Below are 71,117 nucleotides of genomic sequence, written 5' to 3' on the forward strand. Positions count from 1 at the left end.
ATAGAGGCTGAGAGGAAAAGGGACAGAATGAGGCCAGAAATGAAGCAGGAAGGAAATTAGAGATGAGATCAAAAAAAAGGAGAAACAAAAATAAGGTCAGAAGACTCAGAAATGAATTCAGAAAGGAAATTGGAAATGGGGTTAGGAAGAAAGGCAAAGATGAAGTCAGAAGTAAAACCAAGTGGAAAGGTAGAAATGGAATCAGGAATGGCTCACAAATGAAATCAGGAAGGAATTAGAAGTGAGCCATGGCAACAGAAGAGATAAAGGCTAGGAAAAAGAAAGCATAAGGAAAAAGGAAACAGGAATGGAATGACAGGAAGGATCAGAAATAGAATCAGAAAGGGGAAGGCAGGAAGGAACCATGACATCAGAAGAGATTCTAGCTAAGAAGGAAAGAACAGGAAAGAGACCATAGGACACATGGCGCCAAGAAAGAGTTGAAGGCTAAGAGTTTAGAACGCAGAGTGAACAACAGAATCGTGTAGGAGGGAGAGTTTAAAGTATGATGCAATAAAAACATTTTGAGTAAAATCCAAAAACCATTTTATTAATGTGATAAGGGAGGAGTAGACATTTTTCTTTAAAAGGAAAAATGAAAACAACTTTTGCATAGAATCTAACTAACTCATAAAAACAAAAAAAACTAAAAGCAATCAATAATCCAAACAAATAAAAATAGAATTCTACTCCTTTGAAAACCCTTTTTTTTATATAAAAAGAGAACAATCAGAGGAAGGACCTTCTTCTGCTTCACTACCAGCGGAAATGACGACAAACTCTTGCTAAACTTCACTTGACGAAAGAAGTGAACTTCTTGTGCGCAGGCTCTCGGATCTTGAACATAGGTCTAAGGTAAAAGGAAGGAAGAGAAGGAAAAAAAGAAAGCTATTGGTTGAATTGCTGAGCAGGATTCGATACACACTAAAGCCACCGTGAAATCCTCTGAATCCGGTTAAGAGTGTGAATTCCCAAAGGTATTCAAGCACATCCGTTCTCTTTGGATAACACAGCTAGGTTCCTCGCCATTCCGAGATGAAACTCGCCTGACTTTTTACAGTCTGACAATTTCTATGGACTCTTGCGACGCCTGCGTTTTAATACCTTAACTATGTAGACCAGGTCTGAACCTAATCATACATGTTGATGGCTGCTATAGAACCAAAGATTGCATAGTCAGGACTGGCATCGCACAGTGTGGTAGTTTCAGAACAACCACCCCGGGTACAGTCTGAACCACACCAATAACCAGTCTTGTCTAGAGGCAATTTTGTTGCAACTCCAAAAGCAGACTTAACTACCACATGGTTAAAGACATAACCCTCTTCATGCGGTTTCTCGCGTCCTGAACCTAGGCCCCTAACAACAAACAAGAAAGAGGATAGAGGAAACTATAAGACCAGCGTCCATAAGTTGTTGATTGTTCTAGGTTTGAAAACATTTTAAAAAGATTTTATAAAAAATGTTTTCGCAAACAGTTTTCTCTTTGAAAACAAAAACGGGCGCGACCACTCTAGAACGGAGCTAAAGTGATCTAATCCTGGGCTCTGATACCAATTGTAACATCCCTATCCCAGGCTCCTAAGAGAGCGGGGAACTGGGTATGTTAGATCGGCCATCGAACCGCGTCCGGTAGGATGTCCGATTTGGTAAGCACACAGGATCGCCAGAAAAACGCCCAGGTAACAATCAACAACACAGACTTAGGCTGATCTCTCTACTAAACCTGAAAGACAAGGGGAGAGAAGGGGTGAGTAATTGGGATTACTCAGTGAGGATGGGCCTTGAGGAGGCCCACAACATCATCAAACTAGCATAAATTGGTTTTAAGAGATCTAATCCTAAAGCAAGCCCAAGCAACATATATATATATATATATATATTTACTTATATATAGACACTTCATTCCTAACAATCAATCACACAGCAATCAAGGGTAACCCTACAAGAAACTACACAAGCAGCGGGTCCCTGGACTTGGCAGTTATAGTGGGCTGCCACGTAGGGCCCCCATGCCTCACCCGGAAAGGCAACCAGAATAATCCCATCCAATGGCTGGCCTATTACCATACCCATTAGTCAGGTTCACTCTGCCAGTCACACAGACTGATCCCAGCAATCACAAGACAGGCTATGACACTAACGGTCACTCAGACGGCTGCTCATAGCGGTCTCACCAGAAAGCTGTACCCAGCGGTCCCTTTGGACGGCTCAATAAACAGTGGATCGCTAATCCACTCCAGCGATGGCTCTAGCCGTGCCTCACACGACAGCGATAGCCAACAAACAACACTGACTCCCGCCTCCAGGAGCCAGGGGTCCTATCAGAGATCTATATGCACAATCATCAATTTCAAAGAATCATTCATTTCTTAAAGGTCCTTCCATTATTAAGATGCACTTTCGGTGATACCAATTGTAACAAAAAGGAACAATAATCAGGTTAACATCACACAATCAATATTTTAAAGTCCAATAAGTTTAGATCCAAGTTCAGGTTAATTATCTCATTCCACCAGCAACCAGCAATCATCAACAAACAGGCAACATAGATCCAGGTCCTAAACAATTCTAACAGCCCTAACAAGCAGATCTAAGCCTGATCTAAGAGAAGACCACTTAAAAGACAACCATGCATATGTAAGAGAGGATGAAGCCACAGAGCCCTCACCTTGGCTTAGAAGGCTGAGAAACAGGAGGAGGAGGCAAAGGAGAAGGAGATCTAAGAGGAGATCCATCAGAATCAACTCCCATCTCACCCAAAGGAGAAGGAGGCGGCGCAGACATCACGGCTGGACAAGGGAGCTCCGGCGGCGAGAGAGGCTTGGAGGATGGCGGCGGCCGCAGCAAGGAGAGAGAGAGACACGGCCAAGAGAGAGAAGAAGAAGAAAACGCAGAGAGAGAGAGGAAGAGAGCAGCTCGGCGCAGAGAGGAGAGAAAGAGAGAAGAAAAAGGTGGCTAGGGTTGATTAGGAGTTTAATGAGGGTTTTAGGGATTTAATTAGGTATTTATATAGAGGTTAAATAGATGGGCTGAGCTTAATGGGCTCTTAGAAAGAAATTAGGAAAGGCCCAAATAAAAAGGAACTAAAAAGAAAAGGAAATAGAGATGGTTTAACTTAATAAAACCGGAATTAGGAACTGGTAACATCCGATATTTGGTTAACCAAAAGTCGGGATGTTACACATCAAGTGTTTGTTTACTTTACGGATTAAAAAAGATTATTTAGAAACAAAATTAGCTTTTTGTAGAGAACAAAACTTCAAGGCCCTTCTCGTATTTGCGATCTCCAACTGCTTGTAACATATATACACCTAGATATATTTTAGTGAAAATTCCTCAGACTAACATTTAAGGTTAATGAAATGACAAACCTAACCTAACATATTGAAGGGTTTACTAGACTAACCTTATAAAGTTGGTTTAAGTCCATTTTATCCAGATGTTGAATATTATTACGAAAATACCATTATGATTTTTTTTTATAAATTTTTTTTTTCGAAAAAACTTTAATTTCGAAAAAAACTTTTTAAAAAAACGAAATTTTTTTTGACGAAAAAAAACATTTTTTAAAAACGAAAAAAGCAAAAAAAGAAAAAAACAAAACCAAAAACTAAAAAAAAAACCCTAATTCATCTTCTTCTCTCTCTCTTTCTCCTGCGCCGTTTCTTTTTCTCCCATGGAGCTGCTCTTCTTCATAACTTGGCAGCCTCCCTTTTTTCACAGCTTTCTCTTCACAGCTTTCCTTTTGTTTCACAGATCCACACAGATCTTGCCTCAATCGCCGTTCAGAAACTTGTTCAGGTTTGTTTTTTTTCTCATATATCCTCATTTTTCTTATTTTTTCTTCTTTCTTCTTCGTCTTCCTCTTTCCCTTCGTCTTCTACTTTCTGTTTGGCGGAGGAGGAGTTTTACTGTTGGTGTTAGAGATCTCGGAAATATTGGCACGACTCTTAAGCGGCGTTCTCGCCGCTTAGCGCACAACCGCACTGGACAGATGTTGTTTCGAAGAAATGGTGGTGTCCCGGAGGTTGACGGCGGCGTAAGTTTTTTTCTGTAAAACCCGCAACCCTAATTTTTTTTGTTTCAGGTAAGTTTGGTAGATATATTTGGAAAACGATAAGTAGTTTGGTAGATTTATTGTATTTTTTGTTGTAGAGTTCATAATATGTGATGGTAGATTTTTTTTAAAAACGATATGTAGTTTGGTAGATTATTAGTTATTTGATGGTAGATATTTAGAAAACGAAATATGGTTTGGTAGATTTATTAGTTATTTGATGGTAAAATTATTTTAGAGTAAAAACGATGTCATTTGGTAGATTTATTAGTCATCTAATGATAGACTTATTTGTAAAACGATGTGGTTTGGTAGATTTATTAGTCATTTAATGGTAACTTATTTGAAAAATGATTTGTGTTTGGTAGATTTATTAGTTATTTATGGTAGATTTATCAGTCGTATATATTTGAATTTTATATACGAATGACAGTATTTAATTTGTTTATTTTTTTCTGACAGATTATGGGCTTTGCCATGGTGAACAAATTTTTGATGGGATATCCAGCATCGATCCGACATGTTTTACTATGAATTGTAGATTTGCATTTGGTAGATTTGTTTTGAAATAATGGTAGATTTATTATTAAATTGATGGTATATCTGTATTTTGAATTTGTAAAAATGATAATTAGATTTTAAATGATAATATTGTTGTTTTCAAATTATATTTGTCGTAAAACATTGACCCATACATTTTCACATTTTTACCATATTTGCTAGTAGTGTTATTATTCAATTTAATTTATTTATTTACTTTCACTATGATGTATATCATAACTGAATAAAATTTTAATCAAAACACATGACTAAAATCATTTGACATTGTGATGTTGTAAGAGTTTATGTAAATAGAGTTAAATGTAAAAAATATTCAAAAATAAAAATAAAAAAATCATAAGTTAAGAGATAGTTATTACAGATATGACATATATGTTCAAAGTTAATATGAAAAGCAAAGTTATCTTAGAAAAAATATATATCATAGAAAAAATATTCATGTTAGAAATTTTTGACTATTGATTATGGCATCTATATCGTAAATACCAATAATCATCTGTGATCGAATCACAGTTAACCGACATAATCTTAGCAAACTCATGCAAAGAAAACGTTAATGGTAACAAAACCAACTCAAATATAACCATTGAACAAGTCTACCATATGTACGAAACTTGTTTAACATACGACACTTCAAAACAAGTCTACCACACCTCTGGTTTTTTCGTAGATAGGACAATACTTTTAGGACAAAAAAGTAATTTCAATCCATAAAGTCAAATGTCTGCCAAACATTAACAACTAAGTCTACCTCAAGCATGAAAAATAACTCTACCACATATACAAGTCTACCATAAGCACCTCATATGTCTACCAGATCGAGGTTATCTTTGTAAATACCAAACTTAATTAATCTACCACATGATTATTATAAGAAGTCTACCATACGTACGATAACTCTACCAGATTACATAAACTCTACCAAACAAACAAACATATCTACCAATATTCTGTAAGTCTACCTCATGATAAATTTTACTTGAATTTAAATCTACCACAAAACAAATAAATCTACCAACATTCTGTAAGTCTACCTCATGTAACAAATAATCTACCACTCACTAGAATGAATTTTACTTGAATTTAAATCTACCACAAAACAAACATCTCTACCACAAAAGCGAAAAATCTACCAACAAGATATAACTCTACCATAAAACAGATATATCTACCATCACGTATTGACACATAAATCTACTGCCAAAGGACATAAGTCTACCAACTCAGAAAATAAATCTACTTCATTGTCAATAAATCTACCGAGAAAGTCAATTATGCGAGAAAGTCAACGCTTTCTTTAACAAGTCTACCAGCACCTTTGACAAGTCTACCATTCATAACAATAAATCTACCGAAACATAATAAATCTACCTCTCATCGTCAAAACTCTACCAAGATAAGTCTACCAATATTTGTAAACTCTACCAACTCTCGAATAAATCTACCATCGACCTAATAACTCTACCGACAAAATTTTTGCGTTGACCAAAATTTGATAAGTCTACCGTCAAAGCCTGGTAGACTTATCAAATTTTCAGCGCTATAATCTGCCTACGTGGCATTAAAAAAGTAATGGCATTTTCGTAATTAGGTTTTTTTTAATAAAGGAAAAAAGGGTGTTTTGGGTATGCTAGGTTAGTTTTGTAAAAAAATAAAAGTATGCCAAACAAATAATATAGATACTTTCTAAGGTTAGTGTAGTAATCCTCCCTATATTTTAAATGATAACCAAGCATACATCTACGTACGACAATCAATAGAAGTTAAGGACTGCTCGTGTATGGTCCGACCTCGAGACATCCCCATATTTACAAACATACCCTCCAAAACAATCTAAACATCAGTATTCTGAACATCAAACTAACATGCGATTCTAGACATGAAATCGGATTGCACATAGATTGGTCAGGCCTAGATCGGCCCTAGATTAGGTTTCCATTTGTACAAATCACCATAAAGGGACATAGTGGAATGGCAAAATTTGGGAGACAATGAAAGTAAGAAGAGCACCAACCGGCTCAGTTTTACTCCAACTCTTTCCTTATTCCTCCTTTTCATTTGATCAGTTCATTTTTAGCTAAACGATTTTTCACAAAATCTTATCATAAATGCATTCAACGTCAGCGTGAAATAATTCTAATTCACCATATCATTACATTAGTAATAAGTAATTTAAATAGTGACATGTGTTACTATCTTATTGTTCAAAATTTATTTTTTTAGCAGAACAAATAAATAAATTATTTTTTTCTCAAAACGGAAACTATGAAATTGAAAAATTAACTAAAATAAGAAAAAAAATTGAAAATATGAAATACAGATTTATTAGAATAATAATAATTTGTTATCGTGTATTATAAAATATTTTAATGTACAATTACGGTTTAGGGGCTGCTTGGTAGGGATGGGTACTTTAGTTTATTTTCGGGTTTGGTTTGAGTTCGGTTCAATTTGGTTTAATAAAATTCTAACCAAACTCAACCGAAATAAGTTTGGTTCAGTTTGAGTTCAGCTTGGTTTAGCTTAATTTGGTTTTAATTTGATTTAAAAAATCAATTTTAAAAAAAAAAAATCGTGTGTTGGTTTAGGTAAAATTTCATATTTCACTATATTTTAAAAAACTAGTATTATGAATTAACTAATAAAATAAATAAAATAAATATATTGGTTTATTAGTTTGGTTTGGTTGAAAATCAAACTAAACCGTTTGGATTGTGAAAAACATTAACCAAACGAATTATATATAAAAAATGTATCGGTTTAATTTAGTTTAAGTTCAGTTTGTTCGGTTGGTTTGGTTCAGTTCGGTTTTTTGTCCACCTCTACCAGATCCTTCCCAGCACACTCCAATGGTTTGTGTTGCCGATTGCAGCTTCGTTGTCTCAGATTCACCACAGTTGTTTGGTGTTTGGCTATAAAGACTTTTTTTTTTAGTTTTAAAATTCAAAAATTTACCAAACATATTTATACTCCCTTTTTTTTTATCTCTAAAGCTTCAATTGCCCACTTCTTCTTTTTTACTCTTCAAACTTCCCTTTTAAAAAAAACTATGTTAGTGAAATTTTTAATATTTTTAAGTTTAAAGTTTTTATATTAAAAGCAAAAGTGTTTACGGTTTATGTTTTAAGTAAAAGTGTAAAGTAAAAACCCATACCAAGCAATCTCTTAAAAGTTTTACACGTCTGCATTTTCGTTATTGAATTCTTTATCAACGAATTATCAAACGATATAACAAACAAAAATTTTGAATTCTTTATTAAAAACATATCAAACAACAACAAAATATTTTTAATACTATCTCGTTCATTTAGATTGAATAATCTGGATTAATTTGGAATTTTCTTGATTTACGTTTACAAAACATCATTTCTAGATAACTAAATGAGAATCTTAACATAAAATCTACTTATATATGTCATAAGGTGTGCATTATCTCTTATTTTGAATTAAATTTAAATTTTATTCAACAAAGAAGCTTTTGTATAACGAATGTGAATGTTTTTTGAAAAAAAAATGTAGATAACATGCTCCAAATTTTATTTAAATGATGCTCAATCGATGGTTCTTCATCGGCCTGAGTCAAGTGTTTGAGCTTCAAACCACATTTCGAGACATATGTGAATGGAGGTTAGTCGGTTACATTACAAACCATCATGTCAATCGTCTTGATGAGCCGAGGGAAGAGTGAATGCCATGTCTACGTTCATTTCTTTTATGCCAAATTTGATATAAGGTGGCCAGTGTAAAAAAAAATGAAGAGACTAGTTTGGTCAAGCTTTGAGGTGTGGAGTAGTTGGATCAGTGCCGTTTCGAACAAATTTGAGACCTGTGCTACTAATTTACAATAGATCTTATAATATATAATTTTTTTAAATATTTATATGGTGAACTAATAAAAATATTTACCATATATAGGAGTGAAAGGTAAGTAAACAATCACTGAATAATTAATTTGAAAATTTTCATAAACAATGATTATTATATAACATTAAACACTTCAACTATCAAAAATATATGAAAAAAATCTATCAAAAACCAAATGTATACCTTATAAACCACTTAAAAACAATGAGAATAAAATTAATTATGATAAAAAAGCTTTTGTAAAAACCTTCTATTATGTTGACACTTGATACTATATGTTGTTTTTAAAATTTGTTTGTATTTTTTTCATAAATTTTTTTTTAAAAGCAAATTTTTTAAAAGTTATATTAAGTCTAAAATTATATTGGGCTCTGTGTTATATCCCAGATCACATGTGCTAAGTGCCGGCACTGAGTTGGATAATGACATCCCACTCCGTAGTAAACTGAGAACCAAGCAGAAATAAGTAAGGGAGCCCCAAATCTAAGAGGTGACGTGAGAAAAAATGTGTGATCTTGTTTTCTCCATGTGACCGTATGGCACACAATTTGTTTGTTGGCTTAAATTCCAAGTGCTTATACAATCTCTCGTAGATAGTCTATTGAGGATAACAAGCTAGCTATGAGAAAAAATTATTGACATTATAATTGTGTGAATTATCAATTTTAGAGTATACAAAAAAAAAATTTCTGCGTATCACTCAAATACCTTTCTAGTTGTCTATAATATTTCTCTATAAATTTCAAAAGTTAAATTCAATCACCTTTTGAAATCTACTGGTGCTTTAAATATCGTGTCAATACTATTGCAAAAGAAGCTCAAACACGATGTTTTTTATTTTCTCATATTGGTTATAGAGAGTTTATAAAATATGTTTCACAGAACATTTCTCTTATTAGACACATATGATTCAATAGATGGATTGTTGGATTGTTGACAAAAAAAATGTAATGTTAGAAATATCCAAAAGAAATTCATACCAATTCCACAACAGTTTACCAACCACAACAAAACACATTGTGGTCAATAATAAAAACAAAAAACAAAACAAATCGCATTTCTAGATCTGAGCCGGTGGTTTAGTAACTTGATCTGATGGTCCAGGTTGGCTTCAATGACATCATCAGCAATAATAATGTCTTCCACTCACAAAGCGCCACGTCAAAAATCCAGCTCAATCATCGGCCACGTCTGCTTCCAAATTCTCTTAGTTTCTTCTGGTCATGCATACATTATACAGTTGTGTTTTAAAGACGAAGATCTGGAATTTCGTTCAGTTTCTTCTTCGTTTTTCTTCGGTTTCGTTCTGTGAGATCGGTGAGGAGGAAGACGAAATCATGTTTTTGTTCGATTGGTTCTACGGAATCTTGGCGTCGTTAGGGTTATGGCAGAAAGAGGCGAAAATCTTGTTTCTCGGGCTCGACAATGCCGGAAAAACCACGTTACTTCACATGCTCAAAGACGAGGTTCGTTTTCCTATTGCTCGCTTCCTAGATTCAATCTTCTCGGTTCCAGGCCTGTGAAGAGAATTACTCAGAACTTAAGGGTCTCAGTTTTAGTAGCCTTCTCGGATTTTGCATCTAGTTATTGGGAATTTATCGATTGTGAGTAATTGTGGATCGAATCAAGAGGAATTGTCGATAGTGGTTAGTTTTGTGATTGTTTGCATCGGCTCACATATCAAAATGGCTTAAATCTAATTTCAGATTTTGTGTTGTTTGATTGTGCATCGGGTCACTATACCAAAATGGCTAAAATGAATCTGAGATCTTTTGTGTTTGTGTGATTGGTGACAGAGATTAGTTCAGCACCAGCCGACACAACATCCAACGTCTGAGGAACTTAGCATTGGCAAAATCAAGTTCAAGGCTTTTGATTTGGGAGGCCATCAGATTGCAAGAAGAGTTTGGAAAGATTACTATGCCAAGGTAGATTCTCTTTCGCCTTTTCAATGATGCAAATCAAACGTCCTTGGAGTTTTGGTGATCATCAAACTCTTTTTCTTATTTTGTGAAAAGTGTTTGTTTACTAAGCCAAATGCAATACATTTGTTGCTTTGAACAGATTCATTGCTTTGATTGTGATTGGCATTTTAATAGAAGTTTAGATGGAATTATTCTTTGTTACATCATTGGTTACATTCATTTCCTTCAAGATGTTTTCAATCATGATCAGATCTACTAGAAATTGTAAATACCAACAATTTCTTTGTTTTAACCGGTTATGGATGCTGTGGTTTGAAGCTTTTGGCATAAAGGTTATGTTGGGGTCGTACTTCTTGGTTATATTACCTCTCATTCTCTGGCTACATTAGGATGCAAGATATTCTCTGGCTATATGGTACCAGAGTTGTTTGAGATCGATCTATAGCTTATGGTGTATCAAACTGGGTCATTCTCATACCAGCGATATAATCATAGATATGAGTTTTGTAGAGAAAACTAGAAGGATGTTTTCGTGGATTTGTTACTGGGTTAACATAATACGACCCTTAAAATCGGTTTTATTAGTCTGTAGAGAAACGTGGTCTTCTCTTTGCTGATCGAAACTCTTTTTTTCTTTGCATAAAGGTTGATGCTGTTGTCTACCTCGTGGATGCTTATGACAAGGAGAGATTTGCAGAGTCAAAAAGAGAGCTAGACGCTCTTCTGTCGGATGAAGCCCTTGCAACTGTCCCGTTTCTGATTCTCGGAAACAAGATTGACATCCCTTATGCAGCCTCAGAAGACGAGCTTAGGTATCACTTGGGTCTCACCAACTTCACCACCGGTAAAGGAAAAGTAACGCTTGGAGACTCAGCTGTTCGGCCACTCGAGGTCTTCATGTGCAGCATTGTCCGCAAAATGGGCTACGGCGAGGGATTCAAATGGCTATCTCAGTACATCAACTAAAGACATCATCATCATCATTTTTTTTTATATATATCAAAACCAAACTCAAGAACATTTTTTCTACAATTTGTCTCTTTGAGCTAAAAGCATTTATGAACTTTTTCCAAACTTGTTTATGTTTCGGTTTCGGTTCACATTTTTGTCTACTGCTTGTGTTTTATTCAACATTATCCTTAAGTTAGACAACCACCCTTTTTGTATGTACTTACTTAAAAGTTGATCGGTTTTATGGATTTTAGGCTTTTAGCCAAAGCTTGCTGATTTTGGTACCTTAATCTTTAAATAATACAAAAAGGTTGAACATCGCTAAACATGATAAAATGATTAAAAATTTAAAATCCTAACATGAACAGAAAGAGTCAACGGACGATATTTGCAGTTAAAGAGGAAAAGATATTGTGGGACAACACAAAGTCCCATCTGTTCACTTTCCTACAAATTCAGCGTTCGCCCTTCCCTAACCGGTAAGTCTCTCCGGTTATCTAAAATTTCCGGTGAGAAACCTGTTGAAATTCCCCGGAAAATTTGATTCAAAACGATCTTAAACCTCGTTGTACCATATTTGGATTCTTCAAGCTCTAAAGTTGATTGCGAAAAATTAGATTTTTCCATAGCTCCTTTCACTTTCTTTTGCTTTACATAAGATTCATATCGAGCTGCTTGATTCTTCCTCCAAATTCTTACTTTGACATGGTATCTTTTGGCCAACATTAACAGGTTTCAAATTGTTTAGAATTTGATGGGTTTTGATCCTGAAGAAGCTGTTTCTGGGTTTAGAGATGAGGAACCTGATAGTCCTGAACCAGCAAGAGCTCTGTGTTTACACGCATTCTCAGATTTAACCCATGTATCTCCGGTTGTGTTCTTATATCTTCTCAAACAATGCTATATTCACGGTAATAAAGTCCTAAGCTTTATGGCTTTTTTTTTCCAAAGTCGGTAGCATTTGTGTTTCGAGTTTTATTTACTTTCAGTATATTATTCAGGAAGCTGCAAGGCAACAAAGAAGTTTCAAGTGTTGCAGCATCGAGTTCATCAAGTTCTTGCCAATAAACCTCAACCAGGGCCTGCAACTTTCATTGTTCATTGCCTATATGTTCTCCCTATGTTTGGAATATATGGTGATGGCTTTAGCCACTTGGTGATATCCTCTCTTCGCCGCTACTTCAAAACAGCGCCTGCACCGGCGAGCCAAGAAGACGTTTCCTCCGCGAGAAGACTAGCTGCTCGGCTTTTCCTTGCTATTGTTGGAGGATCTGTAGCGTATGATGAGAAAGTAATGGTGCATACTCTTAAACTGTTTGATGTTGGGTTAACAAGCATAGATGAAGCTTTGTCCTTGGAGGGATTTGCTTGTGGAGGAGGAAGTGTGTTTCTGGAAGAATACATTTCCAGCTTGATCAAGTCGAAATGTTTCATGACGGCGGTTTCTTTGTTAGAGCATTTCTCTCTTAGCTTCCCTGGAGGAACCTTTCTTCAAGAGATGGTTGATGATAAAGACTTCCAAGCTGCAGAGAGATGGGCTACTTTCATGGGGAAGCCCAGTTTATGCGTTCTTGTTCAAGAATATGCCTCAAGGAATATGCTAAAGCAGGCCTATAATGTCATAAAGAAGAACAATCTCCAGCATGATTTCCCCGATTTGTGTCACAAATGTAAAGAGAGGTCGATTTTGCTTCTCATTGTAAACAGTATACAGCTTTCACTTTTACCTATCAAAAACCAAGATGTACCACATAAAGATAACACTTTTCCAATTTATGTGCAGTGCACTAAAGGATCTAGCAGAAAAAGCATGCTGGGATGTTGCTGAAATAAAGGCACAAGGTGACAGACAGCTGCTTGAGTATCTGGTTAGCAATACTTGTACATATAAACAAAGGAAACTTGTCATTTTCATAGGGAGTGTTGTAAAGCAGATGTGGTCATTTGCCAAAATGTTGGTGGGGTTTTGAGTTTTTAGGTATACTTGGCAATGGAAGCTGGGTACATTGAGAAGGTTGATGAGCTGTGTGATCGATATTCACTTCAAGGTCTGCCAAAAGCACAAGGTATGTATTGGTACATAGAACTTCTCTCTAGTGTGTTTAAAACGACAAGAGGCTTACAATGGTATCTTTTATGTTGCTCAGAGGCTGAGCTTGGTTTTGTTGACAAATGCTTTCTGCATCTCAAAGATCTAGCTGTGGAAGATGTAGTTTGGGTTGATGAAGTAAATGGGTTAAGAAAAGCAACTTCTTTTCTTGAAGGATGTAGAGTTGTGGGTCTTGACTGTGAATGGAAACCAAATTACACGAAAGGCAGTAAACCTAACAAGGTAATTACTCTTAGCTTCTTAACGTTCCTAACATGTTGTAATAATATACTTATCGTTATTGTGCCTGTCTTGTTTTCAGGTTTCAATTATGCAAATTGGAACTGATAGCAAAATTTTCATATTGGACTTGATAAAGCTTTACAATGACGCCTCTGAAGTTCTGGACAGCTGCCTTAGTCAGATTTTGCAATCGTTTAAAACATTAAAGCTTGGTATATGAGTCATTTACCCCTCTTTCTTTGCTTACCTTATTAAGATTCTCTTTGACTGAAAGCATCACACTGATCATCAATTATTCTCAGGTTACAATTTTCAATGTGACATCAAGCAATTGGCGCTTTCGTATGGGGATCTGGAGTGTTTCAAGCGCTATGACATGTTGCTAGACATTCAAAATGTTTTCAAAGAACCATGTGGTGGTTTATCAGGACTAACGAAGGTAATTTACAAATCATTTGATACTGCATCACCACTTCGAAAGCTAGATTTAGGGTTTGAACATCTTAAGTTGTTTATTTATCATTTGATTTCTTTGTTCTGTATCAGAAAATATTGGGAGTCGGTTTGAACAAAACAAGACGCAATAGCGACTGGGAACAAAGGCCTTTGACACAGAACCAGGTTTATAATCCTAATCATTATCTGTTCAGCTAGAGCCTGACTGACACGAAAAAAACCGCCGGAGAATGTTTCATATTTTCGTTGTCTACGTTATGAGGAACCACAATCGCTATATAATTAGAGGCTGCTTGATAATAACTGAATTGTGCAGCTAGAGTATGCTGCTCTCGATGCTGCAGTGCTGATTCACATATTTCGCAATGTTCGTGATCATCCTCCACATGACAGTAGTTTAGAGACAGTCCAGTGGAAATCTCACATTGTAAGTAACTCTCTTAAAAGCCCTTAACTTTCATCCTGTTATCTAAGCTAGTTTAGTCAAAATCTTCCTCTTTCAAGCCTTATTTAAAAATATGAGTTTGAAGATAACTTAAAGAGTGGGTTTTGTTGGGATGATATGTGATGTAAATGGCATTTGCTCTGTAAAGCATGAGTATTATCAGAGACGTGGAAACTAAGGTCAGCAAATATTTGTGCAGGTCTCCCACATGGATCACCCAAAGAAGTTGAAGAAGAAGCCTAAGTGCCATTCGACAGAAACCTCAGCTTCGACATTTAACAAGCCGTCCGGCAATTAAAACAGAGTAGAAAGTGTAAAGATTTGCTCAAACTCTAAAATGAAAACGGTACAATTAACAGTAGTTCTTATGTAGAATTGAAACCGTGTCACAAAAGCTTCCCGTGAAAGAAAAAAGAGAAATCTTCGTTTCAGAGCAATAAACAATGATAGGATATAATCTTCTATACTCATAGATTGACAAAAGTAGGATTCACAGGATAAACGGTGCCAAACCAAGAACTAGTCCAATGAAAAAACCTGGCAGCTTGTTATCGGCCTTGTCAAAGAATAGTCCTTGAGTATAATCTCCAACGTTGAAGTTTCCTGTATATCCAAGCACAAAACAAGTTCATGTTTAGGTTATGGATTATGTGCAAGGATGGAAAAGTTTCATAGTTAAAACCTCGTGTGAAGGAGTTGCTGCAGCCACCACGAAGGGCGTTCCTGATATCTCTCGGTGTAGCCCGATTGTAAAACACGAAATCAGACATGACGCTGTTAATGCATTTAAGTACAAGTTCTGTCTCAGCTGCACAAGGGCCATTGCAGAACCTGTCTGTGTCTTCGAGTGGGACCTTGAATTCACCTCCTTGGTTTAGTCTGAATGCCTCATTACACCCTCTATAGAGCTGCAAACATGGAGACAAGTAGCTATTGTCAAAATGTGTTTTTTGTTTGTGGTTTTGATCATTGATCATATACTTACGAGGTTATTGTTGAAGCAGAATGCAGCTCTCTGAACCAAAATCCCTGCGCCACCGATGACACCACCAGCCTGCGCATAGACTGCATCAAGAACGGAATTAGATAAGTGAACAAAAGGAATCTGGGACTTTAAAAACAAACCAAAGTGCACCTGAGTGTCTTTGGCTATCAAAGAGCAACACTACATAGATTAGCCAAAATCTTAACACTTTTGGAACATCCATGTAGAATAGAGAGAGGTTTTGATACTTTGAATCGATCTGATTTTATGGTGAGTAGTGCACACAATATATAAAGTTTTAGTACATACAGCAAGGTTGGTGGTCTAACTTGGGAATAATGTTTCAATATAACATCAAAGCTGTTGACAAAAATGTGGACCGAGACATGAACAAGTTTGGAAATGCAAGTCACCAAACTTGTATTAAATTAAAAGAGAAAACTACAAAACCAAAAAGTAAAAAGAGTGTTCATGTCTTCTCTGAGAAGGATGTGATATCATCATTCACCAATCTTTTAGCTAAAAAAAGACAAATTGTACGGAAATCTTCTTGGGTTTGGTTTGATATATGAAAGTGACATATTGATGATGATGTCTTTAGTTGATGTACTGAGATAGCCATTTGAAACCCTCGCCGTATCCCATTTTGCGGACGATGCTGCACATGAAGACCTCGAGTGGCCGGACAGCTGAGTCCCCAAGCGTTACTTTTCCTTTACCGGTGGTGAAGTTGGTGAGACCCAAGTGATACCTAAGCTCATCTTCTGAGGCTGCATAAGGAATATCAATCTTGTTCCCAAGAATCAGAAACGGGACAGTTGCAAGGGCTTCATCCGACAGAAGAGCGTCTAGCTCTCTTTTTGACTCTGCAAATCTCTCCTTGTCATAAGCATCCACGAGGTAGACAACAGCATCAACCTTTATGCAAAACCAAAAGGAAAAAGAGTTTCTATCAGCAAAGATAATACCATGTTTCTCGGCATTCGATAAACAGAAATAAATACGAATATGCTAACCCAACACACTTCTAGTTTGCTCTACAAAACTCATATTTATGAGATGATCTGGTTTGTTACCACCGTAAGCTATGTTAAACAATACTGGGACGACATATACTGGCTCAATATCGTTGTAATACTTTCAATATCTACAGTCATATCAAAGACGCTACACATATATTCAATTGTAATGTAACCAGAGAAATAAATATTACCAAGAAGTACGTCCCCAACATAATCTTTATGCTAAATGGTCCAAATCATAGAATCCATACCCGGTTAAAACATATAAATGGTTAGTATTTACAATTTCTACAAGATCTGATCATGATTGAAAACATCTTGAATGAAATGAATGTGACCAATATGTAATTGAATTGTGATGTAACAAAGAGTAATTCCATCTAAGCTTCTATTAAAATGCCAACTACAATCATTATACACAAAAGAAGTAATGAATCTGTTCCAGGCAACAAATGTATTGGCTTTAGCTTACTAAACAAACACCTTTCCGTAAACACAACATGAGTTTGATGATCTCCAAACTCCAAAGATGTTCGATTTGCATAGAGAATGTACCTTGGCGTAGTAATCTTTCCAAACTCTTCTTGCAATCTGATGGCCTCCCAAATCAAAGGCCTTGAACTTGATTTTGCCAATGCTAAGTTCCTCAGAGGTTGGATGTTGTGTCGGCTGGTGCTGAACTAATCTCTGTAACCAATCACACAAACACAAAACATCAGATTCATTTAGCCTTCACTCTCCATTTTGATGCACAATCACAAAACTAACAAAAATCGGATAATTCCCCTAAATCAGACATGAAGCCTACTAAAATAAATGTCCTAAATCACAGGCCTGGAAACGAGAAGAAGAAAAACATTGAATCTAAGAACCGAACAGTGGAAAAAAAAACAAACCTCATCTTTGAGCATGTGAAGTAGCGTGGTTTTTCCAGCATTGTCGAGTCCGAGAAACAAGATCTTCGCCTCTTTTTGCCATAACCCTAACGAGGCTAAGATTCCGTAGAACCAATCGAACAAAAACATGATTCCGTCTTCTTCCTCGCTGATCTTTTGAAATCGGAAAAATAAAATAAAAAACAAATTCTGACCTTCGTATCGATTCCTACATACATATGCCCAGAAAATAAAAGAAAATTAGGAAACAGATCGCTGGAGCCGGTGATCGAGCTGGAATTATGACGTGGCGCATAATGAGTGGATGGCAATGTAATGGTTTGATGAACCGCAAAAAACAGGTGATTGAAAACCTTTTTTTCGACAACGAAATATGTAAATAGGCGAAATATGATATTTACTGCTGTATATAAACCGATTTTTGAATTTCAGTATACAATCGCAATTCTCAATCTTAATCAATCGTGACAAAATATCCTAATCTTTTGAGTTATATAAATTATACGTGTCACACTCACATTAAAAGATTAATCTTTATATAATACGAATTGTGATTCGTATTTAGTTTATCCATATTTAGTTTATGTTGTGATCAAACATAAAACATTACTATCTATGTTATTATTTACGAAGTCAAAAATCTTATGTGTCGTCTCCAGAACGATCGTTCTACATGTTATTAATATGTGTCATTTTAATTAATTTTTATTGGTCAATCATTAATCATACATGTTAAAATTTATAACATAAATTTATTTATTCTAAATGGGCCTCATAAGCCTGAATGATCTACTATAGGCTAGCGATTTCAAAAACATTCACAAATCGGTGTTAACTAAAAATCTAATGTGTCCATCTGACTATATATATACTAAATAAAAACCCAGATACATAGGGGTTTATAGTTCATTATTTTATAACCGGTAAAAAAAAATAACTAAAAACCTCTTTTATATAGAAATAAAAAATTTATTTATTTTTTCCTTTTTTAAATTAGTAATTTATTGTTTAATTTTATTCATCTAAATGTGAAAAATAAAATAAAAATTATTTTTCTTTTCTTATTAACTCTATATTTTAGAATAAAATTTATGTTTTTTAGTTTTTTATTTTATTTTTTATTTAGTAATATTATCTTATATGATTAAGATTAAGATTACGAATAGATTATAGTTTTTTCTTATTAACTTTGGCTTTTATTTTAATTGTATGTTCTATTTTCTTTATATATTTGATAACTTTACATTTTAGGATTCGGAAACGATTTTAATTTTTTTCCATTTATTATTAATATTACATATCGGAATCTAATTGAAAATTTATTAAACACGTGTCAAAATCTAATTGTTTATCTTGACAGGTGTCACGATCTCGCGAATTACTAACTTTGAAACACTCTACTCATATATATATAGAGAGATAGATCTTTGTTTTGTTAGATATAACACTGATGTTTTTTATGTCTAGCGCTTTTTCCCCCTTTTGTTTGTTCATTATTTAATAATTCTATTAATAATTTGCATACGATTGTTTTCGTACGTTTTGTTTTCTTTATGCTTGATACATTATTTCATCATGTGGACGCTTTTGTATCACGTCGTTTGGACGATCTATAGCGTCTGAAAATGTCATGCTCTTTTGTTTTTTTTAAGAATAGTACATGATTAGTTTCTAAAGTTTTTTTTATCCCAATTCGTATATTTTTTTTTCGTCTGCTTCATCTATTGTTTCGTTCAGTGTTTGATCGATACACCACTTCATCATGTGGATGTTTTGTATCTCACCAGGTGTGTGACTCATAAACAAATGATCTAATGTGTATTTAAACATGTTGTGGTTCTTTTGTTTAGTCTTTTTTTTTAAGTAGAAACGTAATTACTACCTAAATTCCTTTTGTTATGTACACAGTTTGTATCTTTTGTTTCTGATTTGTATATTTTATAATGATTTGTTTCACCTATTTGTATTGACGAATTTTCTTGTATTTTTTTCTTTCACTCGAAATTGATTCGAACTAACGTGTTTTATTTTTTTATTGGTGTGAGTCTTTGAGTTGATTAAGTGAGTAAAAAGAAAGGTAATTATTTAGGTTCGTGGAGTTTGTCTACTCTGCCGTGTTGTTTTGCGGGTTTAATCATGAGAGTTCTTTGTGGAAAATGTGGAAAATGTGTACGCAATGTGTTCTCTTTGTGGAAAATCTAAACTCTAGCAAGACCTTTGTGGAAAATGTGTTCTTTTTGAAGAGAACAAACTCTGCAAGGGTAATCGTTGGTGTCACCATGATCTTAGCCATTTGATAGAATCCAACTGGACAAAAACAAAAGCTTTCAAGTATGAGATAAGAAGATAAAACAAAGCACAATCTCTTTATCTCTTCAGTGTCTGAACTTCGATCTACATAGTTTGATTAGGGCTATCAAAGGTCAATTTACAGCTTGAGCTATAAATCTTGATGCAATCATTCCAGATTGAGCTATGAACCTGTTGTGATTGAGGCTGGTATTAGCGAGACCAGAAGCAAAGGTCAAGACAGATCCAAAAGAGAAGAGAGAGAAGAACGGTATTGTCTTTGATGTAGGAGACATATTTGAAGTGATTAGAGAGAACTTAAGAAAGCTAGAAGTATCCAAGCTACCAAAAGGATTGTTTACCTACTTACATTCCATGGTTCCGCGACCACGCTTTTGAGAAAGAAAAGAACCGAGAAGACAAAGTGACTAAAGCTAAGAAATGGATTGTTTATCTACACTATGATACAATGGTTTTTCGCCCGTGCTTGCGAGAGTCAAAGCCTTCAGGGTCATGAAATTGATCAGCATTTATCACCATTTGAGAGAGATTTAAAGCCTTCAAGAACATGTAATTGATCAGTATTTTATCACCGTTAGTTTGTCCCTTCTGTGTTTTTGATATCTTATTAATATGGTTGACAAAATTTGAAGTCTTCAGGTACATGTAAGTATAGGTAAGAACTGGCTAGAAGGAGAGATAAAAGCTACCAAAGAGGTTGTTTACCAATGCACTAATACCTTCGTGCCCACGCTTATGAGAGAGAAAATAACCTACGACATATAAATGATAATGAACTTTGGCGAAAAGTAGAGAATAAAGAAGGCTAATACAAATCAAAAAAGAAGAAGAAGAAGAATTGAGAGAATACAAAGACGATGATGAAGATGAAAGAAAATGGTGAGAAATAATAAAATCGAAAGATATATAAGAGGAATAAGAAAGAAAAAAAGTACAAGTCAAAGACGATGAAGAAGAAGAAGGAAAATATGAGGAAGAAGAAGATGAAGAATTTGGGGCAGAAAAAGAAGACAAATGACTTAAAACTGGAGAATGAACAAGAAGACGAATAAAAACCAGAAAAAGCTAGAGAATAAGGAAAATAAAAGGAAGAACTAAACCATAAGATTAAGAGTAAGAAGGGTAGACCAAAACATAAGAGGAAGAAGAAAAAAAAGACAAATCCGAAGAGGAAATGAAATAAAAGTTAAAGACGATAAAAAAGAGTGATAAATAAGACAAAGAATATCAAAAAAAAGAGGAGTAGTAAAAATTGAAAAAAAATTAAAGATGAAAAGAAACTAGAGAATACGATAATAGTAATGATGAAAAAAAATAAAGAAAATATGATTGGTAAATGTGGTTTAATATTTACTTTATTTGAAAATACTGATAGTTTTTTATTTATTTAATATATCGTATTAATGATTGAATACTTTAATATTATCTAAAACTCTGAATGGATTGAAAGAAACATATTATATTTATTTAAACTATATGTGGATATATATTATTTAGACTAATATACATAATAATTTCATATTTCCATTTCCACTTTGAGAACATATATATACAATTGATTTTTTTTTTTTAACATCTCATTCATTCATTAATTTCAAATCGTATACAAAAGTTGATACATCAATAATACAATAATGAACAAATCCAAATACACAACCACAATTACATAACCAAACATTAAGAAGAACAATGAAGAAGTGAATTTCCACGATGCTTTGGATACCGAAGCCTTACTCGCCAACAGGTTATTAAACCCATTTATTTCCTTCTCCAGAATCAATCCCAAAACAATGAGATTGTCGTTCTTGACTATCATCTCTTGGATGAAACTCCATAAACATCTAATATTATTGATGATATTGAGTATATTCTCTTGCACTGATTCGTCGATTCTCCATAAATATGCTATACCCGGATCCCATATTCGCTGATCGAAACACCATATGTCTCTTTGGGAATTAGACTCAATCCTTTCTACTGATTGGAATTGTAAATAACGGGCATCATGAAAGATTGAAAACACTTTCATGGAGATAACTGTTTCGTCTTGGCTTAAATCAGAACACTGACCCACTCCAACAACGAACCATGAATGAAATGCCTCCATAATCGGAGGAAGTTGCAGGAAACGTAACCGTTTCTTATTTAAAGAAGTGACCCAAATAGAGTCTCTAAAAACATGTTTGGACATATGCGCAGTATTACCTTTTGAATACAAATCTTCCACCGGTGCTCTTTGAACCAGAGACTGCTTCGACATGATCATGAATTGAGAACCGATGGTCTCCGGTGAAAACTGGATTGTGACCTCCACCACAATCAAAAGTAAGAGAACAGATGGGGAAGAAATTCTTCTCAATAACACCATACTCATCCAAATTTATTGTACAAAGAAGGAAAGATGAAACTAGACTTAAAATTCTACAGAGCCACCGGCAAAAGCCGGCGGCGGGAACCGAGAAAAGAAGTTACGGGTGTTTGTAATGAAAATTTTGAATCAAAAGTTTACATAGTTTTTATTAAAAAAAAAAAAACTGTATGACAGCGCATGGTATGAAAAATGAAAGTAATTGTACAAGCTAATTATTTATAAATTCAATTTATAATTTTGAATATAATTTTAAAAATATTAAAAATAACTATCTAAAATAATTCTTTCATCTAATTAAAAGATTTTAAAATTCAAAATAATGGAAAATAAATAAATTTAACATTAGGTTTGCTGTTTAACTAGAGAAAAAAAAAAGTCAAAAAAAGTGTCAAACGTTTATCACCTTACATATTCAAAATAAAAGAAAACAGAAAATGAATTTGATAGATTCAATGGCTAGGAAAAATATGTAAGTGATAAAAAAAGTAGTCATCTTCAATTCTGTTAAAATCATTTGTGTAGTCTAGCCTCCAAGAACAAGATAAATAATGAGTCGAACATTCAACCATTTCATTTAGGAAATTTACAAAATGATACCGGTAAACAATGCTTACATAAAATGAGAATTTTTGACTTCAAAAATTGGAGGATCAAAAAGAATTCTCGGCCAGAACAAACACGTATTTCATCTGCACAAATTGAAAAATTATATTAGCTACAATTGATATACGTTGATATATGGTTGATCGCGAGAATGAGAAATCACCTCCATATTGACACATCTCCCAAAATCTCAATACACAGAAAACAATTTTGCAACGAGGGCTGTTTTTCCATAGGGATTCAAAATGTTCAGATTCTATGCCACACGCTATGCAATTGATGTCGAGACCCCTAAAAACAAGAATTAAGATGTCATTTTCCTTAATATCGAGAATACGGTAGTAAAGGGTTATATATGTATTAGTCTTTATCGTCTTAAATAATTTATATATTATGTTTGTGAATATTTTATCATGTTTATCACTGACATTAAACTCTCTGATTTTACTAATTTGTAGCGGTCGTCGTTTACAAGTGCATTTGGATGGTGATCACTCAAAATTTTTTTAAGAATCTCTACTTAATTGCAAACAACCTATTGTCATCTGCGTTTTAAGATTTGTAAAGGTGATCCAAGTGCATGATATCTGGATTGTTACAACAGCCTTCAAATGTAGTAGAGTTTTGATTCATCCTCCATTCCCCGAAATTCACCGATTCAAGAAGCTTATTTTAGAGACTTAGACATAGAGCATTTTTTTCTGAAGGAATATTTATTAAATTTTGTTTCGTTTACTATATAAAATACCATTTTTCTATATTTGATTAATATTAATGGTATAATTTCATTTTATTATTGTAAATAAGTGTTATTCATCTTAAAAAATGATATATACTGAAAGTTTAACAAGAAATATTATATAATTTAACTATTATCCATAAACTCAAATATAAAATATTATACGACTTCTTAAATATATAAAGCATGCGCTTGGCGCGGGCAGTCACCTAGTATATATATATATATGTAATTAAAAAGTTTTGAACCTAAACATTTTGTTACTAAAATAAACCAATTTGCCAGTGTGCCACTATAACTCTTAGAACTACGAGAAGCACTACAATACTTTTCAAAATGAAAGAAAAAACTGAGAGGGAGAGCGAAGGCGATCATGAGAGTGATTTCTAGGGAAAGCGGCCTATTCGTGCCTCAACTGGCCTCCCTGGTACGATTTACTGACTGTACTCTTGAGCTGTGCCTACGCATACCTCAACTTCTAAAAATTTGAAATTTCATACCCGTACTGACTTCCGTTTGGCCAATTCATGCATTGACAAATTCCCCGTTAGTCAACCCCGTTAAGCTGTTAACGGATGCTGAGTCAGCTGACACGTAGGAATACACGTAGGAATCTCCGTTGGAACGGAAATCGAATACGACGTCGTTTTTACCGAATCTGGGTTTAAATTTTTTTTACAAACTCGGGGAATCGAACCTGCAACCTGTTTGCGTTCAAACGGACTTCAGAACCAGTGGACCATGTGTGAAATTAATAAACCATCACCAGTTAATAAATATAAAGCTGATTCGCATTCGTCATTAAAAAAACAAGTTAAACGACGTCGTTTTACTTTGCAGGTATTTAAAAAGATGTCAAACCTCTAGGACTCGAACCAATGATATGCTTGTGATAAAACCAACTGCAGAACCAGAAGGCTATGTTAGATAATCGATAAATATTGCTAACCTAATTAATATTAACTCTCAAAATTCTTGTTTTAAAAAAAAAAATAAGACGACGTCGTTTCAGATTTATGTCTGTAAAGAAGAATCGATCTTCTTCTTCCTTCCTCTGGGATCCTCTTCGAAAGCTTATTCCTTCAATCAATCCCGATCTTTGAATCAATCCCGATATGAGACATCTATTATGGTTTACACATCTAATATAACACATTTTTTTGTTGACTTAGGACGAATAAGGAATCCACAGTTGAGCTGCGAACAGAGGGGACCAACTGGCAAAGAAAGGTTCGATTCATTCTACATGTGTTTCGACGGCCTTCGCAATACTTGGAAAAGGTATTGTAGACCCATTTTTGGGATAGATGGATGCTTCTTAAAGTCAAATACAAAAGGTATACTATTGGCAGCTGTGGGGAAAGACGCAAACAATCAAATATACCCATTTGCTTGGGCAGTTGTTCAAGTGGAGAATACAGCCAGTTGGATATGGTTCATTCAGCACCTCAAAAAAGACTTGGATTTAAAGAATGGTGAAGGATACACCATCATATCCGACAGGCAGAAGGTATATTACTCATGGTTTATAGTTTGCTTGAAACGTGTTTAGTCATGTTTTGGCGAGTTTAACAAGCACATGTGTTTTCTTTGCAGGGTTACTTAGAGCTGTCACTGAAGAGTTGCCAGAGATAGAGCACCGAATGTGTGCCAAACATATCTATGACAATATGAAGAAGGTGTATACTAGGGACCATCGGATGAAAGGCTTGTTTTGGCGAGTGGTGGATAGTTTCAACAAGGCAGATTATGATGCAAACCTGAAGAAGATGCAGGAGTATGATGAAGGTATCTTTCAAGAATTCATGAAGCGAAATCCAGAAAATTGCAGCCGAGCATTTTTCAAGACTACTTCTTGTTGTGAGGATGCTCTAAACAATAATTCAGAGTCTTACAACAATGCTATTGAGTTAGCACGTGCAATGCCGGTAGTTCAGAGCTTGGAGACAATGAGGAGACAAGCAATGGCTAGGATAGGGATCAGAAGGAAAATTACCGCCAAACATAATGGCAGACATAGTAAGAAAGTGGGCCTTGTAATCGCATTAGAAGAGAAACAAGTGAAGTGGTGCAGGTCGCTTTCTGGTCGTGATCGTGTATTTGAAGTGTCAGAGAAAGGGGTATCATACGCTGTTAATATGAGATAGAAGACCTGTAAGTGTAGAAGATGATATCTCACCGGAATACCTTGCCGGCATGCACTTCGTGTTGTCTTTGACAACAGCAAGGTTTTCAAGAAAAAAGATTTAGTGTCAGATTGGTATTTGACTTCTCTCTGGCGAAGTCAATACATTGATTCCATCGAGTCTGTAAATGGAATGAAGTTTTGGAAGACAAGCTCTGAACCAACTATTGATCCACCAGAACGAGTGAAAGAGAGGGGAAGGAAAAAAACCCCGCAGAAACGGCTCAAATCAGTCACGGAGTCACCAACCAAGGGTAAAAGAGTTACCAAACATGGCAGGACAATGCGGTGTTATCGGTGCAATATGGAAGGACATAATTCTCTTCATTGTACTAACCCCGGCGCACCATTCAAGCCTAGGAAGCCCAAGAAGAGAAAGACAGGAACCGATGTTCCAGAAGTTCCAGATTTTCCAGAGACAATGACACTTGATGAAGGAGAAGGTCCATCTCAAACACAACAAACTCAGCCATCGTTTGCTGAAGACTTTGGAGAATGATCAGGTATTTTCTCACAAGTTTCTGAGATGTTTCTGATATTGGTAATCTGAAAAGTAATGTATGTGATGAATACTACTATCTATATTTTGCAGGTGGAGCTTATTGGTAGTTCAATGTAGTTCAATATGCAGGAAATCAGAGTAATTTTTTGGGTTTATGATCTCCTGCTCAGTAGAAAATGTCGGCTTTAGGTGTGCTTTTTTTAAAAAAAAAACTTATTGCTCTTATATCTTATTTCCTTTTGTATTGTCGGCTTTAGGAATGCTTTTGTATTGCACAACCTTTATATCGGTTTCTTATTACTGGCTTGGATGCAACTTTATATTGGTTTCTAAGAAGTTTGGTTTCAATCCTTTTTTGGTTCTTTCAAGTTTGTCTTTCTCTTATTCTCATGTTACGTAGATGGGATAATAAAAAAGGCTTAAAGCCATCGCATTACTTAAAACCTGATACACCAAAGTTTAAAATCTGATACAACAAGAGTCTAAAAACACAGGAAGCCAAACACATAGAGCTCCCTAAACCCAAAAACAAAAGTAAGCACCTAAGAACACAACTCCACAAACAATCACACTCTTCAAGACATATGTCTCTCCTACCAACTCCTTCATTTCTTTCTCACATCCTTGTATCTCGGTTTTCAGAGAATCCATGTTGTTTTTCATATCTTCAATCTTCTTCTTCATATCTTCAATCTCTTTCTTCATGTCTTCAATTTCTTCTACCATTCCTTCATCAGTCCATTTAAACAAATGGTAGTTGTCCTAGCACCAGATCAAAGTAACAAAATTCAGATTATAAACCCAGCTACCACAATAAAGTTACAATCATTAAACTATTCTCTTTACCTTTTCAGTCCGATTAGGACAACAATGGAATAATCTTCCTGGATTTTTTGAGGTTCCTGAAGTTCTTATCCAAGTGGAGCTTCCACAAATACAAGTTCTCGGCATTCCTCTAAATCCTTCCGCACCACAAGCTATCATACTTAAACTATTCCCTACAAATTGACATTCGAATTGTAACTAAACCCTAGATCCAAAAATCGAATTTACTTCACATTATAAGATTTGGGCATACCTGAATTCTCGGAAGAAGTCCTTTGGCTCGAAGATGACGCCATTCTCTTCTGTCTTCTTCTACACCCCTAAACCCTGGTTTAGAGTTTTCCCCAATTTTGAATATAGATAGACATCGACGAAGGAGAGAAAGAAGAAGAAGATCGATTCTTCTTAAAACACATAAAAGTAAAACGACGTCGTTTAACTTGTTTTTTAATGACGAATGCGAATCAGCTTTATATTTATTAACTGGTGATGGTTTATTAATTTCACACATGGTCCACTGGTTCTGAAGTCCGTTTGAACGCAAACAGGTTGCGGGTTCGATTCTCCGAGTTTGTAAAAAAAATTTTAAACCCAGATTCGGTAAAAACGACGTCGTATTCGATTTCCGTTCCAACGGAAATTCCTACGTGTTAGCTGACTCAGCATCCGTTAACAGCTTAACGGGGTTGACTAACGGGGAATTTGTCAATGCATGAATTGGCAACGGAAGTCAGTACGGGTATGAAATTTCAAATTTTTAGAAGTTGAGGTATGCGTAGGCACAGCTCAAGAGTACAGGCAGTAAATTGTACCAGGAAGGCCAGTTGAGGCACGAATAGGCCGCTTTCCCAGTGATTTCTATGTCCTTAGATCAAAATTTATTGATTCTCTCACGCCGTTTCTTTTGATTTGTGCCTTCTATGGCCATTGATTCAATGATGATGCCTCCATTAGTAAATGTCATCTTCATTCTCGTGTTCCTCTTATTCCTTCGAGGTAACCATCTCTTCTCTCAAAGTAGAGTTTTCTTTTTCTGGTGATAACGATCTTGTCTTCGATGTAATAACATGTATAATCACCATGGAAAAGAGAAACTTGATCACGTAAAGCAGGAATTGGAGAAAACCGTTTTTCCTAACCGTTTTTCTTTTTCAACAAAGAGTTTGTTCAGTGATTGTTGCAAACCAGAGATATTCAACCATCTTTCTTTGTTGGAGTTAGTCGCCAACGAAGTATATGTTCTCATACTCCTAGCTTTGCTTTGGAAAAAATCACCATGGAGATGGTGTGTTATAGGCAATCTCAAATTTGTCTTAATTATTGGCGAAATTGTGATATAAATTCATTTTTTTTTAATGATTTTACTTTGCTAGGTATAACATTATTATGGGAATAACAACCATGGAAACTGCCCTGGAAGGGACGAGGTCTTGGATCGGAAGATGCAATCTCCTGGTTGTATGGTGACATTCCTACAGTCGTTGAAAATTGGCAATCTCAAATTTTTTTCTCTCGAAAAAATCAATAAATTGAATTTTTTTTTTTTGAAGAATATTTTTAATTCCTATTTAGAAATGTGTCAATGATATACAACAGAGGAAAGTATGAATCATAGCAAAAGAAATTGCATCAGATCAAATGCAATTATGAGGAAAGAAAGTGTGGACATTCTCACAGCTAGAAAAATTCAGAGAAATGAAACTTTAAAATTCATCTTCATTGTTTTATTGTTGTGCATGTTTATTCCTATGTATTGTTGTTTTTATGTAACTTGATTTTCATATTAATAAAGATAGATGTTAAATAAAAAAACTCTTAAAAAATACTACTAATTTAATAATATATATAATCCAAATATTTATAATTCATAAACTTTTTCCTTGATTCTTTTTTACCACCTAGTTATCAATTAATCTCCTTATATAATGTCTTTATAGAATGTCTTTATAGAATGTCTAGACGCGAAGTACTGGTCCACTATCCGATAAGCTAAACCCCATGTCCTCTTTTTCTCCTTCGGAAAGAGGTTACTTCCGAGCATAACCTGGCCACAGTCCACAAGTTTTTGTGTCGACCTCTCCAATGGAGAGAAAGTTTGGATATGGGATCCAGGAGTAAACCGTTGTGTTTTTCTCTTTTGTGGGATGGACTTATGGATTTCTTATTTTGCCTATAACTGGATTATGTTTTTGTTTCTTCGCTTGGCTTTTGAACACCAACGAATTGAAGCCGGAAGAACAATAAGACGACAATGGGTTATTATGTCTCAATCCTTTGTTTGGTTTAGACAAAAATTTTGGATGGAATTTAACTACATCAAGAGAGATGGTTGGGTTGAATATGAGAGGTTATATGTGCGTTTCATCTTGTATTTGAGCCAATCTTCAACTACCATTGGTCAGAATTGGATGTTCATGAACGCATCAGTGATTTTTAGAGTGGATTTTATCGCCATGATCGGATTGGAAAGTTATGCGTATAGACAGATACAACATGTTTTATCGAGGTCTAGAAGATATGATACAAAAACATCTGCAACAACAATTCAAGTTCTTCTTTTAATCAGAAAAAATATTCTGGATTTTTAACCAAAAGATGATAGCCAACAAAAAGTTTATGAAGGGGGGATATAACAGATTTTATCTGTTAGCCTATAAGACTTCCGTCAGGAAAGCATGGTTCTCCTTTATCGAAATTATTTCAATTTCCTTTATTTGCGTTAACGGTTGTACTGACGATGTTATGTATCTTGCTTATGAGATCAATATATCTGATTTGCCAAAACAAAAAATGTGTTGCACTTAACTCTTTGTACAACATTGCTTATGTGTTTGTTGCCGGGAAAAAGGTCGATTAGTACCTCAACACCATCATCTGGTACCAATAATACCCAAACAATTTTGATAGGTTAATCAGTACCTGAACTTATTAAAATCGGTAAATACATACCTCAATAATGTTTTTGTGGTAAATTAGTACATTGACTTTCTCTCTGTTAGTCAAACCCGTTAATTTGCAAACGGAATCCGACTCAGATGCCACGGTGGATGATGTGTTCGGATGAAACCAATACGGCGTCATTTAAAGTTAAAATCAGGGGAAAAAGTTTAAAACGACGTCGTTTTAAATTTATTATACATTAAAAAAATCAAAATTGAAATTTTCGATTTGATTTTCCGAAAGTGTTTGAATCAAAATCAAAACCAAAATTGCAAACTTAAACCTACCATGAATCTCCGAAGAAGCGTTAGCATTCGACGATGAAGTCATTCCGATTTGATTTTGAACACTACCCAAATCCTAACTATCAATGTTTTTCTCCCACGAAAGAAGATATATATGGTATATTTTTTTTAATGGATAATAAATTTAAAATGACGTCGTTTTTGCTTTTTTCCAGATTTTTAATCTTAAACAGCGTCGTATTGGTTTCATTCGAATAGAGCATCCACGGTGGTATCCAAGTCGGATTCCGTTTGCAAGTTAACAGGTTTGACTAACAGACAGAAAATCAATATACTAATTGACCACAAAAATATTGTTGAGGTATGTATTTACTGATTTTAATAAGTTTAAATATTGATTAATTTATCAAAATTGTTTAATTATTTATTGGTATGATGTTGAGGTATTAATCGACTTTTTTTCCGTTTGTTGCCCTTTGTAACTTGGTAAGTTGTAACGTGCAGTTCGAGTTAACTCGGTATGAAAGAAACCAGAAACCAATCAGAGATTGGGCTTACATGGGCTTTACAATTAAATTAAATGAACACGTGACATGTGAGATCAAATATCAAACCCTCTCTCGAAGTTTCCTTCTCTAACTTCCATCTCTCTCGTCCTACAAAGATATTTTGTTCTTCATTCTCTGATATTTATCAGCTGAATATCTTTTAATTTCCGATGATGTGAAACTGAATTGAGAGAGAAAGAGAGAGAGAGAGAAATAGAGATCGTTGAAGACGGCGCAGGGGTGATCGGAGACGGAGGAGCGATTTTCGAATATGGCGTGCGAAGGTGGAGGAGGATCCAACGTCAGATCTAGCTACTACAACGTTCTCGGAATTCGCAAAGACGCCTCCGTTTCCGACATCCGTACTGCTTACCGTAAGCTCGCCATGGTACTTACTTGATCGACTGCTTCTTGTTGGAAAATTTTGTCTGGACATATTTGAATCTGAATCTGAATATTTTGTTTGAAGAAATGGCATCCGGATAGATACGCAAGGAATCCTGGTGTCGCCGGAGAAGCTAAACGACGGTTTCAGCAAATCCAAGAGGCCTATGCTGGTAATTTCACATTTTCCCTCCCTCAAAAATATCTTCTTTAACGTCCGTTAATTTCCTGTCGTTATCTTTTCTTAACGTCCGTCTCTCACCTTATAACTAACTTTATACATATATTTTTTTAAAGTTTTACACGACGTGAATAAGCGCTCAATGTACGACGCTGGGTTATATGATCCACATGATGATGACGATGAAGTTCGTAAAAATTTTATTTTCCTTTTTCTCTTACGATTTTTCCGTTTTCTGTTTTGTTGATGTTTGAATTTGAAATTGCCCCAATTGTTGTGATCAGGACTTCCGTGATTTCATGCAAGAGATGATCTCAATGATGAACAATGTCAAAGACGAGGTATGTTGCATTCTCAACTTCCGGTTAATCATAACCAGCCGGTTTAACAACTACAATTATTGGTTAATATGTAGACCCAAAATGTTTCGTCCTGTGACTCTAGTTTATACAGTTTATGCATGTAATTCGAGACCGGTTAATTCAGTATTTTTGCGATTTCCTTAATATTGGTGGATTTTCAGACTAAAGATTGTTTTGGTCACGGTTAATCGTTCATTAATCGGTTTTTGATAATATGATGAAGTAAAAGATCCAAAGCTAGATTTGTAATTTAACAATTTGCTTTCATTTTTTTCCGTTGGAAGGGCTGGTTAGATTCATTGCTATATTCGATTTTGTGCGTTTCCTTTATTTTGGTCAATTTTTCTTTACCAAAGTTGACCATCGATAACCGATCACAAACCGGTTTGGAAATACGATAACGATGGGTTTGTAATAATTTTATCAAAGATTTAAAAGCTATATTAATTTTAATTGATATACCGGTTAAACCGATAATGAACCGGTTTGATAATACGATAAAGACGGGTTTGTAATTGATCAAAGATTGGTTACAGATTTGTCGGTTTAAAAGTATAATTTAATTTTGACGAACCGATTCGGTCTTTGATTAATTATTAGGGAGACAGCTTAGAGGACTTGCAACGGATGTTTACGGATATGGTTGGTGGAGATGGTGTAAGCTTTGACTGTAACAGCAATCCAAGGGGTAGCAAAAGATCACGTGTCAACATCTCAAGGAATAGTGTTGCGATGCGTTAATAATACGTTGTTTCTCATTTGTTTTCGTGTCGTCTTGTGTTGTGCTGTGTTGTATCAAGCTTAAGCCTCGAATTGAAATTCTATTTTCTATTCCCAAGGAAGGCTATAAAATAATTTTTTACTGCATTAAAATAAATAATCTTAAAAATTCAAACTATTAGAGCTTAGCGGTTGCGAGTGCGGGAGTTTGCGGAAACAGACGATTGCGGTTTTGAACGTTATTCAAAGGTTTACACGACTGGTTAAACTTTTTAAAACATGTTTATTTACGGGACATTTTTGACTGACAAACCAGCGATTGTTTTAGCGGTTAAACATAAAATTACCAAAATAAACATCATATATAATTATAAGAAAATAAAAACTATATTATTAATTTATTATGATAAATATCAAAATCACTATTTTAAAATAATTAATAAAAATTATAAATAAATGCTAAATAATTATTTTAAAAACTAATAAATTTTATAATAGTTTATTTTATTTCAATTATTGGGAACTTCATCTAAAATTGTGTCTAATAATGTAATAGAGTGGAAAAAATTGTTCCAATATGTAGACATCCTGGATTATCTTATGCATGATGTAAAATTTTTTCAATTGATCTAATCGATTTTTTGCACGCCACCAACTCAAATCAACTCCAAATTGCTCATTAGTATTCAAAATACGTTTTTTCTGGAGTGTACTCAAAAATCTATATATTGAATTTATTTTTAACAATGATTCGTTGAAGTAACGCACATATCATCTCGTTTGATCATGTAACTTTCTGAAGAATAAAAAAAAGAATTATAACAAACTAATTTTGTAATTAATAAGATACATATTTATAATTTTTTACTTTAAAAGTGGAAACAGAAAAATTAATATAAATGAATTAAACCAAAATATTATGGCACTTACTTGTATCTTAATTTTCTTCAATTGATATGAAAGTGGGTTTATATATATATAGAGGAGAATATTAGTAGGGTTAGAGTTTTATAATTTTTTTTAACGTGATTTTTTATTTTATTTTTCTAGCGTGATTTTATTTTTTTTTAAAATTTTTATCCAACCGCTACTGCCCGCAACCGCAAACGTTGGCAGGAAGCAGCTTCTGGATTTCAGCAGTATAAAATGATACGGAGCGGTTTGCAGCGATTTCTATGATTGTGATAAAACGCCACTAACCGTTACCAACCACAAACACTGCGTTTGCGGGTGATAGCAGGTGAACCAATCAACACTTAAGTCTAGATGTTCATTACGTAATTCTCTAAAATGGCCCCAAAAAACTTTAAACTGACAAAAAGAGCTCTGTTTTTTAGTGTGGACCAATATAGCATTGTATTAATTAAAAAAACGATTTCTATTTCCATTTCGATCTTCTTCGAAAACTTTCATCCAATCATATAGCGATCTAGATATCCACCGTTGCCGGAATCTTCGAAGTGTAATCGCCAGAAATTGATCGTTGACGGAGTCGTATCTTCAAGCGGTAATCAATTTTCCTTTTGTTTGTGTGAGTTTTTTGGGTACCAACCCTAGATTGGGTATCTTCTTCGCTGGAACAAAATTAAGATGTTTGCGCAGAAGAAATTAACACCTCCTCCAGGGCATATAAGGTTGTCATTCTCGATGAAGCTGATAGGTTCGTGCTGCTAAGTTAGTGGCTTTTACCTGAATCTTTATCCTTTTCTCTGCGTTTTCACCGTTTTGGATTTGCCACTTTCTTTTTGAGTTGTGCGAATCAAGTGTTTCTGATTCATTGTGCTGTTTTTTCTGTTTTGGTTTGCAAAATTAGCATGACATCTGGAGCACAACAAGCATTGATGAGACGATTTAGATCTATTCAAACTCTACTCGGTTTGCACTTGCTTGTAACACATCAGCCAAGATTATTGAGCCCATTCAGAATAGATGCGCCCTAGTTCGATTCTCTAGATTATCTGATCTGGAGATTCTAGGCCGTCTCATGATGGTGATTCAAGCAGAGATTAATGTATGGATTCTGCCACTTTTCTTTCGTTCTACATGTTTACATACCATGAATCAGACCCCTGTTTTGCCTTGGCTAAGAAATCAAATCTATCTGTAACCAACAATAAAGAAAGCTAAGCAATATGATTATTACCTGAAATGTCGACATTTCTAATTTGTGTTCTCAATCTAGGTTCCGTTTATACCTGAAGGCCTTGAGGCGATAATCTTCACAGCTGATGGTGACATGAGGCAAGCTCTGAACAACTTGCAAGCCACATTCAGCGGTTTTCGGTTTGTCAACCAAGAAAACGTCTCCAAGGTTCGATACAAATCCTTGATTCACTTAGCTTCTAATCATAACTTGAATCTCTCCACTTATTTCCTCAATTTTGTTTCAGGTCTGTGACTTTCCTCACCCACTACATGTCAAAAACATGGTTCGCAATGGGTTGGAAAGTAAGTTTGATGATGTTTGTCACCGCATGAAGCAGCTATACGATCTAGGCTAGTACTCTCCAACTGATATGATCGTGACCAGCTCAGAGGAGGAGGAACCAGAGGTAGCTGGCAGGATTACTCGTTCCAGAGCTAGAGAGATGGCTAAGGAGGCTCACGCACTCATAGCTGCAGAGGACATCGATCAACTGGAGGCTGGAGCTCACATCTTCAATATCTCTATCTTGAAGAATGAAGAACCCAGTAACAATGACTAGGTAACTTAGGTGATGATTCTGTACTCTTTTCCTTGGTGAGGATTTTGGAAGGCAAGGAGGTTCTTCTCCAAGGTTTTTAACGAGGCAGAAATCATTGCTACGTCGAGTTACTTAGAAGTTGTTACTAATGGATAATAATGTGCAAAGTCACAATGACTTGTGCACTAGTTGTTTTAGGCGCACCACTTAGGATTTAGAAGGGACGCCTCGCTGTTTTATTTTTTAATCAAACTTCGTGTTGTTTTTATTTCAGACTTCATGTAGTTTTGTATTAGGGCTGCGATTTCTCTCTAACTCTATTTAAGAGAGAAAATCGCCTAAGTATTATTCAGTGAAGAATTTTGATCAAACTTTTAACGTGTTCTTCTCTCTTTGATTTCTGAGAACTAAAAACTCTGAAATTCGAATCTCTTAAAAACTAATCTGTTTACAAGAGATTCTTCTATCCCTCCATTCCATCGATATCATCTCATCCTCACCAACAATCGATATCATCTCATCATCACCATACCATCGATCTCACGCTCACACCACCGCTTCTCATCGCATCCACCCACCATCGCGAGTCATCCACTCGATCACCAAGCCACCATTACGAGTCCATCGCATCTTCAGTAGCCTTTTCTTCGGAGTTGATCACCTAGGATCGTATCACCAACTGACGTTATCTCAACGTTTTTCCGTATACTCAAGAATTATGATATGGCAGAGTATCTGAAACTCGAGTTCATCAAGGTATGCATATAGTTTTTTTTCACATCTAAAAAAACATCACACCTTCTGCATTTTGTTGTCTAAGGCCAGTTTATGTTATTCAGGAAACTGGATTTGCGCATATGAGAATCTGTGATGGAGTTGGATCATATCTTCAGCTATGTGGTCTTCTGGCTTTGCTAGCCGTTGTTCGTGAAACAGCTAGATTCATTTTTTTATTTGATAAAGTCTTCCTAACTTTAGGAAGGTTTTCCTAAATATTTAGAAAGACATCTATTTATTATTTGATCAAGTAGTAATTAACACAGAATTTAGGAAGACTTTTCTTGGACAAATTCATACAGATTTTAGTAAGATTCTCTTAAAACAATTGTTGTCTATTTATAAATCTAGGAATGCATTCTTAAATGTTTAGAACAGCTTCCTAAATTTGCATCATTGTATACATAGGCACAAATTTCTTATTTATACGTTTTATGAAGACATTACTAAATATGTAGGATGACTTCCTTAATTTGAGTTAGACACAAAAGTTACCATTTTTATGAATTTTTACGGTTTAGGAAGGTTTTCCTAAATATGTATATCGACTTTGTAAATTATGATGTACAAACACTCATTCCAAATTTGTATGAATGATTTCTAAATATTTATAAATGCTTTCTAAATTCAAATTTAGGAAGCTTTTTTGACTTTTCATGAGTGAGTTTTACAAATTTAAGAATGTCCTCCTAAATCGTATGTTAACCCATTACTATTTGATCAAATGAAAAAGATTTTAACTTGGTACTTATGTCTTTTGTAACTTTTCACTTAACTTGGATATATAATGAATCCCTATCATTACACAGAGACCCCATGTCATATGCCATATCAGATTGCTTCGGGAAAATTTATTTTCTTATAGCTTTTCAACTTTAGTGGAAGTGAGAACTTTAGCATCAATCTCTGTGGTTAAACTGACTTGTGTCCGAGCTTTAACAAGCATTCAGAGTCAATAGATGTAATTCTCCACACCACCAAAGTTTGGGAAGAAGCTCCAGTGCTGCAAGATGCAACTTCATATATATGAGCAGCACTAACTAGAAAACATAATTCTAGTTAAAAGACGTTTCTTCTAGTAATCCCAACACTAGAACCCTAAATCAATATTCAAACCCTACAAATGACGTTCTTAATAGATATATCAGATAAGAAAAGTTTTAGGAAGATCTTCCTAAATATGTAGGAAAGTTTCCTAATTTATTTAGAAAGAAATTCCTAAAAAAAGCTAGTGTATTGCAATGTCATCCCAAAAGCAGCGGCATGTCCTTGGAGGATCGTCTCATGTCCAAGGAGGATCTGTGATACCACAATTCTACAAATAATCCGCATGACCAATTTAAGTTGAAGATAATCACCGGAATTTTTGATTTCCATAAATATTGAAACAAGATCGAAAACTCAGAATTTGATGAGAGAAGTAAAAGTCAATAGAGAACGAACCGTGAAGGGCCTATAATTAGTAGTAATCCATGGTAACGATCTCCTTGGAATCGCGAATTTGATGATAGAAGCAGACTAAGAAAACATTTGTGGGGAAATTCTGGAGATGGTGTTGGTGAACTCTCTGAGGGGTTTCAGCTTCATATCCAGTAGAGCGACGGCGAGGAGAGAGAGAGAGAGAGAGAGAGAGAGAGAGAGAGAATAAGCGAGAGAGAGAGAGAGAGAGAGAGAGAGAGAGAGAGAATAAGCGAGAGAGAGAGAGAGAGAGAGAGAGAGAGAGAGAGAGAGAGAGAGAGAGAGAGAGAGAGAGAGAGAGAGAGACGAGTCGAGAATATATTTCTCAAAATCCAGAATCAAAACAAAAAAAACGTAGAAGAGTCAGTTAATGAATGCTAATTTGGTCCCTTCCAAATAAAGGGGCTATTTTTAAGAAGATTTAGTTTTTTTAGGCTACTTCATTCAATTAATTCTTTAAAATGGCCCCAAAAAATTAAAACTAACAAAAAAAGCTCTGTTTTTTTAGTGTGGACCAATAGGTTTAATGGCTGTAATGCCATATATTAGAAAAATTAAATCTGTTGTGCCATAAACAAGTCTGTGTGTCATAATACACATGTAATTCGTTTTAATGGCTATAATGCCATAAATTGAAAAAAGTTAATCTGTTGTGTCATAAACAAGTCTGTGTGTCATAATACACATATAATTTATATTTTACCCTTAATGAAATTTTTTGTGGCATTCCTGAATTTAATAAAAAAGTAATAGATTTTATTTAAATTGAAATTAATAATTAAAACGAAATTAATTTAAAAAATAATTTTTTAATTTTTTTTTTCTGTTTCTTCTTCTTCGTCAACGTTTTGTTGATGGATTCTGAAAACCACCAAATCTCATTCTCGCCATCAAACCCTCGTCTCTCCTCCTCTTCTTCATCCTGTGTAATCACTTTATTGTTTTTATCTCCTCTCTCCACCACCATTGTTGAAGTTTCAAACCCATTTAGGTTTTTGTTTGGAGATTTGGGGATTATACAATTTAGGGATTGAATTTCTCAAAATTGCTTGTTTGGTATGTAAATCGGGTTGGTAACCTAGTTTATGTGATGATTAGGTCTTTGCATAGATAATTTATCAAATATAGTTGTTGAATCGTAGTGATTCTTAGGTATAAAATCCGAGTTCATCACCAAATCTGCAGAAGAGAACAACTGGTACGAATGGTACAACTAAGAGATAAGAGAACAACTAGTACAACTGGTACAACTATGAGATAGATGACAACTGGTACAAATAGGTATAACTAAGACAACTTAAATAATTGCTGATTGAAAATTCTTTTATTATTATTGAAAATCGGGTTGGTAACCTAGTTTTATATGACAATTTTGCATGAATAATTTCTTAAATATAGTCGTTGAATCGTAGTGATTCTTAGGTAAAGTATAATTATCTGAGTTCATCTCCAAATCTGCAGAGGAGGACAACTAGTACAATTAGGTACAACTATGTACAAAAATTGACGGCACACATAAATGCACCTGTTATTTTGATAGATAGTGACACTTAGGTAAGTCAATCTAAACTTGAGGATTTCATTTTTGGCGGAAAATACTTTCTGGATGGAAATAAACAAGGTACAATTGGACACATATGTACAACTATATGCAATTCTTTCATTAGAAAATAATAGTGATAAACTATAAATACAGAAAGCAAACATTCACTTAAAAAATGTAAAAAATTTGTAAACTATAAGGAATAAAATTAAAAAGATGGATAACATGAAATTTATCATTTTTCTAATACATATTATTGGTTTCACATCCAACACCCCTTATGATACAAAGAAGACTTTGATAATGTTAACAATCTTCGTTATTTCATGCTATCCACATTCTTTGATTCATATTATTTTTCATTTTTCGTACTTAGATTATTTTTGTTTATCTTAGCGTCCTTTCTTATCTTCATATTCTCATACTTTATCATCTTCATCTTTCGGTCTCTTTCCTCATCTTCAACTTCTTGGTCTTTGTATTTTCTAAAATACCTCTTAGTCAACTTCCTCTTTTTCTTCTTTCTCATGTTCTTTATCTTTTATTTTTTTTATCAGCTTCCTCTTGATCGTCTTCAACTTTTTCTTCTTATTTGTCTTCTTTCTCTTATTCTTACTTACCTAGTGTATGTATTCATTTTCTTCTATTTCGACTTAATCTGCGTATTCTTTTTTAATTTTTGGTAATTCTTTGTCTTTTATTCTCTGAATTCCTTCTTTTTTTTTTGTTTTCTGTTTACTTCCCATATTTCTTTATCTTATATGAATTTGTATTCCTCATATTCATCTTCTTTTAGTTTCTCTACATCATCTTTTGATTTTCTAATTATTCTTCTTTTTTTTTTCTGTCATCTTTCAGATTTCTTCTTCTTCTTTATCTTCCTTATATCCTTATCTTTATCATTCTTTGATATGTTTATGTGTATCCATATTACCTAATTTCTTATAGTTTTTCTTAGTCTCCTTCATATTCACATTCTCATACTTTGTGATCTTCACCTTCGTATTTATCTTTCATTTTTTCCATCTTTCTCTTCACCGTCTTTGACTGACTTACACTTATTCTTATTTATCCTGTTTGTCTTCTTTGGCTTTTTTTATCTGTTTTCATCATCTTCTTCTTCTGATTATAAAACAATAAAAATAAGAGCACATAAAGAAAAGAAAATAACTAAACTTTTAGAACAAACACGAAAACTCACAAGTCGTGAATAGAGAGAAACACAACTATTTATACAGAAAGAGGTTTAGGTTTAGGCGTTTTGACATTTTTCGTTAAGATAAGCATCAATATTATAGTATATTCTTTTTAGATTATCATACACACATTTTCCTTTTTTAAATAAGTCTATAAACATAGATACGGTTTTATCTTTTCATTTATCAAAGATTTAACTACATATGATGAGGAAAATTCCATTTTCAAATAAAAATTTCATTTTTAATCGTGCAAAATGTTTTTTATTAATTAAAAACTATACTATGAAAGAAAGAAAACAGATATTAGATACCAGCTTAGAGGTTGCAAACATATTTTATATGAACATAGAAACACAGTTCTTAATTCTTTCTAAACCTACATATATCTAAGCTTTTTACTCTAAATTTTCCCATGTTTGTCCATGATAAGAATTTTCAGTCTATATATCTCTCTGGCCTCTCCATTATATATCTTTCCGCTTTCTTTGGCCTCTCCCTTACAGTTCTTTTCGCTTCAGTGTATAGTCTGATGATGGCAAATACCCATCGAATCATAAGCATAAAAATCTCGAAAACCATTTCTTCAGGGAAGTAATATCACTACTCTGACTCCAAAAATCTTAAGAACAAAATATTTACTATATGCGAGATCTCCAAAGTCTTCAAAAACCTGAAATAGGTAAGGCAAGATAATTGTCAATAAACCAAGTCATAAAAATAAGTAACTTTTGATTAGAGAGAATGGATTAAAACGAACTGAACCTGGAAATAACAAACCAAGAAGGTTGTCTGGTTTAGTTAACGAAATGACCAAAAACTTCTAATACACATTTGCTTCCCTGAACGTTCAAGACCATCAACCAAATCTTCTTAGGAAGAAATATAAAGAGAAAGAAACAAAATTTAAAATACGCTTCAAGCGTCTACTTCTCAATGAAACATAGATAGATAAAAAACCAAGCTTATAAACTAAAACACTAACCCAAGACAGTAACTTGTTCTCACCATCTAGCATCCCTACCTCTGCAAGCATATCTTCTTTGCTTTTATAAAATCAGAGAGGCACGTCATAAACTGTGAGAAAATGTCAAAGGAAAAATACACCTTCAGCAGTTAAAACATGAGCCGGTACTCGAGTCTCTCAGAATACAAAGTTGGACTGTATATGTATAATATGAATAAGCTAGAATGAACTTACCATACACTATATATCCATTCTCTTCGTGATCAAACCCAAAGAAAGACGTCAAAATAGATTGCAACTTTACTTTGTTAAAAAGATCGATCCATGAAACATAAGAGACACTAACTCTAGTCTATAACCTGATATATTTTTGAAACTATACATGGTAATCACATTCATAACAAAATAACAAAGCTATACAAACGTTATTTATATATGTTGATGTAAAATAAGTTTAAAAAATCAAATACCACTACTTCACTACCTTTGATAAAAAAACTACTTCACTACTGTCATCAGCCTCATCCTCATTATTTACCCCGACATTGACTTGTAATAGCTCTAGTCTAAGTGCGCTGCCGAGAGAAAAGAACTACAAAACATTCCTTGGGGATTATTACATTATCTGTAGAGACCAATGAGAGTTGATATTTAGACCATGCTTATATCAATAGTTAAATACACTATCTGCGTACCTCTTTTTTTTTTTTGAGAAAACTACTCGTGTACCTTGATATAAAACATTTTCTTTACCTCTCTCATTAGCCAAATCGCTATTCCTCGAGCCTGAGTGTTTCAACTATTACCACATTAGTATTCGGCCCCCAAGCCTCTCTTGTTCTTCCTGTGCACAACCTCCTTTGCTGCAGCAACAAACCGGAATCATAAACAATAATAAAGATCATATACAGTCAATATCAATCAACTGTGAATAACGGTTTCAGTGCACCTATATATTACTTCAAATATTGTGCTGAATAATTGCATTAGTTGCATTCAAATTCTTCAAATTACACAACATTCAACAGACAAATCATCTAATCAACAACTTACTCCCTTGCAAAATTATTTAAGCTCCTTAATAATGCAAAAATGCTCAGCTCTTGGTCTATCTAAGCATGGCAAAAGGTTAGTATCTACACCTGTCTAACTATAAGCATGCCCAATATTAGTGTAGTCTCCAATTCCTTTTTCAATGATATTAGTGACATTGATTCTTCCTCTCCTAAGGAGAGTATGTGAGCTTGTTCTCACCTCTAGTGCAAATAATTTCACAAAATCATCAAAACGATCAAGAAATACTTTCAGTTTTTTTTTTTTTAAATGAGAAAGAAATTCTCAGATATGGATATGCGCATCCATAGAGAAAAGAAACCAAACCTGCTATCTTTTCAATTTCCGGTTAGGCTATCTACGATAGATGATTAAATATTCACATTCATCAATCGCCTGGTCAAATAAAATAGTAAATTGATGATTAAAGATTTTTTTAATTAAGCTACAGTATAACTTAAGCAATATAATTTGATTTAAGACCATAAAAAGCTGAAAGAAAATCATTGCAAAAAAATATTCAATCAATTGAAATATATCTTTAGTTTCTTAAAATCAAGAACACTTACCAATAAATTATTATGGACGAAGGCTCTAGGTTCAAAAGAAAGCACTTCAGTCCATTGAAATTCTCTCTCTTTTTCCATAGAGAAAAAAAAACAATTTAAATCAAAAGTCTAGAATCCAAGACAATTCATGAAACTCACAGTAGCAGCTATAAAATAAGGGAAATCGACCAGAGAAGACTCAAAGACTCATCTTTGTTGATTGGAAGAGAATTTAACCCTAGAAACCCAACATCATTCACTGATCCACAAAAAAAAATCGTTAACTTGAAAAGCATTTACTAATTTGCAAATAACAAACAGTATATATCTCAAGAAAAAATAGACAAATAATAGTCAAAGAAGTGAATCAATTCAAAGACAACATAACAGATCATACCAAGAAGAGATTTTGATGATTGTGTCATCGTCGCGCCTTGATTAGTAAACAAACAGACGCATGATACAATGTTAATGTCGTTTGAACGTGTGTGCTGTTTCAAATACGTCCGAATAATTCACTGAGAGATCAGATAGAACACAATCTGAAAACCATAAAGTAAATAGATAATTTAACAACAAAGGAAAAAAAGTTCGACCATAAAAAACCAACGTGTTAAACTATTAAACTAATGTGTCTTAGTTAAATAGAAAGAGCACAAATCAAAACAAAACAAACCTAAATGAGTTAAAAGAACTACAAAGTCGTCAACCTTCTGAAAGTTTCTTCATCATGACCGATTATATCCACTCGCCTATAAACCATGATTGTTGTGACCTAAGAAAATAGATAATGACAAAATCAGAACTACAAAATCAGCACCATTACATTGAACATATCAATCAGAAACATATAATACTATAGAGATACAGATATGCACAAACTATAAATAAACATAAATAAAAGAAACTCTATTAAACCCTTGAACAAAATCAAAATCTAACATGTAATGAATATGAGAAAAAGAGCAAAGTATTTGTTCTAGGGTTTATGGGGTTTTCCTTTTTTTTTTATAATAATTCTACTGCATGTTTTTATATGATCTAAAAAACAATTAGAAGAAAAACGAAGCGAGAGGAAATATAAATAGACAAACTAAGAGTTTTAAGGCAATACCTCAACTCCCGACCTTCATTAATAACCCTTAAGAACCATATAAAAAAAGAATTTGACTAAATTGTAGAACAAAAACCAAAAAAAAAAAACTTATACGTATATAATGAATATGAAAGGAATATTGAGTTACATGACATACAGATTTTAAATCTTAAAAAAAAGGCAAAGAAAAATAATCAGATTGTCAAAGAAAATGAATTCAATCGTAGTAGTTAGATTAGAAAAAATAAAAGATAGACAATTCAACGGCATGACATACCTTTTTTATTGGTGATATCAACGAATACAAACAGAGTTAAGATTGATTTTTATAGTATGAGTGATTGATCTAATTCTTCTGGTTTCTCCTCATCGTCAATTTCTTTTATGTGGTCTTCCTCATCTTCTACCTTTTTCTTAGAACCCTTGAAAAAGAAAAGAACACGTAACAAAAAATCGACTAAGAACAAATACAGAAATATCAAAGGGATGCGCAAGTCCACACCGAATTATTATTTGCTGCCAATCGTTGCTCTCTTCTATTTATTTAATCCATATATCTTACAAAAATCAAAATCAAACGATCAGTTTCATAGCAAATTCAACAAAAACAAAGATATAATTACAAATAAATCAATATTGAAACCCTAGAGCTAACAACAATACACAGAGCACAAAACAAACAAAAAGATATGTTGATGCGGTGATGACCAATAACGAAACCATAGAGCAAACAACAATACACAGAACACATAATAATCAAAAGAGCAAAAAAAATATTAAGAAAAGCAATCAAGAATATTGATAGAGATTAAACCTAAAGAAAAAGCACTAAACAGAAATCAAACGAATGAGGTCGATATCATGAAACAAATCATATATCAAAAACATAAAAAAAAAAACTTGTGACTAATATGAGAGGAGACACGAAGTATTTATAGAAAAAGTGATGTTGGGTTAACGCTTTTTTTTATTATTATAATTTTTGATATCATCAAATATTCTATTTTGATTATTCAATTGTTATGTAATCCAAAAAACCTAGATACGATTTTATTTTTTTCTTAATCAAATATTTGATTATTGACGTTGAGGAAAACTTCCCTTTTGAAAAGTGATAAATTAAGGTATGTCACGTTCATGTTTTATAATTGTATAATAATTACATAAAATAAACAAATATAAAGTTTCCAATTTTCAATCACGAGATTTTTTTTTTTTACAAACACAGATTAATTAAATAAGAGAAATAGGAAAAACAAAATTGTTTAGAAAGACACGGGTTCAAACTTGTTACATGTAGGTTTAGAAAGTTGGGCCACCAACCAACATAACTAACATGTTTTTTGTTAGAAATCCATTAGCCACTAAATATATATTATACTGTCAATCCGAAAAATAGGCATGAGCCAATCAGAATAAAGTATTTTTATTAATAGCATAAGTGTAAATACTGTCAATCCGAAAAATAGGCTTGAGCCAATCAGAATAGAGTATTTTCATTAATGGCATAAGTGTAATTTAACATTTTCCACCAAAAAGACATACAAATAATAATAATTAATTAATAACAGCCAATCAAATTATAACAAACACTGACCAATCAGAATGCTCGAAATTCATTAATCAAAACGACGTCCCAATCTGTGCATTGAACCACAGCTCAAGTTACTTTGCAAATAATAATATGATTAATTAAAAAAACGATTTCTATTTCCATTTCGATCTTCTTCGAAAACCTTCATCCAATCATATAGCAATCTAGATATCCACCGTTGCCGGAATCTTCGAAGTGTAATCGCCAGAAATTGATCGTTGACGGAGTCGTATCTTCAAGAGGTAATCAATTTTCCTTTTGTTTGTGTGAGTTTTTTGGGTACCGAACCCTAGATTGGGTATCTTCTTCACTGGAACAAAATTAAGATGTTTGCGCAGAAGAAATTAACACTTCCTCCAGGGCGTATAAGGTTGTCATTCTCGATGAAGCTGATAGGTTCGTGCTGCTAAGTTAGTGGCTTTTACCTGAATCTTTATCCTTTTCTCTGCATTTTCACCGAGTTGAATTTGCCACTTTCTTTTTGAGTTATGCGAATCAAGTGTTTCTGATTCATTGTGCTGTTTTTTCTGTTTTGGTTTGCAAAATTAGCATGACATCTGGAGCATAATAAGCATTGATGAGACGATTTAGATCTATTCAAACTCTACTCTGTTTTTTCTGTTTTGGTTTGCAAAATTAGCATGACATCTAGTGTTTCTGATTCATTGTGCTGTTTTTTTTTTTTTTTTTTTTACGTGTGTTTGCGAAGTTGCTTTTGCCCCAATCACATATTTTATCTCTCATAATTTGGTGTTGACAAAGAAAAAACCTCTCTTGATTTGGGTTTTTTTTAATATATAAGATTCCAAGTTTATTTTTTAACGTGTGAATCTTTGCAATGTTCGTTTTTTCAATCTGGAATTCTGGATGTTGTATTTAGATTTAGCATTTAGATGCAACTTCCAGATACATCATTTAGATAAATTTTTGTATTTGATATTTTGTCTTGATACAATATTTTTATTAGTGAACTGATAAAAAAAATTCGATGCAAAATTTAAAAATAAATAAAATAAAGATATAAGTGAAATATCAGAATATAAAGGAAACCACCCATATTTCTCTTTTTCTTTATAAATGTCAATAAAAATTAAATATAATATGAAATGTATGTACATATTTTCTCAATTTTATTTATTTATTTGATCCATTTAATACAGATAATCCGAAGTTGAGAGAAACTTCTTCAGATTTCAAAAAGGGATTATCCCATGAATGGTTAACAGTGTAAACCAGGATATAAAAATATAAAATGAGTCAATAAAATAAAACATAAATCCAATTTCTTTAAAAAAATCTTAAAAAAAAAATGCCGACCGGTCTATAAAACTAAACCATTTGATACAGATTAATAGAGTTTGATTATTACCGCAATTAAGAGTACTTCTAAAGTCCACTTCTTCCCCACACTACGAGAGAGAGGGAAAATGTAAAAACTACCATTAAACCAGCCCATGCGAGACTTACTATATCCATGTGAATTCTGTCCCCTATTTCTATGAATATGAAGAAACTATTCCATTATTGTTCACCAATAATAGTGAACTCACTAGTGTAGAGTCAAAACAAGGGAAAGGTATTTGGTCACCATTGATGAACTACATCAAAAAAAATCCACTTATCTTATTATCTTATAATGAGTTATTCTTAATTATAGAATTTTTAGTAGAATCGACAAGATGTAAACACAAGTAAACGAACACTTTTCGAAGTATCCAAGGAATCTGCCTCACATGTAGAAATAATAAGCCTTTTTCTTTCTTTTATCCTTTTTTGTTTTTGAAAGTTAAACGAAAGGCAATTCTTCATCTAATCTACTAGTGATTGAATGTCTGCGCATTCCGAGACTTTGATGAGTCAGGATCAAAAGTGTCTTTAAAGAACTATTAATTTAATTTCATCTCTGGCTATGCAATCTAATTGAAAAATCAGACGGATTTCCCTACACTACTATAGGTTTTCCTTTAATCTGATAGGCAAAACTTTAGATTCGAGAATATAACCTCGAGAGCCAGGGGCTTAGAATAACGAAAAGAAAGTATCAAGAGTCTTTTCCTACGTTTGTTATAGTTATAACATAGGATTGCAAGTCTGTTGTTGAGGCGGCACCCGAATTTGAACTAGGAAAAAAGGATTTGCAGTCCCCCGCCTTACCACTCGGCCATGCGGCCAAAACGATAGAAACTAGAATTTGCTTCGGCATCAATATATTTTTAGGTCTGTCTCCTTTTTAACTTTTTTTGTTATTTATTCTTACTTTGTGTATCCCTCATTCTGTTTGCGTTTATAACTCCGCTTACTGTTCTAATTTTTATGCATTATACCTGTTTTGTTTAGCTTATTTTGGCTTCTCTTCTTTCTTAAAGGTCAAGTTGTACGGTGGTCAACTTCTAAAGTTTCGTTCATCTCCTTCATTATCATGCGATGGAATCTGCGGGTTAATATGTTTATATTGGGTCTAATATTTTGATTGTGTTAAATGTTGTTTTGTGTTATCATATAGGAGGGAGGCGACGACTAAGAGTTGAAGTTTGTAAAGATGATGGCTTCAAAGATCTTTATGACTTTTGTCTATTTTTAAAACTGATCTCGAAGGAGCTGTAAAGAATGTCATTAAAAATAGCTAGGATTAAGCTTTAAACATCTCCACGAAGATTTATGATTTATGACTATACATAAACACACAATAATGAATGACTTCAGTATACAATTTGCAATTATACAAGAAAGCATTTATTCAATTGTTTATTGTAGGAGGTGATACATAAGAAAGCATCGATCCACGTGGTGTTTTGACCACGGGTTTGAATTTGAAACTAAGATATTTAACCTAGAACAATCTCTTTGTGCATACATAATCCTTAACATGAGAATGAACTACGTTAGGTTGTGCTGTGGCTTGCTTTGATGGTTATGGCGAAACCCCGTCTTCAAAATGTTGTTGTTTGATGGTTCTCACGAGGACCTTTTTCAAAATATCGTCTTTGATATTTTGGAGTGTAATAGATCAATTTTCTTGATGGATTATCTCTCTTTGCCTCTCAAACGATTTACAAGCATAAGTTTGGGAGGTTTTCTTTGTTAACTCTGTTCTCTATAATCTGAGATTACATATATATAAATATTGTTCCTTTTTATATCTTTCTAGGATGCAAGGTCACTCATTGTATATCGAGGGATATGCAATGGCATTTATAACCATGGGAGATGTGGCGTCAAGTGATAAGTCTTCCAAGAGAATAAGAAGAAGAAGTCAAAGCTAAATGTTTCCGCCAATCGACCCATGATGATTTTATCCAAAAAAAAAAAAACATGTAGAAGAAGCCATTGGCTCATTGGAGAAATGACATAAATCCACTTTACACTGTTGAAGGAAAAACAAAAGTTACAATGACGATGATGATTCATGTAGTAAGGAAACTAAAGGGAATGGTAGATTGGATGCCTTCCAAAGATTGAGGTCAAGAAGAATCACTTGGGTTTTTTTGTTTTTTGTTATCTTCAACTGGGTATTTCTACTTGTGTCTCAAGGAAACAAGGTCTTCTGGTTGTGTGCGAGGTTTGGTTGAACGATGGCGTCGAGAAGCAAGAAGTTCAGCACTCGAATTATGTGATGGGAAAAGATACAAACCAATTAAGTATTTGAAATAATTATAATTTTTAAAAAGTCTCTTATTATTATAAATTGTATTTGATCGAATGATGGGCAAAGATACAAACCAATTAAGTATCTGAAACAAAAATATCCTTATTAACATAAGTAAACATTACAACAACTCTGTTTTAGAATAAAAACCTAAAACAAAACATAGCCTTTCTTCTTAAGAAACGTAAAAGTACATTAACTCTATACTAATAACAACAAACTAGAAATTAACCCGCACATTGTGTGAGATAATATTTTTTAAAATTTTCTTTAAATTTAAATTGTATTTTTTGGTTAAATTAAAATTGGTGGCAAAAATCTTAACAAAAAAATATAAATAAATAAAATTAGTGGCAATTAGATAATTAACAATATATATATATATATATATAAATATCACATATTTACTTGTATAGATATCTATCGAATAAGACTTTGAGCTAATTTTTTATGCAGTTTAATTATTAGTAGTTTTTAAATATAAAAATGATATGATGCTAATGTATATATATATACTTATATACATACCAACATTGATTAGAATATATATATATCCAAAAAACTAAAATTTAATTGTGAATATTTTATTAAAGGTCAAACTATCATTTTAGTTAATAAATTCTATAATATGTATTAATAATGATGATATATAGCATTGTCAAAGTTGACAAGCCCGTCTACTTAATCAATTTTGCAATTTACTAAAATATATTTTCAACCAATCCGTTAAAAAATATAATTTAATTTTTGAAAATATATTTCAGTTTTTTTATAAAAATAATTGAACTGATTTTCGAAAATAAAACTAATTAATTATGAAAATACAAATGAAAAATATTACAAAACTTTAAATAGATTTTTCATATATATAGATTCATTATTATTTAAAATAATAAAATATATTTTAATATTTTAATAATAAAAGAAACTAAATACACTTTTGATTTATATTCATGTATATTCAACACAAATTTGTGAGCTCTTAATTCTACTATCTCGTAAGAAAAAAATATTTAGTTGAATTTTTTATATTTATAAAATTTATTTATGTAATATATTTTAATTAAAATTTTATTTATATAATATCTTATAAATAAATATTTATTTATGTAAAATATTCTGTAATATCTTACAAATAAAGGTTTATTTATATAAATGTCTATTCAAATAATAATATAGAAATAATAGAAAGATGAATATAATGTTTAAAAACATATTAAAAAACATACAACAACATACACAATCATTAATATGTAAAAAAACACAACAAATATCCAAAGAAAAACCAAATGTAATAAAAAAAACAAATGATGCACAAAGATAAATGCAAATGTTTGTAAAAATTACATAATCAAACGTTTGTAATCCGCGCCTGCTAAATTATAAAATCATGTTTTTCTTTCAAAACTATAAAACTGTAATTTTCGCCAAAAAGTATAAAACTTATATGTCACATTATTCCACAAAAATGTGAAATTTTTTTATTTATTGTACAACTAAATTCGATAAAGATTTATTCTCAAATTATTTTTATAGTAGTGCACTGTAAAAGTTAGGAATAAAATTCTTTTAAAACATTATACATTACAATAACCATAATGAACAGGGTAGTTATGATAGAAAGAGATACTAGTGGCCTCCTTGGACCATCTCCATCCCTGATACGGGAAAATGGCCAAAAGCAACCCGAACTAAATTTGATGTGCCGAAAAAAATCCAAACTAAAATACGGTGCCAAAATCTATCCGAGTTCCAAAATAATTTAAATTCCCTATCCAAACTCTAATATAAGTATCAAAATCTACCTTGACTAACTTTGATGTTAGTCAACTGTTAAAAAACGCTGACGTGGCATGACAGAATATGACTTGGCATGACAAGTTGTCACCTTACTAAAACAAAGTCGTTTTAGTAAAACAAAAAAAAATAAAAGCTTTCCTCTTTCTTGGATTCGAATCCAAGACACTATATACCATATCCAAGCATATAGACCAATTGAACCACGAGACATTATTGCCATGTTTTACAGATACATTTATATATTATTAATACGCCAGTTTAAATTCGAAAAAAACAAAACGACAACCACCTGATGTGAATTGCACCACCGGAATCCTTTCCATCTGCTTCGTCTTTGTCCGCGACCGAGATGATCTCGCTCTCGTCAAATAATCGACGGCGAGAGATTCCAAAATCTGAACCTCCACGAAATGAACGACGCAAGCGCATGCCATCACCGACCGCTCGCTTCACGTCTTTGACGAGTACCGGATCCGGCATCTGACGGATGAATTGAATACATTGTTGTTTTGTTTTTTTTTTCCGAATTTAGACAGGAATTGAATACGTCGTTGTTTTTTTTTCGAATTTAAACTGTCTAACCCTTATTCGATTTTGGGAGTTTAATTTACCACTAATTAAATGTCTTTTTTTGTTTTTTGTTTTCGAATTTAGACAGGCGTATTAATAATATATAAATGTATCTGTAAACCATAACAATAATGTCTTGTGGTTCAAATGGTCTGCGTGCTTGGATATGGTATACAATGTCTTGGGTTCGAATCTAGGAAATAGGAAATTTTTTATTTTTTTTTGTTTTATTAAAACGACGTCGTTTTACTAAGGTGACAACGTGTCATGCCAAGTCATATTCCGTCATGCCACGTCAGCATTTTTTTATCAGTTGACTAACATCAAAGTTAGTCAAGGTAGGTTTTGACACTTATATTAGAATTTGGATAGGAGATTTGAATTATTTTGGAATTCGGATAGTTTTTGGCACTATATTTTAGTACAGATTTTTTTCAACACATCAAATTTAGTTCGGGTTGGTTTTGGCTCTTTTCCCTCCCTGATACTGCATGAGGTTCTTACCATTAAAGTGACATTTAAAATAAATCAAAAAGCTTAAAAACCTTAAGAACTTAGAGTTCTAAAATAAGAACCTCTCTTTAAGAGTTCTTAAAAACACTTGTTCTTGTTTTATTGGTTTATGTTTTAAAAATTTTTTCTGGACCAATGATAGATGGAAATTAAAGAAAAAGACAGAAAATTAGAGGGAAAGACAAAAAATAAGAGAGAAAAAGAGGCAGAAAATTTATTATTCTAAAATTGGTAAGAACCCGATAATGGGTTTACCAATGGAAATGCTCTTAGGATACTACTACTACTGTGTCTAATGCATTATGTTCATTTAAGAACAAGAAATTGATATTTTTTTCATTTATTAGTCAAATTTTATTCAAATTAATTATTTCGACTAACCGTTTTAACGTAAATTATAAGAAAAAAAGAGTAGGAATTAGAATGAAAAGTGCAATAGCAATAAATGCAAGAATATTTACTTCCATAATTTAATCATTTAATATTAACTTTTTTCTTTGGAATATCTCGGGTTTTAATCCCATAGAGATTAGAAATCTTTCGCTTGTAAACTCACTCAGATGAATTAGATTTAGATGATATCGAATGAAAGAAATATCATGAATAGCAATATGGGAGCTATAAAATCGATTAATCTTCAATAATTTAATAGTATAACATAGGAAGATCTTTTATCCACACCGAATACATAATGAGATTCCTGATTCAATCAAAAAATATTTATTTAGGATTCTTTTTCCCCTACTTTCGTTTCTACTCCTCAGTACTTTACTTTTCTTGTACAATTATCGGATGAAGTATAATAAAAAAAATTTTCTACTTTGATTGTTTACAAAAAGAGTTTCTAAAAAACCAACAATAGAAATCAAATAGAGAAAACAATTACGAAGTTTAGTTTGAAATTTAAATTTTTTAAGGGTCTATCATCTTTTTGGAACACAAAGAAAGAAGAATGTGATAAAGATGAGTCCCAGTAAAAAAACGAAAACTATTCCAAAAAATTAGCTGTTTAAATTTTCTTACAAGTTTTTTCTTCGATATCGACTCCAATATTCAAAACAAGCATATTAGGGAAGACAAATTTTCTTTATAGTTTTTAACTATCCTCTTTCCTTGGTTGGATCAACCAATTTTCAATTCCTTGACTTGATAATATATATAGGTACTCTTGACAAACATATTATACGCTATCCTATTTCATTTTCCTACACGATTTAATGGGCAATTAATTGACAAAAAATAGAAACCTCGTATAGTATCTCGTTCTGGAAGTGTTGAGATGCTCTTAATCTCAATAATTATAATTATACTAATTTACATATGTCTCTCTACCATCAAATTGGTGCTAGTTAAAATAATGGAAATACCCCTTTCTATTGCTTGATATAAAAAAAAAAACTGAAACAAAAAGATAAATGAAACTATTTTGATCCTCTTGCCCAGAAACAAAAAAGGAAATTTATGTCTTTTTTTTTATTAAATCCGCCGGGAATGACGGGGCTTGAATCCGCAGCTTCCACCTTGACAGGTCGGTGCTCTAACCAATTGAACTACAATCCCATGGAAATCAGTGGATAGCTTCCATATTCTTTCTTATGATTTCATTGTAATCATTACAATTTTAGATTCAAATTAGTATTTTGTAAAAAAGAAATTCACAAGTGATATATTGATATCTGTATGGATATCACTTTTGTGATAGCAAAACGGATTACTGGTAATCCTTGCATGATTATCAAATCAATTGCTGATCTGTTTTATATTGTAACAAAGTAGATTATTTTCTCGACTCTGTTCATTAAATTTTATATTTAAAGGATCCATATCGTGATCCTTAGCAAGATCAGAATATTTGTATGGAACCAAAAATAACGAGATACGATAAATAAATAAAAAGTAAAGTCAAAACATACCCCACAATTTGACATTTTTCTTACCCTTTTCTGTCATTTATGCAAAACAAAAGAGTTTATCTAGACAGAGAATTATTGGGCCGAGCTGGATTTGAACCAGCATAGACATATTACCAATGAATTTACAGTCAGTTCCCATTAACCGCTCGAGCATCGACCCAGGAAGAATATATTCTAACTTTATGGATAATCTATGATCAGCTTCCTTTCGTAGTACCCTACCCCTAGGGGAAGTCAAATCTCCGATGCCTCCTTGAAAGAGTGATGTCCTGAACCACTAAACGATGGGGGCATACTTGCTCAACCGCCATCATACTATGATCATAGTATGATCAGTTTTTTTTTTAAATTGTCAATATAATCAAATGATATGACTAGCTTATATATAAAGTTTTTCTTTTTCTGTAGCATTTTTATTTATTTTACATTTGGATTCAAATTCTAATTTGAAATTGCGACATTATAATGCAATCACATTCTCTGGTCCAATTGCTGTTTTGGTTTTGTCTTCCTAATTTATCCACTAGGTCAATCGGGTTGGTTCTTTGCGCCTAGATTTGGTGTAGCAGCTATATTTCGATTCATCATATTTTTCCAAGGGTTTCATAATTGGACATTGAACTCATTTCATATGATGGGAGTCGCCGGTGTACTGGGCGCGGCTCTACTATGTGCTATTCATGGTGCTACTGTAGAAAATACTTTATTTGAAGATGGTGATGGTGCAAATACATTCCGTGCTTTTAACCAAACTCAAGCCGAAGAAAGTTATTCAATGGTCACCGGTAACCGCTTATGGTCACAAATATTTGGGGTTGCTTTTTCATGGATGAATTCTCTTGGATTAGTCGGTCTAGCTTTGAACCTACATGCCTATGACTTCGTTTCCCAGGATATCCGTGCAGCGGAAGATCCAGAATTTGAGACTTTCTATACTAAAAATACTCTTTTAAACGAAGGTATTCATGCTTGGATGGCGGCTCAAGATCAGCCTGATGAAAACCTTCTATTCCCTGAGGAGGTTCTACCACGTGGAAACGCTCTTTAGTGGAACTTTAGCTTTAGCTGGTCGTAATCAAGAAACCACCGGCTTCGCTTGGTGGGCCGGGAATGCCCGACTTATCAATTTATCTGGTAAACTATTGGGAGCTCATGTAGCCCATGCCGGATTATAATCGTATTCTGGGCCAGAGCAATGAACTTATTTGAAGTGGCTCATTTTGTACATGAAAAGCCATGTATGAACAAGGAATAATTTTACTTCCCCACCTAGCCACTTTAGGCTGGGGGTAGGTCCAGGGGGAGAAGTTATAGACACCTTTCCGTACTTTGTATCTGGAGTACTTCACTTAATTTCTTCTGCAGTTTTGGGCTTTGGCGGTATTTATCATGCATTTCTGGGACCCGAAACTCTTGAATAGTCTTTTCCATTTTTTAGTTATGTATGGAAAGATAGAAATAAAATGACCACCATTTTGGGTATTCACTTAATTTTGTTAGGTGTAGGTGCTTTTCTTCTAGTATTCAAGGATCTCTATTTTGGGGGCGCATATGATACCTGGGCTCCAGGAGGGGGGATGTAAGAAATATTACAAATTTGACTCTTAGCCCAAGTGTTATATTTGGTTATTTACTAAAATCTCCCTTTGGGGGAGAAGGATAGATTGTTAGTGTGGACGATTTGGAAGATATAATTGGAGGGCATCTATGATTAGGTTCCATTTGTTTATTTGGTGGAATCTGGCATATCTTAACCAAACCTTTTGCCTGGACTTGCTGCGCACTTGTATGGTCTGGGGAGGCTTACTTGTCTTATAGTTTAGCTGCTTTATCTGTTTGTGGTTTCATTGCTTGTTGTTTTGTCGTGTTTACTAATACTGCTTACCCTAGTAAGTTTTACGGACCTACAGGGCCAGAAGCTTCTCAAGATTTACTTTTCTAGTTAGAGACCAACGCCTTGGAGCTAAAGTGGAATCTGCTCAAGGACGTACATGTTTAGGTAAATACTTAATGCATTCCCCAACTGGAGAAGTTATTTTTGGAGGAGAAACAATGCATTTTTGGGATCTGCGTGCTCCCTGGTTAGAACCTTTAAGGGGTCCTAACGGTTTGGACTTGAGTAGGTTGAAAAAAGATATACAACCTTGGCAAGAACGACATTCTGCCGAATATATGACTCATGCTCCCTTAGGTTCCTTAAATTCTGTAGGGGGCGTAGCTAATGAGATCAATGCAGTCAATTATGTCTCTCCGAGAAGTTGGTTATCGACCTCTCATTTTGTTCTAGGATTCTTCATATTTGTGGTTCATTTATGGCATGCGGGAAGGGCTTGAGCAGCGGCAGCAGGATTTGAAAAAGAATTGATCGTGATTTTGAACCCGTTCTTTATATGATTCCTCTTAACTAAAGTAGTAGTTAAAATAGGAAAGTCAAAATCGGTTCATATTAAAATTAAAAAGTCTTCTTTGTTTCTTTCATTTCAATATAATTTTTTTCTGGCTCGGCTCCTCCTTTTTTATGATGTTAAGAAGTAACAAAAGTCAATAAAGAAAAAATATATCAATCCAACAAAAGGAGGAAAATTAAAAACTTTAAATTATTTTGACGCATATTATTCTAACAATAGAAATAAGAACTTTAAATTATTCTGATTCAAGATCCCCTCTTTTTTTTTTTACTTATTTACTTGAATTTTATACTGTAGTTTTGGATACCAACTAAACTAATCACACAATATCCCCAGTTTTTAATCGCTTTTTCTTTTGTACGATTCAGGAGTAGTAACCGATTTTATAAATCGAAATACAGGGAGGCCCCCTTCTTCCCCACAAAAAAATGATAATTTATCTTATTATTAATACAAAATTTTGTATATAGCTAGAACGACCCTCACAAATTGCGAATACTATTTGTTAAGAATGAATCGACTTGAAGCTATAGCATCACCATTTGCTGGAATAAAGATATCGCGAGATCGGGATTACAATTTGTATCGATTAAAGAAATGGTTGGAATTCCAAAGTTACACAATCTCGAAGAGCCGTATATTCTTCTTGCTGATCGATAATAATTACAATATCAGGCAATCCTGTCATATATTTAATCCTGCCTAGATATGTTTCCAAGCGTGATAATTGTCTCTTCAACACAGCTGCATCCCTTTTCGGAAGACGGTTGAATCCCTCTGTCTTTTGTTCAGTTCTAAAGTCCCTAAACTTATGAAATTTGTTTTTTTGTAGTGGACCAATTTGTTAACATACCGCCGAGCCACTTTTTATTAACATAATGACACCGAGCCCTTATTGCAGCCCACGACACTAAATCAGCTGCTTTATTTTTTGTCCCAACAATTAAGAATTGTTTTCTCCTACTGGCTGCATAAAAAAACTAAATCACAAGCTTCTGATAAAAAACAAGCAGTTCTAGTCAGATTTATAATATAAATACCTTTACGCTTTGCCGAAATATAAGGTGCCATTCTAGGATTCCATTTCCTAGTACCATGTCCAAAATGAACTCTTGCTCTCATCATCTCTTCCAAATCGATGTTCTAATATCTTTTTGCCATTTCTTTTCACACTTAAAATAAAAAAGAGGGAGGGGGGGGGATACCCCTAACTAAAATAATTTTTTTTTCTGATGGAGCCTTCTCTTGTACCAGGGATAGCCGTTTATGCACGAGGCGAGCCATTATTTTGTGTTCATTATTATCTTTATTAGTGTTAACAAATTACCAACACAAATGACTACAGCCAAAAAAAAAAAAAATTCAATATAGGGTCTGAGATTAGAAATTATTAAATTCTAGAAAAGGCAGGTTTTAAATAGAAGGGTCACAAAATTCTCCGTGGTAGAATAAAATATCTTTCATATCTCCCTCGAATAAAGATAAATCCTTTTTTTCGAAAAGAATGTTGGTATGTTGCCGTGAACAATGCACCAATCCTTTGTTGAATCCAGTCCCGGCGGGGATCACCCCCCCCCTAGAACAACATTTTCTTAGGCCTTTCAACCAATTGATACAACCCCGAAGAGCAGCTTTTGCCAAAACTCGAGTAGTTTCTTGAAAACTTGCTTCGGATATAAAACTTTGAATATTCAAAGATGCTCGAGTTATTCCTAATAAAATGGCTCAATAACAGATTGCTTCTTCTAAAGCAAGCCTGTTCATTCTGCTCGAAACAATCCAATTAGTTCTCCAGGTAAAAAAACAGTAGACATGCCCTTTTCTGAAACCAAAATTGTCCAAGACTACTTATTGTGGACGTTTCTTCACAACAATTATGATGATAATTTTGATGAAGAAAATACCAATTCAATTTGAATGGATTCAAAACAACGTTACTGTATGGATCTAGATTAAAAATGCTTTCGTTTTCATCGATTAAATAAGAGTTAATTACTTGAAAAATCCATTTGAGGTTATCAAGTTGCAAATATTTAATTACAGAGATCTGATTATAAGTTAGTAAAGCCAAAAATGAATAAAATTTTGAAATTTGAATAGCTGTTCCTAAGGGGCTTGACGAATTGTTAATTGTAATTAGAGGTTTTTTTGATTGATTGGTTTATCACATTGTTATATTTTACATGATTAAATGGACCGATTCTAAAACAATTAGAGGATGATAAAATTAACAAAGATTGGGATTCCTTATTTAACATACGAATAGTGCCGTGATTTTTTCTACGTGCTTTTTGAAGAATGCTAGACTTGAGAGAAGTCGGATAAAACGGATTCAGGTGATTTGCAAAGATCAATCCCGAATCTGGCAGATTATTCTTTTTTTTCTTATATATGAAATATGGGATTTCACTAAACCAATTCTTATGATATCTCGAATCGAACCCTTTGTACTTACCTCAACAAAGAAAGCACAGACTTTCTCGAGGGGAGAATTTTTATTGTCTTGGTCCCAATTCAAGACTATACAAGTTAACCAATTGAATACTTGTTTCAGAAATTACTTGAGTTGGTTTGCCATTTCCATAAAGGATATAGTTGAAAACTCGAAGTTGAATATTATCCTTTTCCCGAAAGGGATCTTGTGGGAAGAGTGTTGCCAAATTTATACTGTCCGCTATCTCATAAGTGGCTACAGGCCACACCAAAACAAAAAACTTTTTCTTGGTTGGTGTGATCCATTGGACATAAATCCAGTTTTTCAATTTTTTGGATTCTTTAGAGGTTTTTTCCCCTTCCTGGTGGTATCAAGATGCCACTGTATCGAGATATCTTATCTGTCTTGTCCGGAAAATGGATATCCCCTTAAAATATTTCGACTTCAATCTTTTTTTTTCTTTCCACTCGGAGCAACCCGCCGACTTGGCTTCTTATATTTAAAGTGATTCGTGTATCGACTCAAATGATACTATAGTTCTGTACCATTATGGCAGAGGATTCAGGTAAAATATACACTTTCTCAGGAATGAAAAAAACGCGATCCAATTTCATTTCATATTTTGTCTTAAACTCTTGGACTCCTCTATACTCAATCATATTCTTTTTTTTGATGATTGAGTCTGCCTTTAGAGTCCCATATTTAAGAATTCCGGAACTCCTCCTTCTGTATCTAGGATCATGAAAAAAGCAAAACTACTATTTCTACGGAAAATACCATTTATGGGTATTTCAATCGAGATACTCGAATGCGGTATGAATTCTTCCTCTTGCTCTTGATCTTGAATCGATTGGAATGGAATGAGAAATCTATTTCTTCACCTTTTTGCTAATAAATCCGAGTTCTCATGAAAAATAGCAGAATATATGAAATTATAATGACTAGTACCTACAATTCCATTTAATTTTGAATAATCGGGAATCCCATATTTTTTTATCAGAAAAATCCAAACTGAAAATTTTTGGCTCACTTGATCATTATTTACTAACAGGCTAGAGATATATTTTTTTGGCCGGAAAGAAAGGGTGTGTTCATTTGATCTTGATCTTTGTGGATCGAAAAAATAAGTAGACTAGATCCACATGAACCTCCTGATAATATCCATAAATGACTTGTTTTTGGTAAGAGATGGACATAACTATATGTAATTTCGGGTGCATGAGATACATCAGTACTCCAGTGCATTTCGCCCTCTGAGTCAGAATATATATTTTCTAACCCTCTCTTTAAAATGAAAAGTGTATGTTCTCTCAGGAATCTCAGCAATCACTGTTCTGATTCCACATATTGATCATTTTGAACTAAAAGAAATTTTTGTGGTGGAATAATCACGCTATGTATAATATCTTTGCTCTCAGTAATTACAGACAAGTCTATATAACATAGAAAGGCAGGGTGCCCGTGACGTGTACATGTAGGATGAACCAAATCCTCATTGAATTTGATTTTTCCATTATAAGGGGCTCGTACATGTTCGGCAGTACCTCTTGTAAATACTCCACCAGTATGAAAAGTTCTTAATGTTAGTTGAGTCCCCGGTTTGCCAATAGATTGACCCGCAATAATACCTACAGCTTCCTCCAATTCAACTAGGTCACCATGAGTGGGACTCCAACCATAACACAATCGACAGATCCAAGATGTACTTCGACAAGTAAAGGGAGTTCGAATATATATGGATTGTGTTCCAAAGGTTATGAATCGATTGACAAGTCCAATCCCAAGATCTTGATTTCAAAGTAAATCAATGATTTGTCCTTGGGGATCCGACGCTAATCCTCTCATACCTACTAATTGATGGAATTGAGATGCATTTCCCCTAGCTTGTAAAAAAGACATCATATAGACTGGATTGAAAGGGTCCGTCATACTAAAATTCGGATTCATTTCTTGTTGCAAATATTCACTTGTAGCATACCATATCTCGATAGATTGGTGTAATTTTTCTACTGCATGTACATTCCCATCATGATGCTGTTTTTCCAAAATCAAACTTTGTTGTTCAGCATCTTGGAAAAGCCAGCCTTTAGAAGGTATCGTTGAAATATCATCAATTCCTAATGAAATAGATGTAGCAGTGGTTTGCTGGAAACCCAGAGTCTTTACATAATAATAGGATTGTAAGTTATTTAGTCGTTAGTTGGAATAGTACTTATTTGGTTACAATATTATGTGACGGCCTACAACGAGGAACTGATGTCCTATTTATTGTTTTGTAAAGATATATAATAACAACTTTTATTAAAGTTATATTAAATTAACTTGTTTGGCAATATGAATAATAGTTATCCCAAAAATAGAATAGGCTAAAATCAAGGAAATCATGTTTAGACACAAAAAGTGTTTCTGGTTTAATATAATAGATTAACACACTATGAATCTTTGTTAACGGAGGTTTAATCTCTTAAAGAGAGTCATCGTTGACTATGGGTCAACCTATGATCCATAACAAGTTACATGAATTGAAGGTTTATGTTGGAAAAATAATTAAGTTCAAGGTTTAAAGTGGAAAGACAAAAAGTTCGAGGTTTTAGTTGAGAATGGGTGAATACTTGAGGATTTTTTATGGGAATTTCCCTTTTTTATATTCTTCAATTATATTGGTTACTTATGCTATTAGCTCTTCAATTATATAATTTTTATTTTAGGCAAAAATTAACATTTAAAGTAACAGTCACAGGTTTTACAGTTTTTGTCAACAATCAGACTTTTAAATATATTTAAAGTAACAATAACATTTTATACAACCAACATTTCTGCAGCCAAAAGTCTACAGTCACAGTCCTTACCAATCAGAGCTTATATAGCTTATGGTTCCAATGAAAAAATAAATCAGTTAGAGAAACTTTTAATTAAACAAAGAAAATCCTAGTTTGAGCAAAAACAAAAACGAAACTCGGAAGAAATATAGTAATCAGTGGATGAGGATGATACTACCTTGCAAGAATTTCAGTATCTCTCTCTCTCTCTCTCTCTCTCTCTCTCTCTCTCTCTCTCCCTCCCACTCTCTTGAAGAGGACAGAAGAGTCTGATATAACTTTTCCGATAGAGAAGATTGATGATAGTGATGTTTAGATCGATGGTAAATAAGAAGCGGGTGACTGTTCATTTTTTCATCCGAATAATGCATCCAGGTTCAACATATAAATGTACTGATAAATCCATATTTAAGTTAAGTATTTAAAAATAAATTATATTGATTGCGACACCCAGTAGTTAAAAATAATTTGATTTGATAGAGTTCTCTCAGGCCCGACTCCCTAGACAGATTTTAACTGCCTTGGTTTAGCCCTGGTTTTGAGTTCAACCACCTGGTATTTTCCCAAAATAGAAATCTTTTGAATCCAAAACTACCTTTGGTTTTGTGACACCGTGGTTCCACCCCCAGCGTTCAGTCGGAGGGTCCGCATCCTTGCCGGTAAGCTCTCTGTTCCCCCTGGAAGCCTCTCTCCCTTCCTCTTGGCCACAACTTCTTCAATGGATGGGTACACCTTCTGAAGCCTCTCCAAGAAGTAACTTGTTCTAGCTCCTTTGCTCACCCTCTCCAACGCTCAAGAATCCTGCAACAAACTTCAACATGGCAAGACGACTCTCGACACAGGAAAAAGGAAAGAGTGTCTACCGCTCACCGTCCCCTCCTCCGCGCAAGAGAATCAGGGCCCCTGAGATAGACACATCAGATCTGATAGCGGACAATGCTCTTACTCTCATTGGTAGACTGACAAACCCTTCTGAACAGCGGGTCTGGGCCTTGATCCCGTTCTTATCCCGCCGGTGGAACCTCCGAGGAAAATCAATAGGGTCAGACTTGGGAAATAACTGTTTCCAGTTTAGGTTCGACTTTGAGGAGGACATGCAACACGTCTTGGACAACCGACCATATCACTTCGCAAACTGGATGGTCATCCTGCAAAAATGGGAACCTGTTATTTCCCCAAACTTCCCTTCCCAGATCCCCTTTTGGATTAGGCTCAAAGGAATTCTTCTGCATTACTGGAAAGAAGAACTCATCTGCCGCATAGGAAACGAAGCTGGACATTTACTAAATTTTGAGTCACCAAAACAACAGCCCGTATGAAGGTCGAAGTAAATGGCTTAGAGGCCCTAACCAAAGAAACGATTGTGGAGTTCGGTGGATGCATAGAATCGGTGGTAACCTTGGACTACGAACGCCTTCAAAACCATTGCCTCTACTGCAACAAGCTCACCCACCTAAAAGAAAAATGCCCACTAAAACATCAACACCGAACCGAACCTTTCAAGGAAGATAATGGTGCTAAACTCTCGGAAACATCTACAAAAAGGAAGGAGGACAGATCTGAAACTGCTCCTACAAACAGATACCAACCGTACTACCAAAGACAGGACAGACACGGGAACCCCTATGGAGAGAGACCTTCAAAGCGAACAACCTCCAAATCCAGGTCACCTTCAAAGAGGAACGACTACTACTCGGCCTCATCTCAACCTAGACGAGCCACTCAAATTCCGGCAGACTCTCACTCTTATCAACGAAACCGAGGCATGGCAGGGAGGAGACGATCTCCCCCCAGCAATAACACACACAACCTTGGTACAGAGATCCCTCGTCTGCCTCCACAACCAACCAATCAAAGGAGACAAATCCCAAGTCAAGTGTGGAGAGAAAAAAGTGTAAACTCGAGATAGTCTTACCGTAATGAACCTATCCAGTGCGCCCCGGCTCACAATGAAGTGAATCAACTCCCAGCTGAAAGAAACCCTGAGATTGTGATGTCTACACCACCTCCAAACCGCCGAACTAATGAACAGATCATGGAGGAACTACAAGAAGTGAAAATCCAATACATAAATTGTGGAGACCCTGTCGAAAGTGCTGCTAGATATCAGAGAGTCCTAGAGGGTGAATCAAATGGAATGATGGCAGAAACGACAAATATGATCATAGCAGCTGAGGAAAGGAGGGACACTACCTTAACCCGTGACGGCTTCTTCAGGGGTGAACCATCGAGGATAAACGATGTAGTAGGGGACTTGGAAGCGCATCAGAGCAGCCCCCCACCTCGGAGTCAGGAACCGATGAAAAAGAAAAGAGGTCGACCTCCATCTAAGAAGACCCAAGACCAAGCCGTAAAAGGAAATCAAGACAAGGGCAATCGAAAGAAAAAGATCAACCCCACAAGGATTTCACCTTTGTCTAGAGTGGTCATAAACAGAACCTCACCTCTCCTGCTTAACCAGAACACTAGAAGAAACGTAACGGCAAACCCTCAGAGATCTGGTACCTCCACTTCGACCCCAAATGACGTAGCCAATGCTCAACCGGAGAGACACCAGAATGATCCACCGCGATGCACCTTTATTCCTGCTCGCTCAAGGGACACGACGGATTTTCAGGATCCGTCAAATCCTCTTCCTTAGCGATACTGAGCTGGAACTGTTGTGGTTTGGGGAATCCCACAACAGTTCACAGATTGGGGGAGCTACAAAAAAAGTAGATCCCGATGTAATCTTCCTCATGGAGACAAAAAATGAAGAGGAATTTATACGAAAGAAAATTGACTTATCTTCGTTTGAGTCTCAACTCTTTGTCCCACCTCACTCTTCTGGTGGAGGGGACCTAGCTTTGTTCTGGAAACAAACTATCACCCTGAAAGTGGAAAGCACCTGCATCAACTTTATAGTCACGATTATCTCTCACAAGAAAAACACCTTCAACGCCACATTTATCTACGGAGAACCTACTCAATCTAAACGAAGAGAGGTGTGGCAAACACTTACGACGATGAAGATGAACAGTGAAGAACCATGGCTTCTGAATGGAGACTTCAATGATATAGTGGACAATGAAGAAAAGTCAGGCGGACCTTTAAGAGCTGAAGGCTCTTTCGGAGAGTTTAGATCGTTCCTATCACAAAACGAGCTATATGATATTAGACACGTGGGAAACCAGCTTTCCTGGAGAGGAGTTAGGGGCAATCACCTGGTCCACTGCCGCCTGGATCGTTCTCTCTCTAACAACGCATGGGCAGAACTCTACCCGATGGGACGATGCCACTATCTCCACTTCGAAGGCTCAGACCATAGACCATTGGTAACGCTGGTCGAACCCAACCTGAAAAGGAAAGGAGGACTCTTCAGATATGATCGAATGCTAAATCACAACCCGGAAATCACCAAGTTAGTGGAAGAAATATGGAAAGAGAACCCGGAGGAATCAGTTGAACAAAAAATCACACGATGCAGAACAGCCATCTCACGCTGGACTCGTCAACATCACCAAAATAGCCAGAAATCTATCGAGGAGGGAAAAAGGAGGCTTGAGCAAGCTATGATCTCTCCTGTACATAATGAAGAAGCCATCCTCGAAATCAATATGAAGCTAAAAGAGGCTTATGCGGCGGAAGAGAATTTCTGGAGGCAAAGAAGCAGACTTATGTGGTTGACCCTAGGTGATAAAAATTCAGGCTATTTTCATGCGATAACACGAGGCAGAAGAACTGTAAACAAGTTCTCTATCATCGAGAATAGTGAAGGACTACCTGTTTTTGAAGAACCTGAGATTGTAGAAGTCATCTCTGCATATTTTCAAGACTTGTTTCTCACCAAGTCTTCAAGCTGTTCTGAAATAGTTCATGAGGCCCTGCATCCTTGCCTCTCGACCGAGGAAAACGACAAGCTGATCGCTGAACCCTCTATGCTGGAAATCAAAGAAGCTCTATTCTCGATCCACCCAGATAAAGCACCGGGCCCAGACGGCTTCTCTGCTGGGTTATTTCAAGCAAATTGGACAACAATGAGCACAAAGATGACGGAGGAAATCTGTGCAATACTGATGAGAGGAACCTTACCACAATCGATCAACAAAACCTTTGTCCGACTCATCCCCAAAGTGAAAAGCCCGAAGTCAGTTGCTGAGACCCATTGCACTTTGCAATGTATACTACAAGATTATATCCAAGCTGTTTATCAACCGCCTCAGACCTCTACTCCCAAAGCTCATCTCAGACACCCAGTCGGCCTTTGTACCTGGAAGAGCAATTGCAGATAATGTACTAATTACTCATGAAACGCTACACTTCCTCAAGAGCTCAAAAGCAACAAAACACTGCTCAATGGCAATAAAGACTGATATGAGTAAAGCCTATGATAGGCTCGAATGGTCGTTCATCTCGGCGGTTCTTGAACGCCTTGGCTTTCATGCTAAATGGATAAACTGGATACTACAATGCATAACTACAGTCTCCTATTCTTACCTGATCAATGGAGCAGCCCAAGGAATAGTTGTCCCTCAGAGAGGAATTCGACAAGGTGATCCTCTAAGCCCTTACATCTTCATCCTTTGCAGCGAAGTACTATCGAGACTCTGTAAAAAAGCACAGAACAATGGCTTGCTACCAGGCGTGAGAGTATCTCGATGTAGTCCAAGAATCAATCACCTGTTGTTTGCTGATGACACTATGTTCTTCAGCAAAACTACTCCAAAAAGCTGCCAAGCCCTCGTCTCTATTCTTCTGAAGTATGAAGCTGCTTCAGGACAGAAGATCAACAAACAGAAATCAGCAATAACATCTCAAGCAAAACCCCTCAGGAAATTAAAGACCGAGTCAAGCGGACTCTGGGCATTGATCAGGAGGGGAGATCTGGGAAATACCTTGGACTACCTGAAAGCTTTACCCGGAGGAAAAAGGACCTATTCACAGGAATAGTCGACCGTATCAAGCAGAGAGCATTAGGCTGGTCTAACCGATTCCTATCAAGTGCTGGGAAGCTAACAATGCTCAAATCGGTTCTCGCTGCAATCCCTACACACTCAATGACATGCTTCAAACTTCCAGCCAGCCTCTGCAAAAGAATTCAGTCCACTTTAACCAGGTTTTGATGGGACTCAAAACCAGGGAAAACAAAGATGTGTTGGATTGCTTGGAAAACGCTAGTTAAGTCAAAGAGAATGGGAGGACTTGGACTAAGGGAGATCCAAAGTTATAATGATGCTCTTTTGGCAAAGCTTACCTGGAGAATCATCAAGAAGCCATCCAGCCTTCTAGCAAGGATCCTCATCGGAAAATACTGCCAAGACTCTAACATCCTGAAGGTTCAACCTCCTAACAACACGTCTCACGGATGGAGAGGAATCTTGATTGGAAGAGACCTAATCATCAAGCAGCTCGGTGTAGTCATCAGAAATGGAAAAAACACTCTCATCTGGCAGGACCCTTGGCTGTCTCTCAACCATCCCCAACGACCTTTGGGACCACCACAACAAAATACAAAGGATATGAGAGTTGCAGACCTACTCATTCCTCGATCTGGGAAATGGGATAAAGAAAAGGTTGAAAACCTCTTACCACAGTACGCCAAGAAGATACTTAGCATGAAGCCGAGTGTAACTGGAGCCGATGACTCCTATATCTGGCTCCCCAACAAAACGGGAGAGTATTCTGCAAAAACGGGCTACTATATCGCATTAGAAGGAATAGAAGGAATTGACACAAACTCACCTGAGGTGTTTAACTGGCATACGGAGATATGTAAGGGCAGGTTCTCGCCAAAGTTGAAATTATTCATGTGGAAAGTAATCCAAAAGGCTATACCTGTAGGGGAAAGTCTCCTGAATCGTGGCATTGATACAGATCCAGGATGCATCCACTGTGGCGAACTTGAATCGGCCAAACACCTCTTTCTTGAATGCCCTTTTGCTCGTCAAGCGTGGTCCTTACTTCCTACAGCAACCCCTTTTGAGTCAAATCGTTCCCAGGAATTCCATCAAGCTCTAAGTGCATCAAAGGGAATCACATGCCTACCACCTACGGGGATCGGACTGGGACCGATCTTCCCATGGCTCTGCTGGGCCATCTGGAAAGCTCGTAACCAAGCCCTGTTTGAAGATCGCCGCTTTAGCCCACAGGAGGCGGTGAACAAAGCAATTATCGAAGCCCGGGAATGGCAACAAGCGCAAGAACAAAATCAACCAAAAGCTAGATCCAATCCACATCCTAATACAGAAAACCCAACATCAGTGGCAGGCACAGATCTCATCACTTGCCATACTGATGCAGCTTGGAGGAAAGATAAACAATCGCCGGGTTTGGGATTTACCTTCTCGAACCACCTGGGCACCAAAGTACACTCCGGAAAAGCCTCTGACGACCTTGTCCCATCCTCGCTTGTGGCAGTGGCGTTGGCAGTAAGAGAGGCGCTGATCCACGGCTTGGAACAAGGCTTCCTTAATATCATCGTCAAATCAGATGCTCGAGATCTCATCCGAGCAATAAACTCGCAGGAGCAAATCAAGGAGATCATTGGCATCCTCTTCGATGTGAACACTCTTGCTAAACTGTTTTCTTCAATTTCTTTTGTGTTTATCCGTAGATCTGAGAACGAGAGAGCTGATGCTCTAGCGAAATCTGCTCTGTCTGAGCTCTGTTATGATCGCATTTATGTTTGACCGGTTTTAATTAAATGAAAGTAGACGTTCAAAAAAAAATTGATTGCGACACCCTTATATATTAGAGTTTCAGTTTATTTATTATAATATATTTGATCTGCTAAGATTTGCTAAAATTTACATGACTTTATCAGTATCGTAAAATAATTATTTTATACTTTAACAAAAAAATAATATTATTTTATATTAGATCTACTGAATTTCTTAAAGTTAGTATATTAGTAGTCTACTGTACACTTAATAATAGTACCTGGAAGAAATGGAAAATATTCAAAGAAACAAAAAAAATAAAGTTTCGAGGAGGCTTGTTTAGCGGGTATATAGAGACTAACTAGAGTTGGATTCTCTTTTGTCTCTCTCTATCTCCTTCTCTATGTAAGAAGACTCTCTAACAATTCATAATTTCTCTGCTCTTTTCTTGATTTGAAACTCTAATTAAAAAAAAACAAGAGACTAAACAAAGAGTATTTAATGTGAGAAAAGAACACTCTTTTTTACAATTTTGCTTATTCTCTCTCTCTCTCTCTCTCTCTCTCTCTCTCTCTCTCTTTCTCACTCTCTAAGAGAACAGAGGCGTCTGATGTAACTTTTTCGATGGAGGAGGGTTAATGACAGGTGGATGACTCTAATAATGTTATATTTACTTAAAAACCAAACTAATTATTTTTAAGTTTTATTTAACTAAATGGATTATAGTTAAAATTATGTCTAAGAAAACGTGTTCGCGGTATACATTAAATATAAAACCAAAAAGCTTAATCAATCAAATATATCTAATAAATCAGAAATATTACAATTTGACAGAAAATTAAGTTATAAATAATCTCAGACGCACCTAGAAATCTATCTTCATATTGAGAAGGAAAGAGGGATTTGTGTACAAATTTACCACTGGTTTTCAATCTATTTTTTATAATTCAAACAGCTAAATATAACAGCTATAAACAGAAGCGTCAGATGTAACTTTTCCGATGGAGAAGGTTGATGATAGTGATGTTTAGATCGATGGTAAATAAGAAGCGGGTGACTGTTCATTTGTTCATCCAAATAATGCATCCAGGTTCAACATATAAATGTACTGATAGATCCATATTTAAGTTAAGTATTTAAAAATAAATTATATTGATTGTGACACCCTTATATATTCGAGTTTTGATTTATTTATTATAATATATTTGATCTGCTAAGATTTGCTAAAATTTACATGCCTTTATCAGTATCGTAAAATAATTATTTTATATTTTAACAAAAAATAATTATTATTTTATATTAGATCTACTGAATTTCTTAAAGTTAGTATATTAGTAGTTTACTGCAAAGTTAATAATAGTACCTGGAAAAAATAGAAAATATTCAAAAAAAAAAAACAAAGTTTCGGGGAAGCTTGTTTAGCAGGTATATAGAGCCTAACTAGAGTTAGATTCTCTTTAGTCTCTCTCTATCTCCTTCTCTATGTAAGAAGACTCTCTAACAATTCCTAATTTCTCTGCTCTTTTGTTGATTTGAAACCCTAATTAAAAAAAAAAGACTTAGCAAAGAGTATTTAATGTGAGAGAAGAGCACTCTCTTTTACAATTTTGCTTATTCTCTCTCTCTCTCTCTCTCTCTCTCTCTCTCTCTCTTTCTAAGAGAACAGAGACGTCTGATGTAACTTTTTCGATGGAGGAGGGTTAATGACAGGTAGGTGACTCTAATAAAGTTATATTTAATTAAAAACTAAACTAATTATTTTTAAGTTATATTTAACTAGATGGATTATAGTTAAAATTATGTCTAATAAAACGTGTTCACGGTACACATTAAATATAAAACCAAAAAAATTTAATCAATAAATGATACTAATAAATCACAAATATTACAATCTAACAGCAAATTAAGTTATAAATAATCTCAGACGCACCTAGAAATCAATCTTCATATTGAGAAGGGAAGAAAGATTTGTGTACAAATTTACCACTGGTTTTCAGTCTATTTTTTATAATTCAAACAGTTAAATATAACAGCTATAAACAGAAGCGTCTGATGTAACTTTTCTGATGGAGAAGGTTGATGATAGTGATGTTTAGATCAATGGTAAATAAGAAGTGGGTGACTGTTCATTTTTTCATCCGAATAATGCATCCAGGTTAACCATATAAATGTACTGACAGATCCATATTTAAGTTAAGTATTTAAAAATAAATTATATTGATTGTGACACTCTTATATATTAGAGTTTTGATTTATTTATTATAATATATTTGATCTGTTAAGATTTGATAAAATTTACATGACTTTATCAGTATTGTAAAATAATTATTTTATACTTTAACAAAAAATAATTATTATTTTATATTAGATCTACTGAATTTCTTAAAGTTAGTATATTAGTAGTTTACTGCAATGTTAATAATAGTACCTGGAAAAAATGGAAAATATTCATAAAAAAACAAAAGTTTCGAGGAGGCTTGTTTAGCAGGTATATAGAGCCTAACTAGAGTTGGATTCTCTTTAGTCTCTCTCTATCTCTTTTTCTATGTAAGAAGACTCTCTAACAATTCCTAATTTCTCTGCTCTCTTGTTTATTCTCTCTCTCTCTCTCTCTCTCTCTCTCTCTCTCTTTCTCTTTCTCTTTCTCTCTCTCTCTCTGTCTCTAAGAGAACAGAGACGTCTGTTGTAACTTTTTCGATGGAGGAGGGTTAATGACAGGTGGGTGACTCTAATAAAGTTATATTTACTTAAAAATTAAACTAATTATTTTTTAAGTTATATTTAACTAAATATATTATAATTAAAATTATGTCTAATAAAACGTGTTCACAAATATTACAATCTGACAGCAAATTAAGTTATAAATAATCTCAAGCGCACCTAGAAATCTATCTTCCTTTTGAGAAGGGAAAAGAGATTTTTGTACAAACCCCTGGTTTTCAATCTGTTTTTTTTATAATTCATACAGCTAAATATAACAGCTATAAACAGATATAATTAATTTCCATTAAATTTCCTATGTAAATGTCGGACGATTTTGTTTTGGTT

At 34.4% G+C, this 71,117-nt stretch overlaps 7 protein-coding genes and 1 pseudogene across 8 annotated transcripts; 4 read left to right on the plus strand and 4 right to left on the minus strand.

Annotated features, from left to right (window-relative positions):
- The first annotated feature begins 9,701 nt into the window (after positions 1-9,701).
- Positions 9,702-11,618, plus strand: LOC18009526 (GTP-binding protein SAR1B). Its single transcript, XM_024159748.1, has 3 exons — positions 9,702-9,951; positions 10,282-10,413; positions 11,056-11,618. The coding sequence occupies exons 1-3, from the start codon at positions 9,709-9,711 to the stop codon at positions 11,374-11,376; spliced, it is 696 nt and encodes a 231-aa protein (XP_024015516.1). The 5' UTR covers positions 9,702-9,708; the 3' UTR covers positions 11,377-11,618.
- Positions 11,614-15,007, plus strand: LOC18009689. Its single transcript, XM_006392380.2, has 11 exons — positions 11,614-11,840; positions 12,094-12,272; positions 12,363-13,041; positions 13,145-13,229; positions 13,340-13,427; positions 13,509-13,693; positions 13,773-13,905; positions 13,996-14,132; positions 14,240-14,314; positions 14,466-14,576; positions 14,794-15,007. The coding sequence occupies exons 2-11, from the start codon at positions 12,116-12,118 to the stop codon at positions 14,890-14,892; spliced, it is 1,749 nt and encodes a 582-aa protein (XP_006392442.1). The 5' UTR covers positions 11,614-11,840; positions 12,094-12,115; the 3' UTR covers positions 14,893-15,007.
- LOC18009645 lies at positions 14,953-15,851 on the minus strand. 2 transcript variants are annotated; one of them, XM_006392381.2, is made up of 4 exons: positions 15,730-15,851; positions 15,580-15,659; positions 15,277-15,502; positions 14,953-15,197 (listed from the first exon to the last, which is right to left on the minus strand). In XM_006392381.2, the coding sequence occupies exons 1-4, from the start codon at positions 15,800-15,802 to the stop codon at positions 15,085-15,087; spliced, it is 492 nt and encodes a 163-aa protein (XP_006392443.1). In that variant the 5' UTR covers positions 15,803-15,851; the 3' UTR covers positions 14,953-15,084. The 2 variants fall into 2 exon arrangements, with proteins under 2 accessions (XP_006392443.1, XP_024015521.1); XM_024159753.1 differs by having other exon boundaries at positions 15,105-15,502.
- A 44-nt stretch (positions 15,852-15,895) lies between these two features.
- LOC18010145 (GTP-binding protein SAR1B) lies at positions 15,896-17,758 on the minus strand. The gene is made up of 3 exons (XM_006392382.2): positions 17,498-17,758; positions 17,157-17,288; positions 15,896-16,497 (listed from the first exon to the last, which is right to left on the minus strand). Exons 1-3 carry the CDS (start codon positions 17,624-17,626, stop codon positions 16,177-16,179), a joined length of 582 nt encoding a protein of 193 aa, XP_006392444.1. The 5' UTR covers positions 17,627-17,758; the 3' UTR covers positions 15,896-16,176.
- Positions 17,759-26,640: 8,882 nt separating this feature from the next.
- Positions 26,641-27,328, minus strand: LOC112088563 (uncharacterized protein At1g43920, Chloroplastic-like). Its single transcript, XM_024158963.1, has 4 exons — positions 27,286-27,328; positions 27,054-27,205; positions 26,750-26,969; positions 26,641-26,651 (listed from the first exon to the last, which is right to left on the minus strand). Exons 1-4 carry the CDS (start codon positions 27,326-27,328, stop codon positions 26,641-26,643), a joined length of 426 nt encoding a protein of 141 aa, XP_024014731.1.
- A 3,520-nt stretch (positions 27,329-30,848) lies between these two features.
- LOC18010103 (dnaJ homolog subfamily B member 3) lies at positions 30,849-32,553 on the plus strand. Its single transcript, XM_006392384.2, has 5 exons — positions 30,849-31,153; positions 31,235-31,322; positions 31,447-31,517; positions 31,615-31,671; positions 32,293-32,553. Exons 1-5 carry the CDS (start codon positions 31,037-31,039, stop codon positions 32,431-32,433), a joined length of 474 nt encoding a protein of 157 aa, XP_006392446.1. The 5' UTR covers positions 30,849-31,036; the 3' UTR covers positions 32,434-32,553.
- An 815-nt stretch (positions 32,554-33,368) lies between these two features.
- LOC112088568 lies at positions 33,369-36,088 on the plus strand (annotated as a pseudogene).
- A 17,906-nt stretch (positions 36,089-53,994) lies between these two features.
- Positions 53,995-62,082, minus strand: LOC18010207. Its single transcript, XM_024158972.1, has 2 exons — positions 62,027-62,082; positions 53,995-54,085 (listed from the first exon to the last, which is right to left on the minus strand). The coding sequence occupies exons 1-2, from the start codon at positions 62,080-62,082 to the stop codon at positions 53,995-53,997; spliced, it is 147 nt and encodes a 48-aa protein (XP_024014740.1).
- Between the last annotated feature and the right edge of the window lie 9,035 nt (positions 62,083-71,117).

This window comes from Eutrema salsugineum, unplaced genomic scaffold (genome assembly GCF_000478725.1).
Source record: "Eutrema salsugineum unplaced genomic scaffold, Eutsalg1_0 scaffold_8, whole genome shotgun sequence".
NCBI lineage: Eukaryota > Viridiplantae > Streptophyta > Magnoliopsida > Brassicales > Brassicaceae > Eutrema > Eutrema salsugineum.

Excerpts from the sequence above, each read along its gene's own strand:
- LOC18009689 (XM_006392380.2), top strand. The coding sequence starts at position 12,116 with ATGGGTTTTGATCCTGAAGAAGCTGTTTCTGGGTTTAGAGATGAGGAA. Across the intron at positions 13,042-13,144 it reads TGTCACAAATGTAAAGAGAG|TGCACTAAAGGATCTAGCAG; the intron begins GTCGATTTTGCT and ends ATTTATGTGCAG. Across the intron at positions 13,428-13,508 it reads AGGTCTGCCAAAAGCACAAG|AGGCTGAGCTTGGTTTTGTT; the intron begins GTATGTATTGGT and ends TATGTTGCTCAG.
- LOC18009526 (XM_024159748.1), top strand. The coding sequence starts at position 9,709 with ATGCATACATTATACAGTTGTGTTTTAAAGACGAAGATCTGGAATTTC. Across the intron at positions 9,952-10,281 it reads TTCACATGCTCAAAGACGAG|AGATTAGTTCAGCACCAGCC; the intron begins GTTCGTTTTCCT and ends GATTGGTGACAG. Across the intron at positions 10,414-11,055 it reads GGAAAGATTACTATGCCAAG|GTTGATGCTGTTGTCTACCT; the intron begins GTAGATTCTCTT and ends CTTTGCATAAAG.
- LOC18009645 (XM_024159753.1), bottom strand. The coding sequence starts at position 15,802 with ATGGATGTTCCAAAAGTGTTAAGATTTTGGCTAATCTATGTAGTGTTG. Across the intron at positions 15,660-15,729 it reads TGATAGCCAAAGACACTCAG|TCTATGCGCAGGCTGGTGGT; the intron begins GTGCACTTTGGT and ends TTCTTGATGCAG. Across the intron at positions 15,503-15,579 it reads TCTGCTTCAACAATAACCTC|CTCTATAGAGGGTGTAATGA; the intron begins GTAAGTATATGA and ends CCATGTTTGCAG.
- LOC18010103 (XM_006392384.2), top strand. The coding sequence starts at position 31,037 with ATGGCGTGCGAAGGTGGAGGAGGATCCAACGTCAGATCTAGCTACTAC. Across the intron at positions 31,154-31,234 it reads CTTACCGTAAGCTCGCCATG|AAATGGCATCCGGATAGATA; the intron begins GTACTTACTTGA and ends TTTTGTTTGAAG. Across the intron at positions 31,672-32,292 it reads TGAACAATGTCAAAGACGAG|GGAGACAGCTTAGAGGACTT; the intron begins GTATGTTGCATT and ends ATTAATTATTAG.
- LOC18010207 (XM_024158972.1), bottom strand. The coding sequence starts at position 62,082 with ATGCGGACCCTCCGACTGAACGCTGGGGGTGGAACCACGGTGTCACAA. Across the intron at positions 54,086-62,026 it reads ACGGTGTCACAAAACCAAAG|TATGATGGCGGTTGAGCAAG; the intron begins GTAGTTTTGGAT and ends CTATGATCATAG.
- LOC18010145 (XM_006392382.2), bottom strand. The coding sequence starts at position 17,626 with ATGTTTTTGTTCGATTGGTTCTACGGAATCTTAGCCTCGTTAGGGTTA. Across the intron at positions 17,289-17,497 it reads TTCACATGCTCAAAGATGAG|AGATTAGTTCAGCACCAGCC; the intron begins GTTTGTTTTTTT and ends GATTGGTTACAG. Across the intron at positions 16,498-17,156 it reads GGAAAGATTACTACGCCAAG|GTTGATGCTGTTGTCTACCT; the intron begins GTACATTCTCTA and ends TTTTGCATAAAG.
- LOC112088563 (XM_024158963.1), bottom strand. The coding sequence starts at position 27,328 with ATGGCGTCATCTTCGAGCCAAAGGACTTCTTCCGAGAATTCAG. Across the intron at positions 27,206-27,285 it reads GACTTCTTCCGAGAATTCAG|GGAATAGTTTAAGTATGATA; the intron begins GTATGCCCAAAT and ends GTCAATTTGTAG. Across the intron at positions 26,970-27,053 it reads GTCCTAATCGGACTGAAAAG|GACAACTACCATTTGTTTAA; the intron begins GTAAAGAGAATA and ends ATCTGGTGCTAG.